Source organism: Aplysia californica, unplaced genomic scaffold (genome assembly GCF_000002075.1).
Source record: "Aplysia californica isolate F4 #8 unplaced genomic scaffold, AplCal3.0 scaffold00362, whole genome shotgun sequence".
Taxonomy (NCBI): domain Eukaryota; kingdom Metazoa; phylum Mollusca; class Gastropoda; order Aplysiida; family Aplysiidae; genus Aplysia; species Aplysia californica.
The window spans coordinates 355,576-411,168 of NW_004797632.1; the positions used below are offsets into that span (position 1 = coordinate 355,576).

The window sequence follows — 55,593 nt, forward strand, 5'->3', positions numbered from 1 at the left end:
TGATCTTTGTGCAAGTGTCTGTATACTATGTAAAAGTAGGTCTATGTCTCGTTGTGGTCTGTGTTTGAGAGAGAGAGAGAGAGAGAGAGAGAGAGGTGGGGGGTTCTTTTCTAGCCTTAAATTAAAATTTTTGTCGCTTGGTAAAATCACTAAGCTTTTTCTTCATCTAGCAGCCAAACCTCATCGCTCACCATATTTTCCTCTCCTCTCCTCAGTGCATGGGCTGGTCTTGGTATCTGGCTAACGACATGCAGTTTTTCGTCATCAGCCCTATCATCTTTCTCCCGCTCTTCTTGTAAGTTGTAAACTAATTCCCATCCCTGCTCTCAACACCTCCCCACCTCCCCCCACCCTTCTCTCTCTCTCTCTCCCTCTCACACTCTCTACACCCCCCCCTCCCCATCTTTTTCTCCCCCTCCTTCTCTCCACTTCTCGTTCTCTCCTCCTCTCTCTCTCTCCTCCCCACTTCTCCCCTGCACAAAGTGTCAGTCATTATGTTGGTGTGCCTCTCTCTACTCAAACCAGTTGTGAATCTTGATCCTTTCTGGCGATGGCTATCGCTGGATCGTGGCTTTCTCTCTCCTCAAAACTGGGACAAGTGAAAAACCTGATGCTAGCCGTTGCTGGGAGATTGTTTATTGTAGTGTGTGAAGCTTGTGGACTTGTAGTAGAAAACCTTGCTCTGTTGTTTGTGGATCTTACCCATGTACCATTGCTTGTTTTGACAGCATTCCAGGCGCGATGCTGTTGTGTACAGATATTATTAGCATGCATGCTTGCACGATCGCTTACTCCAGGGGTGTCCGACTCAATCGCTGACGGGGCGACTCCCAAATAACACACTTACGTTGTTTGTGGGCCGAACTGGATGAACTCATTGAGCAGTGGAGAACTAAACCTTTTTTTAAACAGTGATGTCAATTAAAAGCCAGACAAGAGTTGAAATAATGACAGATCAAGAAATACCGATGTTTGCTCTTATGCGAATTTGTCGAAGCTGGATGTTTGGCACATTTTCTTGGCAATAAGTTCGTTTATATGTGGTGTCGGTAGCTTAATGGTTAAGCTCTCAGACTCCCAACCGTAAGGTCATGGGTTCGAATCCCGACTGGGACCTGACGTTTTGTCCTTGGGAAAGGCACTTCACACGAGTTTTCCTCACTTCACCCGCGTGGGAATAATGGGTACTCGGCTATAGACAGTGAAAGATCTTGTCAGTTTGTTTGTGTTTGAGCGCTTAATCAGCTGCTTGGGCTGTGTGCTTCTGGGGAAGCTGAGAATGTTTCTGAGTGTTCTATGGTCTGCTGGGGTAATAATATAGTGTAAAGCGCATAGAGCTTGCTGTTAAGCGGGGATGTGCGCTATACAAATGCTGCTTATTTTTATTATTATGTTTGGAGTAAGATTTTGTGTTAATGAGAAATTCTCGGGATGGATTGCCTAAAATTCTGTAGCAGTAGACGATATATATAATTGTTTACTGGGCTGGACGTGGCTGGCAGGTCTTGAGTTTGACACCTGTGGCTGGCACGTCTTGAGTTTGACATCTGTGGCTAGCAGGTCTTGAGTTTGACATCTGTGGCTAGCAGGTCTTGAGTTTGACACCTGTGGCTAGCAGGTCTTGAGTTTGACGTCTGTGGCTCACAGGCCTTGAGTTTGACGTCTGTGGCTCGCAGGCCTTGAGTTTGACATCTGTGGCTCGCAGGCCTTGAGTTTGACGTCTGTGGCTCATCTGTGGCTGGCAGGTCTTGAGTTTGACGTCTATGGCTAGCAGGTCTTGACATCTGTGGCTTACACTTTTCTGTTGTGGGCGGAGCTTGAGGTGATGCATGAGTTTGTTTATTGTGAAGCTTTCTGTTTTCTTTAAGATGGGTTTGTTTTTGATGTGGTCTAAGATCTTATGTGCTGACAAGTGTACACATTGTTATAACTATTGTTATTATTTTCAATGTTTTTATTTTTTATAGTATAAATTATTGTTTGATTTTGTTGCCATATCAATTTACGCAAAACCACAGACAGACAGGTTTTCTGGAGCTGTCGTTTATTGTGTAAGTGTGGTCAGTTTGTACAAGCTGCTTGTTTCTTTCAACAGTTTTTGAGGATTCGTTTTTTGTCGTCGTGACTGCCTCCTGAAAAAGAAAATTTTCCGTTGTTTTTGTTTTTTGCCATGTTGCCTCCCTCGACTTGTTATTGATTTATTTGTTACTGCTGTTGTAAGACAGTGTTGCCAACTCCGTGATGCTGTTGTCTCTTATCGCGGGTGGTTGGCGGGTGCTCTGGTGTGGTTTGCATCTTCTTTCCTATCATACATCTATCCTCCTTATCTCTCCTCCTTCTTTTTTGTGTTTGTTACTCTCTTGTAACGCCTCTAATCTTCGGCACTTATATGACCTTATTGTGTTGCAAGTGCCGTAAAAACTCTTACTATAACTAACAGTCTCTTATTGCCCTCCTTTTTTTTATTGATGCCTGTAGTTTGTTCCCTCTAGTTTGATCCTGTTTCCCTTCTGTGTGCTTTGTCTGTCTGCCTTTGTGGAGGAGTACACCTGAATACCTATGCTTATGTGAGAGTCGAGAGTGGGTGGTTGGCGGGTGCTCTAGTGTGGCTCGCTCCTTCTTTCCTATCAAACATGCATGGTCATGATTTCTCCTCTTCCTTTTTTGTGTTTGTTACTCTCTTGTAACGCCTCTAATTTTCGGCACCTATATGGCCTTATGTGTTGCAAGTGCGGTAAAACTCTTACTAAAACTAAGCTTATGTGAGTGGTCGGAGTTCGCTGCTGGTATCCACTCCTTCTCCTTCTCTCCTTTGTGTGTTTGTCTGTGTTGTTTTTCCCCCTGCACACGCTGACTGTTATCCTGACTGTCAAGGCCGTTCTATCCACTCCAACAAAAACATGTACTCCTGTGTATACATTTATTTATTTTTTTATATCTTTTTAAAAATGTGCATGTCAGACTTTGTGCTGTTGAAGCTTGAGAGGTGAGCAGAGTAAGCCTGATTCCCTGTAAAGACTTCTCTGTTGACCCCCACCCCTTGGCGCTCATATGACCTTATGCAGTTGTGAGCGCTGTAAAAACTCTACTGAACTAAACAAAAAATTTGCATGTCATATATTGCAGTTTTTATAAAAAGTAGCCTGGATGCATGATGCACTAGACAGTAATATCTGTAAATTGGGAGGCCCCTTGCTTATTCTCTTCCCATGATACGATAAATTGTTGATCAAACTTGTAAGTCTTCCTCAGTGAATTATCAAACATCTATCGTCCTTATCTGTCTTTCTTCCGTCCTTATCTGTCCTTCTTCTTTTCTTTGTATGTGAATCTCTAATAACACCTCTAAACTTCGGCACATATATATGACCTGTTTGTGTTGCAAGTGGCGTAAAACTCATACTAAAACTAAAACAAAATTTGTAACTTTTCCTCGGTGGGTACTGGACCCCTGAGCAGCCGTGACCTTGCTATCTGTGTTCCTGTCAGGAATCTCCTTGGACGTGCTTTACTTTTACTCTGTTTGTTACAAGTTATCTTACTTTGTTTTGTGTGCATTTTAGTTGTTGACAACTGAGCATTTTCATGTTTTGTGAACAAAAATGTTGGGTTTTTTTTCTGAAAGTGTATGACAGATTTATGTCTTCTGTATGCTGAGTTATTAAAATAACATTTTTTGTAAAGATTGTTTGTAAAGCACTGGGTGTTTATTTTAAAGAACAAATGTGATTTAGAAAAATGTGTGTTTTCTGTTACAGTTACAATGCACCATGGGATTATCAAGATTTTCTAAGAGATCTTTTTCCACCCTCGTTTGCTTGTCCCATTTTTCCTGTTTTCCTGCTGGTATTCGTGTTATTTTAAGCTTTTGCTTGCACTCTAGGCTGTTGTTGATGATTTCACAGAGCGTCATATTTGTGATAGAATACTTTTATTCATCTTGTTTAATTCTCATATATAGAACAAATACTTCATAGTTTTTTACTCTTTCAATAAGTCGCTCCTCCAAAAGCCATTTCATGTATTTGTTTTACGCTTGTTTAGTGCCCATTTGTTTGGGTTATTTATCTGGTTGTCGTATATTTATTTATTCAAATTTTTGTTTTAATTATTGTGAATTAAATGTAGTTCTTTTGAGTGATAAGAGGCTCAGACTGTAATTCTAAGAGTTGGTTCTTACTGAAGTCCATCTTGGATCATCAGGAGGCTGAGAATATTCTGGAAAGTTAAAAGTCTACTGGGCTCATGGTAAATCGTTAAGGGCATTTATCTAGAGCCTACTGTCTAGTAGGGTGTTTGCTGTATACACACGCAGGCAGTCTATTATGTTTGTTATTGTTATTATCCTATTTTGCCTCTTGAATATTATCGGCCATAATGCTGCCCCGGTAAAACTGAAAAACTATGATTCAAACCTAGTCCCCCCCCCCCCCCCCCCTAAAATTCTTGTTCAAATTTTGTGACGTTTTCCTGTGGTCGAGATTAGCCCCTTTGTTCTTCCATACGCAGGTCATTCCCTTTTTGTTTGAGAGTTTGTAGATTTTCTTTGCGATTCTGTTAGTTTGTGAATCCATGCACTTTATTTCCTGTCTGTTAACGTTGTACTGCTATTTATAGCCCTGTAATCCTTTACGACAATGTTCTCTATTATGCTTGTTCCGCGCTGTCACGCTTTTCATGTTTGAGACCAAAGGTAGCCAGGTGTTCTTTCAAGACAAAGTAAAGGACCATAAAGTTTCCACCAATGTGCAAATGATTGGCTGAGCCTTTGAACTGGTGCTGATTTTTGTTTTCCTTGATATTCTTGCCATTTGTGTTTTTTATGCCTGGGACTATAACGTAACAATGCTGTTTCTTTTTGCTGAGTGAATGAAATCTCCTTTGGGCTTACAGTTGTATAGAAGTAATTTTGCTGTTAAATTTGCTTGTTTCAACCCTTTGAGCCCCCGCTAACGGTACAGCGGTTGCATATAAAGCTGGCCATATGCCTAGCCACCGGTACAGAAGTTGCGTGTAAAACTGGCCATATGCCTAGCCACCGGTACAGAAGTTGCGTGTAAAACTGCCCATATGCCTAGCTTCCAGTACAGCAGTTGCGCGTAAACTGCCACGCTGCTTCACATTTACATTTGACACCCCCCCCCCTCACTTAAAAAAAAATGTCAGAGCTGCTATCCGCTGTGTCTTTCCTGTGTTTATTTTTCATTCCTTTGGTCCACTTGTACTTACTTTTGCTCGGCTCAATTACCGTCACTGTTGTGACTCTCTGTCTTTTTCTCTGCATCGAAAATGAAAATATACAAATCAAAACATGGGTGAACACTAAGTCAGACGGACAAACTGTTTTGCTGCTTGGACACAGTGGGGTCAGCTTCCATTGAGCTCGGTTTATCTGAAAACTGAAAACAGCAAATGGTTGTGTAAAGCGCATAGAGCCTGCTGTTGAGCGGGGATATGCGCTATACAAATGCTATCTATTATTATTATTAAACTGAAAGGGAATACAGTCCCGGATTTTATTATTAGTAAAAATATTTAACATAAAAAAAATTTTTGGGTAGAAAACAAACATGCGTACTTGTAGGCGTAGCAATACTTTATAAAACTTTTTTCTTTCTTTACTAATTGGGCAATCTCTCTCAAGCAAAAACATGGCGAAACTGAAGAAAATCTGGCGTTTTCTTGATTTTGGTTTAAGCAGACTCCACTGTATATCATGTTTAAAAAGAAAATATATATAATGTCTTTCTGCTTTGTTCTGGGTATTTCCGCAGCAAATACCGAGACTTTTTCCGCAGCAAATACCGAGGCTTAAGCTTGTATAGGTGATGGGCCATGCGTCAAGTCTGTGTAGTTTTCACGTGTAACAGCAGTATATGGTCAGAGGGTGACAATGGTGGGAATGGCTTAAGTCTCGAATCAATGTTTTGAGTAAATCAAACTATGACTACCGTACCTAATCTAACGTTAATATTGTTTCCTGACTCGTAATGATTTCTTGGTACTATACATTACATACATCCCCACCCTGCGTTCTTGTTGCTTATCATATAATGATATATTATATACAGGCTCTTTTGCTTGTTGTCATGTTGTGTGGCTCGATAATCCTTTTGTCTGTGTGTTTGTGTGTCTGTGTGTTTGTGTGTCTGTGTGTTTGTGTGTCTGTGTGTTTGTGTGTCTGTGTGTTTGTGTGTCTGTGTGTTTGTTCTTTGCATTGTTCGGGCCTCTGACAGGATGCGGAGCCTCTGGTGTGGTCTGGTCCATCTTCTTTTTTCCCATGTTGGGATATAAGAGAAATTGTTTAGTGAAGATATTGAAGGAAAAATTTCGTAATTGGAAAATATGTCGATATGGTCAAAATGTCAATACATCGAATGTGGATATAAGTGGATTATACTGTACTTGTACAAGTCTCCTTTTTGGCACTCAGAAAGCCTGAACAGGACTGATGATCATATAAGCATGTAGAACGTAAGTTTGATTTTTCATGAAGCTCCAGTGCAAGATTTGTCATTGAATGGTAGTGTATGTCTATGTCCATTTTCAACCGCGAAAGACCCAAGTTCAATTTTACACTGGGAAGTATATTATTTGATCAAGCACACAAATAAATCTGATCTGGCTCCCAAAGTGGGAACAACGTCAAATGCTGTTTGGAAGGCTGAGATTGGAGTGACCCTGGTTCAAATCTGTGTCTGAATCTCAGAGGTCTGGCCTGTCAGATTGGTTAAACGAGTCCGTACATAGGGCTCCTCTTTCTACTGTCTGGTCCTGTCGGAGAAAGGACAGAATTTGAGTTTGTTGTACTGGCTTCTGTGGTGTAGCTGTCAAGCACTTCGCCGTCACACGCAGGAGACCCGAGTTTGATTCCCCGAGTGGGAAGAATTTTTATCTAGCATCTCAGTCCTTCTGCCGGGACGTGGTATTTCCCTCAGCCAGGGATGGCCCTGATACAGGTAGTAGTGACAGACATGGTGGAAGCCTGCTTCATAAATGATCGAAAATTGTGTTGATAAGGGCATAAGAGCACACATACATTTAAAAAATGTTATACATGATATTTGTGATTTGGTAGAGATCCAACCTTCTTTAATCTAAAGTCTGTTGAAATGGATGCAAAACTCAAGATTGAGGGAAACGCAGGAGATGGACAGATACTTCCCGACTTCCCTCGGTCCGTTTCTCATCTAACTACCTCCACAAACCGTAGCTTTGTCTACAGTGAGTGCAATAAGTCTATTGGTGGACGTTGGACAATGATATCTTTAACATTCTTGTTTATTATTATTATTAATATTGTTATTATTATTATGGTACTCTTTGTTATGTATAACTTGATATTTTACTGCTTGACTTTGTTGAAGAACACTCTTGGCAGGCCCTGTTTCTCTCCTGTTCTCTGCGAGTTCTGTCTCTTGCCTTGCCATACCACCCACCCCACCGCACAAAAATGTGGATTTTGCGCTGTATGCTTGTTATAACCATCTTGTGATGCTTGGTTCAGTTGCTTTTATGTTGTTTTCGTCTCAGTATGAGATAGAAATTATGCCAATTCCCATTGAAGAAATTATAGTGATCTTTATTTTTTTAAAAAGGTGCTTTCGAATTATATTTTTAAAAAGTGACAAGATCCCTTTCCTCCTTCCTCTGTGGCATCATATGGTGGGCTATGTCAACCACTAACATATTCTTTTTCACAGTCATACCTTGCCTTTCCTTTGAGCTAAAAAATCCAAAGTAGATTTACCTTTTTTCCTTTTTTATTATAATAATTTAATATTAATAATATGGAATACTCTGTATATGTTGCCATGAATATTTATTTTGCTATTCTATTATTTACCAAAATGCATTTATTATGGTTTGGTTTTATATGGTTCTGATATTTCTGTAGCTTTTATTTAAAAACTATTTGTTCGTTTTTTTGTTTTTTTTAAAATGTCAATTGCAGCCTATTTACTTTTTCTCAGGAAGTATAGATAGGCAAGAGAGTTAGGTCTATGGTTATAGTAAGTTATAGACAAGAGATCTATATATCTGATTTTTTTAAAACATACGCATGGGTGTCAAATGCATTTCCCTTCTTGTGTTCATTCCAGAGTGAATGAGAAACTTGGTAAACTTGTAACGCCTTCCTTTGTGTCTTTGGGGCATCGAGGCTGGAAGGGAGTGCCGTACCGTGGTGTATGGTCAAGATCAGTACAGACTATTTCTCTTTCCTTTCGAAACCCAAACTAGTCGTTAAGGACTTAGAAAACTATTAAAATTACAATCTTTGCGTGCCCTCTGACTTGATACAGTAGTATTTTTATCTAAAGGCTCCCTATGTAATAGATACAAACCCTCCCTGTATTGTTGCAAGGACCTGCCAATTCCACTTCTTGAAGCGAATCGCTTACTTGTGTTTTGTTTTAAATGATTTTTTGTTTTCCTCGTGCCAGTTTAGTGGTGAATGTCCTAACTAGGAGTCCTAGAACTGTACACAGTGCCAGCTGCAAGCGTGAGTCGGCTTCATGTTATATAACTCATTAATTATTGGAAATAAAAGTTGTGACAGTTTTTCTGCAGGTTTTTTTCCTCTTTTTCTTTTGGAATGAGAAAGGAACACTGGATAGTGGGAAAAAACTTTTCAGATTTAGAGAAAAAAATTATACCTCGACATATATATATATATATTATTATGGGCTCTTCTTTCACCAACTTTCAGCCTTTTCACAGTCTTTTCTTTGAAAGTAGATGAGTCCCACAATATACCTGAGTGGTTGAAGGTGAAGGGCGCCACTGATGGGCCCTCCTTTACTTTCTCTCTGCTGTTCCCGTCTGTTGTTTCTGTCTTACTCTGTCCCCGTTGTTTTATGCAAGAAAAATTCTGAAATTATGCAAACTGAGTCGAAAAATGTGAACTTATGCGATTCTGTTAGTTTTAACAAGAATGATAAAGGAAAATAATCAGAAATTATGCAAAAAATGATCAAATTTTGCTGAATTATGCAGGGTGCATAAAACCACAGGGACAGCTTACTCTTCTACAGCTCTAAACGACAGTTATCCCGTCAATGTGCTTCTCTTCACTCAAACAAACAAACAAACAAGTCTTAAGACACACGACGAGGTGTGGGCTTCTCAAATGCTCCATGTGATTGAAAAGAATAATGTGCCTGTCTTTGTGTATTCCCCTGGGATATAACATTGGAGCCCACATGGCCAGAATCGAACCCAAAACATCTCCTCCCACAGTTCAAAGACAAAAGAAGAGAAGACACCATGACATGATTTTAAAAATCATCTTTTACTATCACTCAAGAAATGCATCAACGTACGGTACATACAAACTACGTACGGTACATACAAACTTTACAACTTGATGCTCCAACAAATTGTTGACTTGACGAACCATCACTGAAGCCCATGGAGAACAATACAAGATGGGAGGAGACGAGGTCGTTTCTTCAACATTTCACCTTTTCTCCTTCAAGGAGAAGTCGAATGTTAATGACACACAATTTGCATGGTAAAAATATTCAATCTGACAATATCAGTATCACATGGAAATAAAACGTGTGTCATCGTGGTGGAATCAGGCACTCGTCAGAATAATCAAATGGAAGAAATCCGCATTTTTCCGCCCGTTGGCCCATTTGATCAGATTTTTTCATTTTGGGTTGAACATCTTTTATGTCCATTAAAAACACATTTCTGTGTGGATTTTTCTGAAAAACATTGATCAAAGGCACAAAATATGTACAAAAACATTGATCAAAGGCACGAAATATGTAGCTACATGTGCAGTTCCCAAGGACACCAGAGTTTTGCAAATGACCAAACTTTGGCGGCCATTTTCTTGCTAATTTTACCTCTGACATCAGGTGACCCCACCCTCCACCCATACAATTACTAATATAATCGTGATCTCTATTAAAAGATAGACAGGTATTTTTTTCATTGAAAACAAGACAAATGACAAATGAAGTGGCTTTAGGATTATACCAATAACTTCATATGCCCCCAAATTGACGAGCGCCTGATTCCACCATGCCATGACATTATTGGTCCCCTGGAAGCTGGGTAGGAGTGGAACCGATGAACAGACTTTTAAAATGCTTCTATGAATACTATTTCAATGATGGTATTTTTACGTCCTTTCTGTCCCCGTGGTTTTATGCACCCCGCATAATTTAGCAAAATTTGTTTATTTTTTGCATCATTTCTGATTATTTTCCTTTATCATTTTTTGGTTAAAATTAACAGAATCTCATAATTTCACATTTTTGGGCTCAGTTTGCATAATTTCAGAATTTTCCTTGCATAAAACGACGGGGACAGACTTATTGACACAATGTAGATCATTGAGGAGGCGGGCTTCCACCTGGCAGGGCGGCCCGGGCTGAGACAGATACGACAACATCCAGCACAAAAACTGAGGTACTATAAAAAAAATTTTTTGTTTAATTCTCCCCACTTGGGAATCGAATTTCGATCTCCTGTGTGTGAGGGTGAAGAGCCTCACCACTGCCTGCAAGAACATACACAAGGACAGTAATGCGAAACAGTTGTCAGGTAGGTCATAAAAGTGCCGAAGATTAGATTATATTTTTTTTAAGTAGAGGGTTTTACGGCGCTCGCAACTGCATAAGGTCATGAAGATTAGAGGTGTTACAAGAGAGTAACAAACATAAAAAAGAAGGAGGAGAGATGAAGACGACAGTTGTTTGATAAGAAAGCAGGAGCAAACCACACAAGAGCACTCGCCAACCACCCACAAACAGTCATCAAACTGACAGCAAAAGAACATGAGTCAAAAAGATTTGATAACTGGAACTATTTGCTTTGTGAACAAGACGATTGTGAAAATGAATTGTCTTAATCTTATTTATGTTTTTACTTTGACTCTATTTCATTCCTTTTCTTTCATTCATTCCATTTAAGATGACAAAGGTCCTTGCATTCATTCTTTTTCTTTCATTCATTCCATTTATGACAAAGGTCTTTGCGATGGAGAAATTATCAAGACAATCAAACTCACAGATTGTTTGCTGAGCAGAATCTTAACAACATGCAGTTCACATTATCTAAATGGGTCGTTGGCGGGCGCTCTGGTGTGGTTTGCTTCTTTTTTCCTATCAAACATCTATCGCCCTTATCTCCCCTTCTTCTTTTTTATGTTTATTACTCTCTTGTAACGCCTCTAATCTTCTGGAGCTCATATGACCTTATGCAGTTGCGAGTGCCGTAAAACCTCTACTAAAACTAAACATGATCTAAGCAACTTTTGTCTCAAATTGTCTTCACGTTCAAAGTAAAGAAAACCGCACAACCTACTTTTAAATTGAGCAAACTTCTTACTAGCATCACTCAAAATAAGCTACATTACATTTGTATGCCCTTGTTATGTGAAATAGGAATCAGAATCAAACACAAAGCTATACTAGATGTATATATATATGTGTTGCGACGTGGAGGAATCAGGCGCTCGTCAGTTTTTGGGCATGTAGAGTTATTGGTATCATCTTAAAGCATGTTTACTTGTCTTTATTTGGATGAAAAAATATCCATTTATCTTGAGTACAAGTCGAGATATTTGCAAATGAAGGAGGTTGGGGTCACCTGGTTTCAGAGGTAAAATTAGTGAGAAAATGGCTGCCAAAAGTTAGTTATCTCCGTGGTAGCTGAAAATTTTCATTTTTTGAGCCTTCAATCCACGTTTTTCAGTCAAATCCACACAGAAATTAGTTCTGTAATAGGCATGAAAAGTGTTGAGCCAAAAACCAAAAATTCAATATAATTTCTCAAATCTGTGGGAAAATGCCAGTTTCTCCACTTTGATTATTTTGACGAGAGCCTGATTACACCACGTTGCCTCACATATATATAAGATTTTTTTAAAAAGACCCCCAAAAACAAAACCCCCAAGGGTTTCACAAAATAGCACTGTAATCTAACGTGACAGCCTCCACAACATCTCCAAAAGATGAGAAATCAAGCACAATCAAGCCACTTGATCAGACAGACAGTAGAAAAACAAAAACCCTTTACAAACACAAAGATTTTATCCTTCTGCACACCTCTCATTGTAAAATTTGACTTTAAAAAAAGAAGGAGAAGAGCATAATAAATACTACAGTACAAACAACGACATATGTAATCAAATGTGCTGTTGTGATAATCAATATTGATATTATTTTTTGTCCCTTACCCATTCCAATCAAATTGATGCCATCTGATTAGTATTGAAATTAAAATGTGCACATTGTAATGCGTACATCATGATTATCATATTTTTTATTGTAATCAATTATTGTCATTATTATGGGCTATCTCGTCAGAAAACATATTTATTATACTATATGGCTTAAAAATGCAAACAATATCAGCTACACACATAAGCTTAGTACTTATATTGAAATATTGGCTGCTGCAGCAAATCAAAAATGGAACGTAATAAATTCAAAGTCTACAAATACCCCACCTCCCCAAACGTCAACTTTTACAGAATGAAATGGTGCTAAGTATGAAAATGAAACAGAGAGATAAACTTGAAATTCAGCTCTCCCTCCTGAAAGAAATGAGAAAAAAAACAATGAGATTGTGCATTGTAGGCCAGGCCACGCCCCTAGCAATACTGTACTGTAAGGTTATTGAGGTGGCAGCTCCTGAAAGATTCCATTTATCTGTCCCAGTGGTTTTATGCACCCCGCATAATTTAGCAAAATTTGATAATTTTTTGCATCATTTCTGATTTTTTTCCTTTATCATTCTTTGTTAAAATTATCAGAATCGCATAATTTCACATTTTTGGGCTCAGTTTGCATAATTTCTTAATTTTTCTTGCATAAAACGACGGGTTCAGGTTTCTAAAGAGGAAAACTTGGCAGAGACAATACTATAGCACGAGTTATCTCTCTAGGAAATTAGAGAAGTTCAGTGCTGTCATTCATGTCATGGTGTCGGTGGCCTTGTGGTTAGGCTACCGGACTCCTAATCGTGAGGTTGCGGGTTCATGGGTTCGAGCCGCGGGCCCGACGTTGTGTCCTTGGGAAAGACACTTTACACGAATTCTCTCCACTTCCCCCAGGCGAAAATGGGTACCCAGCTATAGACAGTGAAAGATCTTGTCAGTTTATTAGTGTTTGAGGGCTTAATAAGCTGCTTGCAGTGTATGCTTCCCGGGAAGCTGAGAATGTTTCTGAGTGTTCTATGGTCTGCTGGGGTAATAATTTAGTGTAAAGCACATAGAGCCTGCTGTAGAGTGGGGACATGCGCTATACAAATGCTATATTATTTATTACACCCAAGCAAGAACCAAGAAAACAGGTCAGAATTGTTTGAGTGCAACACATCATTCCAAACTGTCACTATAGCAGGTTATTTATAAAGCTGTCCCCGTGGTTTTATGCACCCCGCATAATTTAGCAAAATTTAATCATTTTTTGCATAATTTCTGACTATATTCCTTCATCATTCTTTGTTAAAATTAACAGAATAGCATAACTTCACATTTTTGGACTCTGCATAATTTCAGAATTTTTCTTGCAAAAAACGACAGGGGACAGATTAAGAGGTGATACCTTCCCTCTCCTCCAATATAAGGTGTCTACAAATGAACTAAACCAAGTTGATGAAGAGCCTAAAAAAAACCCCAAACAAATTCAAATTCATGAACACCACATTTCGGATTCAAACCAAGGCCATCTGCACCATGCAAAGCCTAGAATAAAATCAGGATGTCGTTTCTGTATATCATAAACTAGAAGAACAACTTGGAACAGTTGAAACTGCAGACAAGACTGAAGACCAAAGGCTTAACCACCACAGAGACAGATGTCTCAGATTGAGTTAGAGTAAAACAGAAGCACATCAATGCAATAATGGTCATATGTGAGGCATTGTGGTGAAATCAGGCGCTCGTTAAAATAATGACTAATGAAATGTAAAAAATCGGTATTTTCTGCCAGTTCGGAAATTTTTTTGGAATTTGTCTTTTTTGGCTCAACACCTTTTATGTCTGTTCAAAATCATTCTTATGTGTCGATTTTATGGAAAAACGTTGACTAAAGGCACAAAAAATGTAAATTTGCAGTTTCCAAGAACTCTTGAGCTATGAAAGTCACCAAACTTTGGTGGCCATTTTCCTGCTAATTTTTCTTCTGAAACCAGACGACCCAACCTCCTCCAACAGCAAATATCTCGACTTCTATTCAAGACAAATGGATTTTTTTTCATCAAATGCAAAGCAAATGAACAACCTTAAGTTGAAACAAATAACTCCATATACCCAAAAATTGACGAGCGCCTGATTCCAACGCGTCATGACACATACAGTGCAGGGAAGAAGCAAGACAGATGGACAGACAACAGAGAAAACAGAAGCAAAGAAAAGAAATAGGACCTACCACTGACACCCTCCATCCACTCACAATGCATTCCCGCAGCTATTCATATATTTGTTAATGTTCACAGAAATGAAACCAGTCAATTTAGTTTGATGTCATTGTTCACAAAGATAAATGAACTTAGAATGATCTTTGGTGAAAGCGAGGGTGAGTAGTCAAAAAAATATATTGCGTTCCTCGAAGACTTTGAAAATGATGGTAACAGTAATGAACAGAATCTCAGCAGGAAACTTCAGAAATTATCATTTGATTTTTATTAGCATTTTAAAAAAAACAACTGATACAGTCAAACCTGCTCAATTGGCCACTTCATATTTTTCCCTCCGGCATTTTTTTTTTGTGCAATACAATGACGCTGTGTAAGACGTCCATCTGTTTAAGATGATCCTTCATAAACTTTATTTTTCATTATAGTTGTTCTGTTCCTATGTCTGGATGAAAATTGTGTGTTTGTGTGTGTGTGTGTGTGTGTGTGTGTGTGTGTGTGTGTGTGTGTGTGTGTGTGTGTGCATAAATATATATTGAATGAGAAGAAAGAAAGGTTTTGAAAATGGGTATTCCAATATTGCGCTACTTTTTTGGAAATGAGCTATATAAATGTTATATATTATTATTAATATATTATATTAAGACGTTCACTTTTCTCCTTGACAATGGGTGGCCATCTTGGACAATTTCGACTGTTCATATTTTACATCAAAGAGACAGTGATGAAGAGATGAGTTAGTATTGCAAAAGAAGAGTATTGAAACACCTATAAGTCAAAAATTAAAAGTGCCGAAGATTCGAGGTGTTCCTACTCGAGTAGAGAGGCAGAAAAAGAAGGAAGACAGATCAAAGGATGATACATGTTTGATATAAGAAAGAAGGGGCAAACTACACCAGTGCAGCCACCAACCACCCATAAAGTGATGACATTATTAAGATGTAGAACAGAGCAGAGATAATGGTTCATACCGTTACTAATGCTGATTATATGCAAGTCCTGGACACAAAGAACGCTGAGGCAAGTCTTATGGACAAAATACACTTCTTGCACTTACAGAATCAAAAATAATACGAGTGATACTCTTGGGCAGCGTGTCCACCACAGCAGAAACGACCTGACTGTTTGTCAGGAGGAGGTAATTCAGTCTGTTCGTTTCTGGCACGGTCTTTTTGTCTGTTGGTTTCTTTTTGTTTTAGTAGACGTTTTACGGCGCTCGCAACTGCATAAGGTCATATGAGCGCAAGAAGATTGGAGGTGCTACAAGAGAGTAACAACAAACATAAAAAAGAAGAAGTTTCAAGAAGGGGAGATAAGGACGATAGATGTTTGATAGGAAAGAAGAAGAAGCAAACCACACCAGAGCACCCGCCAACCACCCACTGTTGGTTTCTCGTTTGGTGGACACGTGGGGCTTACAGCTTCAAAGCGGAGAATGTGTAGCTTTTGCATTTATAATGGAAAGAGTATTAAAGAAAAAGAAAATTCTCTTCACAAGTGCTTATATATATATATAAAATGATAGAATATAGGTCTAATAGAATATAATACATTTTAAAAAAACACTTCCCAACTGAACAATGCAGTACCTTTTCCATCAATCGGGAATTTATCTGTGATTTCCTGACCAGATTTCTCATACAGCAGATATGAAATACTTTCAAACTCTCTTATTTGAAACCTGGAAAACAATTCATCACGTCGTTTCAGGTGTTTAAACATTTGCCTTCCTCGTCTGTAAAAACAGTGCATTGAACACAGGGTTGATGAAGGTTATACAGTTACATTAGAAGTGTAGGAACATTTTATTTGGTGACTAACTGGTTCCTATACAATGGAAATTCTGGATCGATAATAACACCATACAACGGAAACCTAGAGTCATTGGAGACTAAGCCATTCAGTCACTTTTACGACACCAGCAACACAACAAGGTCATTTAAGTGCCCAAGATTAGCGGTGTTACAAGAGAGCAACAAACATAAAAAAAGGAGGAGGAGGAGAGAAAAGGACGATATATATTTGATTGATAGGAAAGAAGGAGCAGACCACACCAGAGCACCCGCCTAACCAATTGAAGAGGGCAGAAAAGGTAAACACCGCAAGTGGTGCGACTGTTGCGTGTAGCTTTCTACGGCAAATGAGAGGGCAAAGTTTACTGATCCGTCCCCCCTTGCAACACAGTGAAGTTAAACGGGGGGGGGGGGGACCTCCAAAACTTAACGCCCATCTCTGAAAGTGAAAGGACCCAGACAAATGGGAACATTAGTGAGTTTGCTTGACAAAGGCCGCTCTCTTCAGACACCATTTTCTCTCTGTCGTTGGTTTTTGTCCTATTTCTATATTCGACGTGCCCTGTCTCTCCAGCTACTGTGCGCCTACAGTCCAGCCCCTCATTATTTTGATCCTGGCCATTCCTGCCGTTATTTTTCAATTCTCACAACCTTCTTCCAACACATAAACGAATCCCATGAAGACATACATGTCAGTTATGAATCTTAGGAGCAAGTTATTCAAACCAGTCATTAGATGCGAACCAGTTATGAATCTACTAAGAAGGAAGTTATTCGAACCAGTCATTTATTGCGAACCAGTTATTCAAACCAGTCATTAGATGCAAACCACCAATCCACTGAGCATGTATTATAAAAATTAACAATATACAGGTACATATGCAAAAAAATGAAGTTTTGCAGGGGTGCAATTAATCATATAAAAAATATTTGACCCCGCTCTTTATAGCTCTTCATTTGGTCCTCAGCACACGACAATTACAACTCAGCAAACAAGAATCACAATTTTATAAATATATATATATATATATAAATATATATATATATATATATAAATATATATATATATATATAAATATATATATATATATATAAATATATATATATATATATAAATATATATATATATATATAAATAAACTATACTACTTGCCCACTATAGATCTTGTGGAGATACAGATACAAGTGTAAAGAAAAAATATATATAAGTTGTAACTAATGTAACTGTAGATGTTTTACGCCCTCTTCAACATTATTTAGATCATTTTGGAGGTGGGCTGTTTCAACTCTGTCTGTCAATGTCAAGGCCAATCCTGTCTGTCTGTGTCAAGGCCAATGCTGTCGGTCAATGTCAAGGCCAATGCTGTCGGTCAATGTCAAGGCCAATCCTGTCGGTCAATGTCAAAGGCCAATCCTGTCGGTCAATGTCAAAGGCCAATGCTGTCGGTCAATGTCAAGGCCAATGCTGTCGGTCAATGTCAAGGCCAATGCTGTCGGTCAATGTCAAAGGCCAAACCAGGCAGAGAGGGAGACAACATCCCAGCAGAAAGACAGATACTCAATAAAAATTCTCGCGTCACAGAAATCAAACTCACGACTTCTGTAAGCGACGCCACGACAAAGCCCTTAACCCCTAGACCATAGATGCTGGAGTATCAAGAGAGAGGTGAGAAGAAATTATGAAAACTTACAAGCTATAAAACAGCTTTATATAATCTGTCCCTTGTTGGTCTTCTGAAGTTCCTAACTCCAACAACTCGCAGCGTACGTCATTGGGGGAGCGGGCCGCTCCGACTCCCATCAGAACATTGGGAGAAGAGGGAGAAACATCTCAGTTGGATCCAACTTATATATATATATATATTCAAACTCTGACTTTGAGTCATGTCATCTGCAAGCTCATATCAAATTTTGTGAAAGCGCTCGGCTCGCTAAAAGAGAGAGGCAAATATTCATTCAGAACGTAGCACTCAACATAGGAGCCAACATTTCAGGACATAGCACTCACAGGACGTAGCACTCACAGAACGTAGCACTCAACACAGGAGACAACATTCAGGACGTAGCACTCAACATAGGAGCCAACATTCAAGACGTAGCACTCACAGGACGTAGCACTCACAGGACGTAGCACTCAACACAGGAGCCAACAGTCAGGACGTAGCACTCAACACAGGAGCCAACATGCAGGACGTAGCACTCAACACAGGAGCCAACATTCAGGACGTAGCACTCACAGGACGTAGCACTCAACATAGGAGCCAACATTCAGGACGTAGCACTCAACATAGGAGCCAACATGCACATTTTGCACTCAATTTGTGGACATTTAGTCGAGAAGTTGCATTATTTAGGTTAGATTCATGGACATACAACACTTTTTTGCATAGCATAGTGTAGACAGGGAAACAGGCAGACGCAGTGTAAATAATACTATTTCAGTACAGTGGAACCTGCTCTTTTTTTTTTTTAGTTGAGTACGGTACGAGTTTTATGGCATTTGCAATACAATAAGGTCATGTAAGTGCCGAAGATTAGAGGTGTTACAAGAGAGTAACAAACACAAAAAAAGGAGGTAAGATGAGAGATGATAGATTTTTTATAGGAAAGAAGGAGCAAACCACACCAGAGCACCCGCCAACCACCCACTGATCTAACGAGCACCTGTCCAAGACAATCACCTGTACAAACAACCACATCCCCCCCCCCCCCTTGCGTTTTTCAAATATGTGAGGCAGTGTGGTGAAATCAGGCGCTCGTCAAAACAATCAAATAAAAGAAGACGGCATTTTTCTGGGTGTCGAGTCATTTGTTTCAAAATTTTCATTTTTTGGAGAAACACTTTTTGTCCTTTTAAAATGCATTTCTGGGAACATGCTACCGAAAAACGTTCAGTAAAGACACAGAAAATGTAAATTTTCCCTTTCCAAGGACTCTCAAGCTTTGAAAGTCACCAAACTTTGGCAGTCATTTTCTCGCTAGTCTTACCTCTCATACCGGGCGACCCCACCACCTTCCATCGCAAAAATCTGGATTTCAATGCCAGGTAGAGGGGTATCTTTTTTCCTTCACAATGCAAGACGAATGAACAAACTTAAAAACTATATTACCAAGTAACTCCATATGCTCAACAAATTGACCAGCGCCTGATTCCACTGCGTCGTGACACATATGTGAGGCAGCGTGGTGGAATCAGGCTCTCGTCAATTTTTGGGCACATTGAGTTATTGGTATCATCTTAAAGCTTGTTCACTTGTCTTTCTTTTGATGAAAAAATATCCATTTATCTTAAATACAAGTCAAGATATTTGGGAATGAAGGAGGTGGGGGGGGGGCACCTGTTTTCAGAGGTAAAACTAGTGAGAAAATGGCCGCCAAAGATAAGTTATTTTCTTAGCTTAAGAGTCCGTGGTAACTAAAAATTTACATTTCTTGTGCCTTTAATCAACGTTTTTCAGAAAAATTCACACAGAAATTAATTCTTTAATGGGCATGAAAGGTGTTGAGCCAAAAAAACAAAAATTCAATAAAAATTCACAAACCTGCGGAAAAATGCAAGTTTTTTCATTTTGATTATTTTGATGAAAGCCTGATTCCACCACGCTGCCTCACATATAATAATGACACTGTCCACTGTCCAAGACAACCCCTGCTCTCCCGAACTATGAGAGGTCGTCTCGGACAGTTTCAAACTGTATTTTCTTGTTTCATGACAGAGCTGTGGAAAGTTATTTTGTAAAGAAAAGTCTTACATGTGTAAATAGTATTAGTATGCATAAATGTGCACATGCAAGCAAATTTCTGTGTGAGTGTGAGCATGTGTTTGTCTATATGTGTATGAGAATAGAGACAGAATGGAATATACAAGGAAGAAAAGGGAGAGAGAGAGCGAGAGTGAAAAAGAAGAAAGGACAGGAAGAACATACTTTTTTCCCCACTACTGATTTCATCTAAAATTATGGTAAAACTTTGAAAAGCAGTCAGAAATATTTGTGCTTTGAAGAACATCTCAGTGACGTACCTTATAGAAAGAAAAGCCTTTCTCCAACTTACATGACAGCGCTACATCAGAAATCACAACGATTATAATGGAAGTTGCACAAAGGAAAAATGAACCCCATGACAAAAGCAGTTCACAAAGTTTGTCTGATCAGCATTTTAAGTAGGATCCCAAAGCAGTTCACAGAGCTCATCTCCTTTTTAAGTTGGAACCCAACAATTATCAAGCCAGAAAATGTTATTTTGGAACCCAACAATTATCAAGCCAGAAAATGTTATTTTGGAACCCAACAAAATTATCAAGCCAGAAAATGTTATTTTGGAACCCAACAAAATTATCAAGCCAGAAAATGTTATTTTGCAACACAACAATTATCAAGTCAGAAAATGTTATTTTGGAACACAACAATTATCAAGCGGGAAAATATTTACTCAGTTACAGAAAAAACTACTTGAAGTTCAGAACCTTTGGACTCTGACCACGACCACAAGAATTCCCATCATTCCACTTCCAGCCTATGGCCCAACGCATGATACTGATAAGCATGTATCGACAGCACAAGGATAGAACACAGTACATAAGGTTCTTTTTCTCTTGACAAGCAACAGGCAATCAAAGCCACTGAATGCATGCATAAATACACACGCGAGCTATGCCCATACGACTTTATCATTCAGCACTCAAGATTTTTCTACTACTCCGAGCTATTCAAAGCGTGGTAAAGCCATTTCAATGCTGTGTGGTTTTTATGGCAGATGGATATATTCATCTAATTTTTCTGAACCCATCATAAAATTAAACCACATTAAATCTAAAATCGTTGAGGTAAAAACGGAAATACTTTGTGCTTGATGATTACAAGGCAGTGACAAGTGGAGCCAACAAGAGTTATAAAACATGCCTGCAAGAAGTATTCACCACGATTCAATAGTCACACCGTGAATAGTTCAAGGAGGAAGAAGTGCAGAGGAAGGCTTTGCAGGAAATTTACAGCAGGCCGACGCAATTAGGCCCCCCTTCCCCTACTCAAAATTCGAACCATGTTGAACGATGATGGGACGTCATCGTATTGCACGACCTACATGCCATCGTTGGCTCAGTAAATAGCACTGTGAATGCTGAATACTGAACAGGGAGGAGTGTTGTTGGTGGACCTGCACATAAAGAAAAACTATTCGCATGTGTGTGTGGTATTTGAAAAGCACAAATAGTGCCGTCACCCTTTGAAACATTGGCCAAGTTTTGTTTCCTCAAAATCTCCCAGCACTCACACACACACACCAACCAAGGGCAGTCCTCTCTTTGTAGCAGTACTTCTTGTGACTTGACCATTCTACCTTCATTTTTACACCCCAAAAAAACCCAGCAAGACTCACGCATTCTTAACTGAAATAAATAAAATTCACGGATATTTGTTTTGCTCAAATTGTGTTGACTTTCTCTCATTACATTAATTGCGTGTCCAACATCTGTCGAGTTAACAATATATTAAATATCTTTTGGGTGGCACAGTCCAAGTACATGTATACTTATACATACATATATATATATATATATTTGATTTACTCACAAAACACATCATGACTCGTTCACAGAAAGCAAATAAAAACAAACCATATGAAAGGCATTCAGTTGGGGAACATATGTACACCAGTGTAAATAATTTAAAATTCATTGCACAAAGAACATGAGGGAATTAACACTGTATACAAATGCACATGGAGACAACTGACTGGGCTTGTGCTACAAACTCTCGTAGTCTCCGCCCGGGCTGCCCAGGAAAGCCTCCAGGTCGTTGTCCTCATCCAGCTCCTCCTCCGCTTTCTTCTTTTTCTTCTTCTTCTCCTTCTTCGCAGCTCCGTCCTTGCTGGACTTTTCTTTACTTCCGCTGCCGTCTTTCTTTTTCTCGTCTTTGTCTTTCTTTTTGCGGTGCTTCTTTTCGGACTTCTCTTCATCCTGCAAGACGGGAACAAACGGGTTTGGGTTGGTTTTTTGGGGGGTTTTAGTACAGGTTTTACGGTGCTCGCAACTGCACAAAGTCATAGGTTTGGTTTTTAGTACCGTACCAATTTTATGGCACTTGCAAAAGGTCATGTGTGAGGCAGCGTGGTGAAATCAGGCTCTCGTCAGTTTTTGGGCATGTAGAGTTATTGGTATCATCTTAAACTTATTCAGTTGTCTTTATTTGGATGAAAAATGTATCCATTTATCTTGAATACAAGTCGAGATATTTGCAAATGAAGGAGGTGGGGGTCACCTGTTTTCAGAGGTAAGATTAGTGAGAAAATGGCCTCCGCAGATTAGTTATTTCCTTACCTTAAGAGTCCGTGGTAACTGAATATTTACATTTTGTGTGCCTTTAATCAACGCTTTTATGAAAAACCCACACAGAAATGAGTTGAGCCAAAAAAACAAAAATTTGGTTAAAATTCATAAACCTGCGGAAAAATGCAGGTTTTTTTCACTTTGATTATTTTGAGGAGAGCCTGATTCCATCACGCTGCCTAACATAGAAGTGCAGAAGAAAAACAGAGAAAAGAAGGAGAAGAAATAAGGGTGATAGATATTTGATAGGAAAAAAGGAAACACTACACTAGAGCACCCATCAACCACCCAAACAAATAGGTTTATCTTTTTCAAAGACATCACAGAATGTTCTGGAAGCAGCACACTGGTAAACTCAATAAGGATGCTTCAACTGTTCTTTTAATCTGAAGGGTGCAGTGTCGGAGCTGTTAGTGCGCTCGTCTCCGAAGCAGAAAGTCCGGGTTCGAGCCTCGGTTCTGATACTGATTTTTTTTCGCCCCCTCCTGAACACCCAGCAGTAATGGGTACCTGACTTCGAGTTGGGGAGGTAAATGCGGCGTGGGAAAGAACTGGCCACCCTACCACAATATGCCGAAGGCCCAGGAAGTTGTCTCACTAACAAGGCAATCCCCAATGTCCGGATCGTAAGCGGGAACAACTTTACTTTTTTGTGTTCTTCATCTGAAACTCCCAAAAGGCAGACAACATCGTGCATACTATGAAATAATATAGGCAAATTGTAGGTTTATGATTTGTGTTTAAGGATTCCCAATGTGCATCAACCTTGCCTTTGGTCTGTCTGCTGCTGATTGGACAAATGAACAAACCACACAAGAGCACCCGCCAACCACCCACTAGTGCATCTTGGGCCCTGCACACGACCAGTTAACAGTTTTTAGTTCAGTTTAGTATGGTGTTTTACAGCGCTCGCAACGCCATAAGGTCATATGAGCGCGTGAAACAAGTTGGTTTTTTTCTCAACAGTTTATTTCTTGGTCTGGTATTGGTCAATATTTCTATTTAAAACTTTAAAAACGCTAAAAATCGAGTGTAAATAGATTTTAGATTTAAATATAAATTTAAAACAACCTTCTACATGACGTTTAAAAATTCATAACTTTCCATAAAGGCCAATGGCCTACATAAAATCCAAAATTCTGTTGGAAAGATGGAAAAAATGTCTTGCAATTTTTTGCATTTATAGTACAGTAGTCTCCGCCTAAGATCCCAGTGCTCGGGAGCAAGGAAAAGCGGGATCTTAGGCGAACCGGGATCTTAACCGACGAACCCAGGGAAGAATCTATGGTGACCCATGTTAAGGCTTACAATCGGTAAAATGGTCTCCCTCCACTCTAAAATGAACTGACGTGACCGCTTGGTGGGTTTATGACGTATGGCGAGCAAAGAGTGGTTAACCTTGATGACCTATCACAGGGCATAGTGGGATGAGGCGTGCCATTTTCACTTATTATCCTATCATGAGGCTCAAGATCTACGCTTATCAAGTTGCCCCTCCCCTCCCACTTACCTGTCGAAAGTTCATAGATTTCCATCTCCCCCAACCGCCTTTGTCGTTACACACCATTACGTTGTGAACACACCTATTAAAATTCAGTCTGTCTCGCAAATTCGGGAGTAGAAACAACTTCTCCAATGGTCAGGGAAGAGTTCACAGTTCAATGTGATCCCGCCTGGAGCGAACGTGTAGGCCCTACCCACCCAATGAGTGATGTAAGTTTATGGGGATAGCTCAGGTGTGAGTGAGATGTTCGGGGAAAACAAACGTGTCGGTCAGTTCACACCCCGGTGTGATCCCGTCTGGGGCAAACATTGTATCGCTTCATCGAGTTTTACAACGTGTATGTGGTCACATTCACGATAGTAGCTGATCTTTGATGCGACGGACAGTTTATTGATCTCAAATTTTCACTCTTAGTTGATCGGCTGTCCCGCCCGGGTTTTTGTTCCGCAAATTATGATCTGAAATGCGGGATCTTAGCCGAATGTAGACCTTCAGAGTGAATCAGAGCGGGATCTTAGGGGTGACTTTTGTATAGTAAAAATTATGTTTTCTTGAATCAGCGGGATCTTAAGTGAACCGGGATCGTAAGCGGTGGGATCTTAGGCGGAGACTACTGTATTTCCTTCGGGTCTCTCCAAAGTCTAGACATTCGGTTAAAATGTGTCTAATGGTAAAATCTGTGCCGCATCCGACACAGAACGGCTTCTCATCTCCCTGAAGGAGGTATTTGTGTGTTAGGGCCGTGTGTCCGATGCGTAATCGAGTAAAAATGACTTCGTCTCTTCTGGAGAGGTCCGAAGGATTTCGCGGTCCCAGTTTGGGTTTATAATTGTGGAGTTTGTTATCCGTCTGTTTTTTTCCAGTGGCTCTCCCACAGACTCGACCAGTAACCAAAACATGAGCAGCTCACGGGTCACTACCATAGGCCACTCGGAGACAAAAGGCTAAGTTCTAAATGTTCCTATTCCTTCAACGAGAGACAAAACAGTCCGTCCGGTGACAACACAGCACCACTGACCTTGTCCTCCGTTTTCTTCTTCTTTTTCTTCTTCACGGCAGAAGGATTCGGCAGCTCCTCCTCAATGTCAGATGATATTTTCTCTGGAAATGAAAAAACAGGCACGCTTCGGTGAACAAGTGGGGCAATGGAAACTAATCCATACATGACATGGACGTTGGTGGTCTAGTGGTTAGGCTACCCGGCTCCTAATGGTGAGATCGCCGGTTCAGGATTCAAGGCTCAGCTCTATCCAATGTTGTATCCTTGAGAAAGGCCCTTTACATCAATGTTCCCATTAGGCTCAGTCCTATCAGAGACGGACGTTAAATCAAAGTATTCAAAGCAGTATTGGCCATGTGTGTGTGTGCCTAAAGAAAGGTACCAAAAGTCAGATTTTGACCATTTTGAATTAAGGGTTGTACCTAATGGGAAATTCAATCCTGTACATTAGGGTCTTTGAATTTTTTTAGACATCTCAAGTTGTTTTTGAGATATCGCACATTTTGTGAGGTAGGGTATAAAAACATGATTTTGAGAAAATGAGCTTTTTGTTTGTTTTAATAAGTGTTTTACAGCACTTGCAACACAATAAGGTCATATAAGTGCCGAAGATTAGAGGTGTTACAAGTGAGTAACAAACACAAAAAAGAAGGAGGAGAAATAAGGACGATAGATGTTTGATAGGAAAGAAGGAGCAAACCACACCAGAGCTCCCGCCACCCACCCACAAATGAGCTTTTCAGTTTAACAAACGTGAGAACATGGCATTCAATTGACCACAATATCATGAGTGGAATTCAATGGTAAAACATAGCAGGGAAGAGAAAGCGTGCTTCAAGAATAGATTTTCACACCTTTTCAAAGCAGTTCTCATTATTTGTTTTTTATTATACCCTACCCTCAAAATAATTCAAAATAATGGTGGTCTAGTGATCAGGCTACCCGGCTCCTAACGGTGAGATCGCCGGTTCAGGATTCAAGGCTCAGCTCTATCCGATGTTGTATCCTTGAGAAAGGCCCTTTACATCAATTTTCCCATTAGGCTCAGTCCTATCAGAGACGGACGTTCAATTCTGAAGTCCTGCCTCATAAATATCCTTACACTTACAGAACTGCTTGGAATCAGGAACCTATCTAATTTCCAAACAAGGCAGAACTTCCACCATGCGTCTAGGCATTTACAACTAAGGTTTATTCTTTGAATACAGAATAGGACATACAGATACATTTCGGGAAAAAAAAAGTTCAAAATACAGAAAATCTCCACAGCCCTTACCACTGACTAATAATCTAATATGTAAGGCAGCGTGGTGGAATCAGGCTCTCGTCAAAATAATCAAAGAGAAGAAACTTGCATTTTTCCAATGGTTTGTAAATTTTTTTCAAATTTTTATTTTTTGGTTCAACACCTTTCATGCCCATTAAAGAACTCATTTCTGTATGGATTTTTCTGAAAAACGTTGATTAAAGGCACAAAAAAAGTAAATTTTCAGTTACCACAAACTCTTAAGCTAAGGAAATAACTAATCTTTGGCGGCCATTTTCTCACTAATCTTACCTCTGAAAACAGGTGACCCACACCCCCTTCATTCGCAAATATTTCGACTTGTATTCAAGATAAAAGGATATTTTTTTCACCCAAATAAAGACAAACGAACAAGCTCCGATCTGATTGATGATACCAACAACTCTACCTGCCCAAAAATTGACGAGAGCCTGATTCCACCACGCTGCCTCACATATCATCCGCGCGACATGTGGAGGCAGGTTGTGGCAAGGAGTCGGGCACCAACCGACCAACACAGCCACGGTGACAACTGCACAACTGACTGGTGAGAGACGGGCGACAGGTGTGACAGGTGTGACAGGTGACAGGCAAAACATGACAGAACAATGTACTGGTAACAGTGACTTATATGTGGCGTCGGCGGCCTAGTGGTTAGGCTCTCGGACTCGCAACCGTAAGGTCGTGGGTTCGAATCCCGTCAGGGGCCCAACGTTGTGTCCTTGGGAAAGGCACTTTGCACAAATTTTCTTCACTTCACCCAGGTGGAAATGGGTACCCGGCTATAAACAGTGAATGATCTTGTCAGTTTGATAGTGTTTTAGCGCGTGAAATCCGCAGCTTGCACTGTATGCTTCCGCGGAAGCCGAGAATGTTTCTGAGTGTTTTCAGAGGGTCTGCTGGGGTAATTATGGTTGTAAAGCGCATAGAGCATGCTCTTGAGCGTGGATATGCGCTATATAAATGCAATTGTTATTATTATTACTTACTGACTTTGACAGCCCCATCGCTGTCGGAGTCGTCATCGTCGCCACTGTCGGCTCTCACCGCCTTACTCTTCGATGACTTGCTCTTGGGAGCTGCAGCTTTCTTTGCTTTCTCCGCAGGTCCTGTGGGCTGCTGGAACATCAACAGGAATAAATGGATTGATTGATTGATTGATTGACGAATTGACGGATTATCTGACTGATTGACTAACTGACTGCCCGACTGATTGATTGACTGACTGATTAATTGATTACAATTTTTGTGTGTGTGTGTTACAGCGCTCGCAACTGCATAAGGTCATGTGAACGCATGGGATGCATTAAACATTTTCAGTTGATAGGAAATTTTGAATTTTGCCCGGGTGATGGCCGACGCCTACTCTTATTGATTTTAGACCACCAAAGGATTTTTAACGTGAGCAACTAGCAAACAGGACTTCTGAGATTTTTTGCCATTGTCTGAGAAGGCTAGGTGTACATCTTCCTTACCAAAAGATCAGGGGTGTGGTTGAAAGACAGCACTAAGGAGCCAAGGAGTAGCAGTAGAAAGGCTGTAGAAAGAGTCTGGAGCCCAAAGGAGGGTGCAAAGGAGGTGAGGGGGTGGGGGCAGAAAGTGGAGATGAAAGCAGGCGACAGAACATTGCTAGATAGCAGGAAAGGAGGTGAAAGGAGACAATTTTAGAGGAGAACATTTTTCCATCGCTACTCGGATTCGAACCCGGGACCTTTGAATGAGAATCGAACACCTTAACCTCTAGGCCACACGAGCCTCCATTGATTGGGTCTATACAGCATGTTAAGCGAGGTATAAAAGTTATGGATGGAGCATATTGACGTAACTTTTGTTGTTTTTAGTAAGTGTTTTACGGCACTTGCAACACAATTAGGTCATTTAATATCATTTGAGTTCCGAAGATAAGAGGCGTAACAAGAGAGTTCCGAAGATAAGAGGCGTAACAAGAGAGTAACAAACTTTAAAAAGTAGGAGGAGAGATAAGATCCACATAGAGAGAAAGAATACAAGGAAAAGTAAAGAAGTAGAACCTCCCAGTGACTCCCTCCAACCACCCTCACTCACCTTCTTTGTTTGTTAGAGTAAGGAGAAGCACATCGACACAATAATGGTCATTCAGTACTGGGAAAAGGAGAGACAGACAGAACAGATAGACAGAAACAATAGAGGAAAAGTTAAGAAGTAAGAGCTATCAGTGGCTCCCTCCAACCACCCACACAGACAGAAACAACTGAGGGGAAAGTACATGAGTAGGACCTACCAGTGACACCCTCCAATCACCCACACACAGAGAGAGAAAAGTATAGAAGTAGGATCTACCAGTGACACTCTCCAACCACCCACACAAACAGAAACAACAGAGTGGAAAAAAAGTACAGAAGTAGGACCTACCAGTGACACCCTCTAACCACCCACACAGACAAAAACAACAGAGGGGAAAGTTCATATTAAGTAGGAACAACCAGTGATACCCTCCGGACCACCCACACTCACCTTGCTTTCAAACTGGTCCAGCCAACTGTTGAGATCCTCCTGCGGCACTTCCATAACCGGGGCTGCGGGCGTGTCTGAGGCTTCCCCGTCGTTCTCCGCTCCGTTATCGTCAGAGTCCAACTCCGCCGCGTGATGGTCCCGACTTTTCTTTTTGCTGACAGATGTGGAGCCGTCGCTGGACCCGGAAGCACCGTTGGCATTGACTTGATGAGTCGATTTACCGGCTGACTGTTTGTTTGCGTGCTTGTCGTTGGCACTGCTGCTGATGGCGACGGGTATATCTTCGTCTTCCGACTCCGTTACATCGACGTCGGCTGCAGATACGACAGGTTTCGCTTTCGCGGAAGTCGCGGAGGTTTTTAGCGAATTTGCACTGGAGGCTGTCTTTGTGGAATGTGCTGGAACGTTTGGAATAGGGGGCGGCGGGGCACTGTCCCCTTCATCACTGGAGAGATCTGCGTCTTGTGTCACCGCCGGGTTCCTGTCATCGTCATCGTCCGAGTCGATCGGACCAACACTTTTGGAGTTTCCTTTGTCCTCGTCTTCGTCCTCTGATGAGGAAAACTGTTTGGAGGTCACCACTCCAGATGTAGCCTCGTCCTCTGACTCAAGGTCATCTCTAAAGCCTGCGACCATGGGATTGCCTTCCTCTTCACTGTTAGAGAGGAAAAAACCCCAAAAATATGCTGAAAGCATCACAAATACACGGTCGCTTTCAAGGACAAGCGGGCTAACCCAGATTTCGGGGGTTTCCAGAAATCTTGACCTACACCAAAAGTCAGCATTGTCCTACCTAAAGGAGAAGTTTGGTTACATTGGTGTGTGTATTTGTTTGGTTATAGAAAAAACTCTCCTGATCTTTTAAAGAAACTGAGCAGGAGGCAAACACTTTACCTTCAATTTTCTCAAAACAACATTTTTCGGGATAGCCCCCCTCCACATGTCAGTTGACAAAATGTTCCACAAAGAAAAGTGAACCAGGAAGGAGGTCTAAAATTGAACATAGAACTCATCATAAGCAAGGGAAGCCTGCCTCTAATGCTCAAGGCACTTAAGGGGAGACGTACACTCCCGGAAAAATGTTCTAAACGAATGACTTTTCTTCAATTTCATGTAATTGTGCAAGAAGTTCATAGGTAAATAGGATGTACTAGGGGTGAATTTGTTCAATTTTTCTGAAAAATGGATCTCTGTGGCGGCCATCTTGGATTTTCAAACCAGTTTCTTAGTGCAGAAGATTTTCATAGTAAATATTGAATTATCAGCCTGAAATTTGGCACACAAGTACAAACCTATATGAACTGGGGATCCATGAAAGGATTTTGACCTATCTTTAAAACTAAAAAAGTGAGCCCAAAGTCATTGGACCCCCTAGAGTCAGTTGAAATTTTGGGGTACATATAAAAAAAATTGAATATTTTCTCAAGTTACCAATATTTCCCAATTCCCTTTCATAGATCCCTAGAACTGATCTTAAAGCACCTGTACACCAAATTTGAAGCTTCTAGCTTCTGTAGTTTTTGAAAACTTCTAGCACCCAGGAGGTCACATATATCAAAAAGTAGATTTTGAGAAAAACAGAAAAAACGGATTTTTAAAAGGATTTTTTGAGCAATTTGCACTTTTCAAACGCCTTTTTAGGTCATTTAGGGTGTTTTTTCAACAGTTTCTTCATTTTGACTCGATAGAACAGATGTCAAAGGATGTTTTTCTGCAAAAAACAAAAGTAGGATAGTTTTAAAAATTGTATCGATATTGCCTTGGATCGCCGACCCGGGTCTTCCCTTAAAGGGAAATATTGGCCCAACTTAAGTGGGGAGATCCAAAACTCTACTGTACAGCAAACCTCCACCCTGAAGACTGGGATATTAATTTCGACTGCTTAGTCTGAAATTCCACCACACGTCACTTTCAAAAGTGGTGTTGATTGGACGTTTACACCGAGCAATCGATCTAACGATGAACAAGAGGAAGAAGAAGCTAGGGAAAATTTACCTGTCTCACTCTTCCTCCACTTTTCTGATCCCAAAGACCACATATCAAAGACCAATTTACCCGACACAGGAACTTTTACTTATCAACTTTACTACCAGTGTCCTAACATAAGACCGCAGACAGGAAAAAGAGGCTAAAACAGCACCTGGACATGGATGGCTGGTGCCTCTATAAATAAATCATTGATGGTCAAGGCCTAACATAAGAAAGCAACGTTATTTTCCCTGCCACACAGACCTCATCATCATCATCATCATCATCATCATCATCATCATCATCCAGTGCCAGATCTGCTATAGACATCGGCGATCATGGTTCTCCACTCATTCCTTTGCTCTCAAAAAAAGCCACATTTCCCTGATCTTTCCCTGTTACCCATTTGTTTAGGTTCCCTAAGTATGTTGTTCTGGGCCTACCCCTGCCTCGCTTGCCCTCAATTTTGCCAGCGAGAGCTAGATGTTCAAGACCCTTATGTCTATTCAGGTGTCCCAAAAACTGCATTTGTCGTTACCTGATTGTTTTGAACATTGAGCGTTCCTCATCATAAGCAAGAGAAAACTGACCTCTCCGACTCCTCCTCCACTTTGGTGACGCCAGGTACCACGGGCTCTTTAGTGTCGTCCAGGAAGCCGCTGTCTAGACCGTCGGCGTCCGGCACGAAATCCTCCACACTTTTCATCACGGCCGGAGGTGCTTCGTTTGATGCAAGATCTGAAAGTCGTCAAATGAAATTATCAACAACACTTCACCAAAACCTTTTCTTCAACATGCATATCTCCTGGAGATAACCAAGTTTGATACTTTTTTCTCAACAAAACTGGGAAAAGGTTGCATTCTGTAGATTCTTGAGTCTTAAAACTTTTGGATAACTTTTTGGGGGATTGTCATTTATCTATAACAATTTTTCTGTTTAAAATGTAGATGTCTTCACACCCCCAAGGACACAGTTTAGATAATTTTAGGAACGGGCTTCTATCTCGCCTGATGACGCCAACCCGGGCAGAGAGAGTCACAACCTCCCAGTAGAAAGACCAAGATACTTGAGAAAAAATTCTCCCCCAAATATACTCCTTTTGACAGCTAGAATCATCCAGACAATGACTATTGCCCCAAATATACTCCTTTTGACAGCTAGAATCATCCAGATAATGACTACTGCCCCAAATATACTCCTTTTGACAGCTAGAATCATCCAGATAATGACTACTGCCCCAAATATACTCCTTTTGACAGCTAGAATCATCCAGACAATGACTATTGCCATTGAGGAGTGAGCAGGAAGAACTCTCAGAAACAAAACAGTTCAGTTCGCTTAAACCAAACACCGTTAATCCAAATACAGCAGTAAACCAAAAGAAAACAAAAACCCGGACTTTGTTCCTTCGCTATTCAAACAATCTCTCAGATCCGAAATCCCAAAAATCACCTGAAATCCCAAAAGTCACCTGAAATCACAAAGACAATCCTCCAAACCAAAATGCGGGGGGGGGGGGGGGGGGGGGATCAGGTGGGTACAGCAGATTTCAGTTCAAGTGGACTCAGGTGTAGCTCCACATGTTAACCCTATCAGACCCAACCCCCTGAACCTAACTTCCCCCTATACCTGACCTCCTGATCAAAAGTGTGCAGAAACGCATGTGGATCATTATCACCACTATCGTCCAAGTCCATGCTTTCATCACTAGATATCTACTACTACCACTGCTCTCCAAGTCATGATCAAGATCTCCTTCATAATCGGATAGGTCTTCAAGCACTTCTTGTGTGGTAAACAGCTGAGACCTAGTCCTCTTTCCTGTCGAAGTGCTTGGTTCATCAGCACACCTCTTCATGACGATAAAAATCCAAAATTTGGAAGACAAACAACACTGCAGTCCGACATGGAGTCTACCATTTGCAATGATCAATTCTCGCACTAAATGCAGAGTTTAGAGCTGATTGGCTGACTATTTTTAAATATGACGTGATCTTATGACGCGGCCTCCCAATTACTTGTCAAGCGGTAATCCGGCATAGTTGAAGTTTTGAGTATTTCTGATGTACCGGGAATACAGTCCGACAGGGTTGAGAGGGAAATTCTACTCACTCAAAGTCTTCGGCGGAGAAGCAGAAGAACTCTGAGCCTTGTTGCCCTTGAACAAACGAGAGAAAATTCCAGTCTTTGCCCCCTCTGTCTGCGGAGTGTTGGTCGGGCTGCCCGTCTCTGATTGGCTGTCTCGCGGCGGTGGAGCTGTGGCCTCTGTCTCGGCGGGTTTCGCTGCTTCCGACGTTGCCGGGGACTGAGTATCTGATGGAACTGTTGGCTGAGACGGTGAGGGAGGGACAGCTGGGGATGGAAGGAGGGGGTGGTGGGGGAAGAAAGAAACAAGTATTGTGATAGGAAGAAGCAAAAAAATCAACATAAAATTGCTTTTTAAAAAAATGTTTCATAAGAATTTCAGGCAGTTGCAACACAAACAGCACATACAAGAGCCGGAGATTAGAGGAGTTACTAGTGAATAAATGGTAGAGGTGTTACTAGTGAATAAATGGTAGAGGAGTTACTAGTGAATAAATGGTAGAGGAGTTACTAGTGAATAAATGGTAGAGGTGTTACTAGTGAATAAATGGTAGAGGTGTTACTAGTGAATAAATGGTAGAGGAGTTACTAGTGAATAAATGGTAGAGGAGTTACTAGTGAATAAATGACAAAAACAAAGAGGAGGAGAGAGGAGGATGATAGATGTTTTATAGAAAAGAAGCAACCCACACCAGAGCACTTGGCAACCACCTGTATAAACTTGGTTTTACTGCGACTGATAGTACATTTAATAATAATAATAACAACGATGAATAATTGCATTTATACAGCGCATACCAGTACCACACCACCTCTTTACCTGCCCTGCGCCTTGCGACCTGCGTAGCACCTACCTACCTGCCTCCCCAGACATCGGAAATACTCTATACAGCGACAAAGCACTGCTGATTAAAACCTGTAAATTCTTTGCCATATCGACAGACCGAAGGGCTAGAACCCAAATGGCCGCTGGATCGGAAAAGTAAAGTAAAGTAAAGTGTATAGCGCATATCCATCCTCTACAGCACGCAAAATGTACTTTACAACAATTGTTACCCCAAGCACACCATAGAACACTCAGAAACATTCCTGGTTTAACCTTGGACAGTTTATACTTAAGCGCATAGAGCCTGCTGTTGAGCGGGATATGCGCTATCTATTATTATTATTATACTGTAATTGATGTATCAATAAGAAGATAAATAAAGAAAATTTCAAGACATTTGGAAACTTGCGCACAGTGCAATCAATACAAGACTAAAGCAAGCAAACACTGTCCAAGCCTCACCTTTAGAGGTAGTAGTGACGGTAGCCGTTGAACCGTTCCCCGTGGCTCCCACCACTGTTTCGGTACCCCCCGGCCCTGAGCTGATCACCACTGGAGCTCCGTGTTTGCCCACCAGAACTCCGGACTTGTCTTGTTTGATGGAGGCCGTGGCGGTGGCTGGCTCAGACAACTTCTCCTGCTGTTGCCGTCTTTTCTGCGTGAGGGAATCCAAAAATCTGCACCCAAGAAAAAGGAATTATGAAATCCGTCAAGTTGGGGCATTTTCATTTAGTTTTAGTGAATAAGAGTTTTACAGAATTTGCAACACAATTAGATCATATAAGGGCCAAAGATTAGAGGTATTACAAGAGAGAAACATATAGAGAAAAGATGGAGGAGAGATTAGGACGATAGATGTCTAATAGGAAACAAACCACCCCAGCCACACATATAACATTTTCAGTACTTTTGAGTGGGACAATACAAAAGACTTACAAAAGTTCAGTGGAGAGGCTCAAACTTAAACTGAAATTTGTGCGTCCTGATTTTTCCACAAAAGCCAGTTTCTAATTTTGGCCATCTCATTTTCTTTGATTCTTTCATAAATTCAAAAAATGACTTGTGCACTTGTGGAATGAAGCAGACAGTATGTATGTATGTATGTATGTATGTGTGTATGTGTGTATGTGTGTGTGTATGTGTGTGTGTGAGTGTGTGTGTGTGTGTGTGTGTGTGTGTGTGTGTCTGTGTGTATGTGTGTATGTGTGTATGTATGTATGTATGTATGTATGTATGTATGTATGTATGTATGTATGTATGTATGCCATTGTGAACCAAATATCTCCACTGAGATCAATGAAAGTAGAGTTTAGAGCTTATTAATTTATTATAAGAAGAATACAGAAAAGGTGTGAAGCTAACAACACCTTAGAAGACACTGTTGGATGTAGTCAACACAAGCTTGTGAGAAATTGTGTCGATGGGAACGTAAAAAACACTTCTATTATAAAAATCCTAAAGTTATAATAAAGTTAGGTTAGTAGATGGCAGACTGTACATTGTTACTTATTATAGTAATGATTCGCTTTCTCCAAGAATACAATCTGAAATACTACAGGTAAAGGCAGGTTCAGTAGAGTCATCAGAATCATATGTGAGGCAGCGTGGTGGAATCAGGCTCTCGTCAATTTTTGGGCATGTAGAGTTATTGGTATCATCTTAAAACTTGTTCACTTGTCTTTATGTGGGTGATAAAAATATCCATTTATCTTGAATACAAGTCGAGATATTTGCGATTGAAGGAGGTGGGGGTCACCTGTTTTCAGAGGTAAAAATAGTGAGAAAATGGCTGCCAAAGATGAGTTATTTCCTTAGCTTAAGAGTCTGTGGTAACTGAAAATTTAAATTTTTTGTGCCTTTAATAAACGTTTTTCAGAAAAATCCACACAAAAATGAGTTCTTTAATGGGCATGAAAGATGTTGAGCCAAAAAACAAAAATTGGACAAAAATTCGCAAACCTGTGGAAAAATGCAAGTTTCTTCACTTTGATTATTTTGACGAGAGCCTGATTCCACCACGCTGCCTCACATATTGCTAACACCACAGTCAACAAATGTGAGACATGCTGACAAAATAAGTTACTTCTCACAACCCATGAAAGGAGATATTGGTCGAAAATCGACACTGCGGTCAAATTTGTAGATTTTTAACTGATACCATTTTCTTTAAAGCTAACATATATTTTATTGTTTCATTTTAATATATTGTACAAACTCAGCCTATAAATTTGACGTATATATTTCCATAGCATTGAACTCCGAGAAGTAACTTGTTTTATTGTTTTAGTAAAAGTTTTACAGCACTTGCAACACAATAAGGTCACATAAGTGCCGACGATTAGAGGTGTGACAAGAGAGTAACAAACACAAAAAAAAAAAAGAAGGTGGGGAGATAATGACGATAGATGTTTGAAAGGAAAGAAGAAGTAAAACCACACAGGAGCACACGCGCCAGCCACCCACGAGAAGTAACTCGTTTAGTCAGAAGGCCTCACAAATGTAGTTCGAAGCAATAGAGGAGCAAAGCAAACGTACAAATCGTAATTTTGTTCCTCCGAGTCCTCGTGGATCTCCAGCTCCTGTATGGTGGACATCATGTCCTTCATGTTCGTCTCCAGCTGTTTCTCAAGCGTTTCTCTCTGGGGAATGACAAAATTAAATATGTGAGGCAGCGTGGTGGAATCAGGCTCTCGTCAATTTTTGGGCATGCAGAGTTATTAGTATCATCTTAAAGCTTATTCACTTGTCTTTATATGGATGGAAAAAAATATCCATTTATCTTGAATACAAATCGAGATATTTGCAATTGAATGAGGAGGGGGTCACCTGTTTTCAGAGGTAAAAATAGTGAGAAAATGGCTGCCAAAGATTAGTTATTTCCTTAGCTTAAGAGTCCGTGGTAACTGAAAATTTACATTTTTTGTGTCTTTAATCAACGTTTTTTAGAAAAATCCACACAAAAATGAGTTTTTTAATGGGCATGAAAGATGTTGAGCCAAAAAACAAAAATTGGATAAAAATTCGCAAACCTGTGGTTTCTTCACTTTGATTATTTTGACGAGAGCCTGATTCCACCACGCAGCCTCACATATTTTCAGAAGAGAAAAGGAATCACAATAAAACCTACTCTTATCGTGGCGCTTGTGGTCTAGTGGTTCGGTTGTTGGGCCCACAACCAAATGGCCAGGGGTTGGAACCCCATCAGGAGTCCCACTTGTGTGCCTTTGGGAAAAGCACTTACTTTACACGAATTTTCCTCACTTCACTAAGATGGGACTGGAAACCTAGCTATAGACTGTGAGAGATCTTGTCATTTGTTAGTATTTGCACAGTTAATTGGCTACTTGCACCCTATGCTTTCCGGGAAGCCGAGAAATGTTTCTGGGTTTTCTAGGGTGTGCTGAGGTAAAAGTGTAGATTGTAAAGCACAAAGAGTTTCCTGTTGAGCAGGGAAATGCGCTTCGCAAAAGCTGTTCATTATCATTATTACAATCACAATGTTTCTTTATTCAGATTGTAAATAACAAATTTGTGTATCAGATAGACATGCTACTCAATCATTAGCAAATTTCATGCTAGTTCTGAAGGTTGTCCTGTTGAGAACAAAATACCTCCCTAAAAAAAAGAAATCAAAACGAAGTCTACTTTTGTCCCATACTTCGACAATATTTCTACCATCACTGACACAAACCTGTAATTGCAAAAAGGGAAGATTGAAGAACATGTGAAGATACTTCAGGCCAAATCCATTCCGCATTGAGGACTCTGCATAACGGATCTTGCCAGAGCCTTCTGGTCTGAAAAGAAAATGAGAATAGAGGCCATAAACATATTGCGACCTCAGTGCTTTCTTGTCGTATCTCCATTTTTAAACAGTTCATACAAAGAGTGAGCTAAAAAAGAAGTCACATTTTCAATGTTAAAAAAAATGGAGACACGACAAGAAAGCACTGAGGTCGCGATATGTTCATAAATTGCAGCCTTCGTTTAATTAAAGGAGTTAATTTTTCAAAATGAGATTTATTTGTAAAAGTAAATTGATACCCTCAGATTCCATATCATGCGAATGTGTGGAAACAGGAAAAGCAAAAGCATCAAACAAACAAGTAAGTTACAGAACAATCAGCTAAACTATCACACTGTCCACAAAGCACTTACAGCATTAGGAACCAAAAGGTTTTAGTACACTGTGAGAAAGCACAGAAAGATAAGACAATATTTTATTGACCTCCACAAAGATAAATTTGCTGTGGTATGGTAAATACATACATGCACAAGCAAACATCAACCCACTCACACACAAACACACACTTACATACATTGACGTATACATATGATAGTCACTAGATTGACATATTGTAAAAAATTACATTATACATATAAAAAAATTACTCTCACACATCTGATATTGGCTGAATAACTTTTATTGATTACGTTATGCATTAATTTTTTATACCAGTTGGTCCTTTCTTTCTTTTTTTGTTCTGGAAATAAAACGTTTGCTTCTAAACAAATGTTCGAAATGAATCGAGTTTGTTCTAACCCAAGTTACCTCTCTCTCTGACACTGCTCCACAAAGTAGTTGGCCTTCTCCTCCGTCACGGTGCGGTGATGTCCCATGTCTCGGTGGTTGCCCAACACCAACACTGGCAGGTGACTCGGAACTTTCTCCATTTCCCTCTCCACATAACCAAAGGTCCTGAGAAATGAAGAAATAAGCCAACCATTGAGGTGTGAATCTATGTCCGGAGTAGTGGAAAGACGTGGAATAATGTCAATCAGAAAGGCAATGACCCTGAGAAATGAAGAAATAAGCCAAACATTGAGGTTGTTTTTTTTTTAAAATAGTAGAGGGTTTTACGACGCTCGCAACTGCATAAGGTCATATGAGCGCCAAGGGGTGGGTGTCAACAGAGAAGTCCTTACAGGGAATCAGACGTAGACTGCTCATCTCTCTAGCTTCAACAGCACAAGGTCTGCTTCGACTTTCAAGGCACCCCGGAAATAGCAAGTCACAAGAGAGTGACAAACATACAAAAGAAGTAGAGGAAAACTACAATAGTAAGGATCAGGAAATAAAAAGCAGCAGTTCCCTTCATTTTCTGCAAGCATTATGAGCTAGTATGCACAGGTAAGTCGTTTCTTCCAACTTATTAGAGCACTCAAATTTCAGAAGGCTTTGAAGCAAAGGGCCAGACTATTTCCATCCCACAGTTGACATAAACCTACAGCCTTATTGGTTTAAGTTCAAATTCCGTCTAAACACACAATAAGCCATTTTGAAGTCAGACCACTTGTTTTCTTAACAGCTGTTCTTACCAGGAAATTTATCCCCTGAAGAATGAAAAAATTCTCAGCTTCTTCGAACGAAACAAAAATCTGCATTTAAGGAAGAAAAAGATCAGGATGGAATCTTTTTCTTCCTTTGGTGAAGGACTGCGATACATTAAATCATCAGGGAGCAACCGGTTACAGACATGTCGGTGACACCCTCCAACCTCCCTCCTATCCAGCACTTACCATTGCTTCGTTATATCAAACACAAATACAACGCCGTGGGTCCCCTTGTACACATCAAGAAACTCTGCATCCAAGCACGGCTCTTCCGGACTCTGAAATAAAAGGAAGGCAACTTCAGAGACAGGCCAGCAGAAAGTAGGCTACTTAAAGTCTTAGGCAAACAAGGTCAGGGAGGATGAAAATGAAGGAAAAAAAAGAAAATCGAGACAGGTAATAAGAACAGAAGAAAACTAAAAGAAAAAATTAAAGGGGAAAAAAAGTGGTGACTTAAAAAATCAAATCAAATAAAAACTAATCTAGAGATAGAAGACTTCCATTATATTATAGGTTTTCCTTATTTCATGTTAGATAAACAACAGCATGTATAAATATCATAATGTAATGATGCACTGATCAACAACGATGTGAAAACGAAAACATAGATCTAAAAATTACCGCAATTACTGACTCCACAAAACTTGACAACTAATTTCGAGGACATCCCTACCGCTAGTTCCGCGTTCTCCATCTTCAAGCCCTCAAGTTTCCGTCGCTTCCTCCCCTTGTCAACCACGTCCCAGACTTCCACTTTCACGACGTCATCTGTGGCACGGTAGTTCCACTGGATGGACGCCACCTGGAAAGAATATTTGTATAGCACATATATACCTGCTCAAACGGAGGCACCAACACTTTGTAATTCATGAACATGTATACATGCTAGCATACTTATTTAATTTTGTACAATTCTTACAGCTCAGTGAAAACAAAATAGTTTTTAACTCTATTCTCTACCTCAGTGAGGAGTTCTGAGGAAAACCATGCAAAAATTAATTATTCAAAACATTCAGTTACAAATAAATAGTTTCCTCAATGAATACAAAAAGCTGAAGGTAGAGCAAGAAACTTTGTACCAGATTTGATTGACGAAAGAAAAATTTTAGTTTTCAGAAATGTTTAGCAAAAAAAAGGTAAATTTTCAAAGGGACAAGTTACAAATTTCTTGGGAACATGTATTTTCCTTTACCTGAATTTCATCTGTGGGTATGTATTCCTCCTTGAACTTTTGACCTTGCAGGCGATAGAACAAGCAAGTTTTCCCAACATTTTTGTCTCCTCGTATGACAATTTTCACTGGTCAAGAACAAAGAAACAAAAGTCAGTATTGGAATAAGAACTGCCCCCCGTTAAACATGAGTTTCAAGATTTGGGTTGTTGCACGAGCCAACCTTTAAAGAATGACTCCAATGAGTAAAATAAAATACAAACTTTAATGCAGGAATTGAAATAAAAATGTAAATATCGTATATTATGCAAATAAAATACGAAGGATATAATACATATTTATGGTTTGTGCCTTAGTCAAACCTGTTCCAACAGCCACTAGTACAAATCACCATTTCCCACTTCCCCTACCATTTTTTTACTCTTCTATATATACAATGACACTGTCCAAAATGACCACCTCTGTAAAGTGTCCGCAACCATTTGATCAGGAATGTTTTGTTTTTAAAGTTGAGTCTAACACATTCAGCATTCGGTCTTTATATATAGCAATCTGCATTTATAGGATGAAGTACAAGTGTGTTGGTAGGTGTGCATGTGTGTACCCAGGGAACTTGCAGAATAACAATCTGAAAGTGACTTACTGTTATACTGTACGCCTTTAGCAAAGCGTCTCTGTAGCTGTATACCCATGGCCTGCATGCCAGCAGGGGGCGTCCCAGGGGACTTGGCATCGCCATCGGTATTCTTGTTCAGCAAACGCTTGAAAAGCGACATTTTGCTGTCTCACCTCACTGTCTTTTGTGGCAGCTTTATATCTCACACCTGTGTACATTGCAAGTGACATATAGACTTAGAACAGTATTTGTAAGATGTGTGTATAAAAAAGCAATTTAAAATATTTATTAAGAACAAATGTCAGTTCAACCAACTACTCATTCCCACATTGATCTCTTCATGAACAAGCAAGGAGGTAGCAGGAAAGAAAACAAGATTGTACACTAGTTTCAGCAATAAGCACTGTTATACGTGTTGTTATCCAACTGAACAGACAAGGTCCACTGTTGACGAGGAGAGCAAAGTTATTGTTTAAGAGAGGTTGACAGTAGCAAGATAAAAATATCTGTCATAGATCAAGTAGATGGGCATGCTGAAGTTTTACTTGCAGTAAGACCACAATATGTGAAAGGCAAAATCTTGGGGTAGCTCAGAGTAGATGATGATTGGTCCCCATTCTAAAGGACCTCAACCCTTCAGGCCCGGGACATCCAGGACATGTATTACCTTGTTCACCGACAGTTGACCCTGTGGCTAACTTTCCGCAGACTTTCGAGTTTGGAGTGCTGCACTCTATGCAGTCGTCATACCACAAACAACATACTCATACTTTGCTATAAAAGGTCCCTTTATTTAAAAAGCTGTCAGACAAAAACATCTAAGCCATTCTTGTCAGAGGAGCACATTGAGTAAGTAGTAAATGAAATCAATTTTAAAACTTCATTTTTAAAAGACTGTCTGCTCATTAGCTGTCAGTCTACAATGCTCACCATCGTGTGACCAACATGTGCTCTGAAAATGGATCACAACTAGTAAGCTAAAGTCCACCTCCAACTCAAGAAGAATTGGGCTTAGGGGAGGAGAAAAAAACAACTTACAATATTCAAAGAAAAATAAGATTGAAGGCTTATTTATATATCTAGATTTCTAGATCTAGAATTACAGCTGTTGGAAGGGAGGACTTCCAGGCGCTTTTTCGGTAGTTCCCACCCCGCAATTGTTATTCACGGGTTTTGGCCCCAAGAGTAGGGGGACCTAACAAAAATAGGAAGGGGGGTTTCACAATTTAATGTTTTGCTGTTGTTAGGTTTGATATCTTAGCTCACCGCGAATCAAACGTATAGATCTAGATCTAGAAGTAGGTCAGGCTCAAATAAGGGGGGTGGGTACTACCAAAAAAGCACCGACTTCCATAACAGGCGACCACTTCACTATGAAACAGAATAGAATAGAGTGTTAGGGTAAGGGCTTGGGGTAAGGTAGGGTTAGGGTATGGGTAAGGGTAAGGGTGGGGGTTGGGTAAGGGTAATGGTAGGGGTTGGGTCAGGATTAGCACGGTTCACGTTAGATTTAGGTCTCTTACTTTATATAGTGTTTGTTTGTTGGGGAAGTCACTGGACCAAGTCCTTCCTGTTGGAACATAATCTAGTCATGAGCTTTTGCCAAAAGGTGGGGGTGTTTGCTTAAGGACTTTTTAAATCAACCACTACTCATGGTAAAATATGTTTTCTTCTGAAAACTTTATGCATATATGGCAAGGAAATAAGTTGGTCAAGCTGCATGAGCAAGTAGATTGATGTGTGCATCTTATATCTCTACATAGAAAGATAATAGTACTAAAAATAGGGCATTTTTTACTCATCCTGAGTGCACACGTAATTATATGTTAAATACAGAATATTGTTAATCTTAAACTATCAAACAGAAGTGCATTCAAACATTGAAAATAGTTTGTATACACCATCATAACAGCGGGCGTCCATTAAAAGGGTTTTATTTTTTTATATTAATGATGTTATTGCTGAGTAAAATTTATAAGTTCGTTCATAACTCGTGTCATAATTACATCATCAGACTTTCCAAGGTCTAGAAAACCCTAATCGTTAAACATATCATCCCGGGGAATGACCGGTATTAAACATTGGTTTGACATTGATCCATCAGAAGGGTAATTTTCCGCTCCATCGCATGGTTTTGCTTAAATATGACTTTGATTGAGATAATCCAGGTTTGTCATAATGATGTTATGAACAAACACTTTATGATATTTCTGCTAAATATCATGTGAGGGACTTCCCACTGTTTCACAACATCCTTTTACATGGTGGAATGAACATGGAAGAGTATCGTGCTGATGACTCAAAAGAGAAGCGAAGAAGAGGCAAAAATATGCTTGTCATAATGGATTGTCATCATGTTATGAACGTGACAGTGTGTCATAATGGTTATGAACGAAACCTTATTCCATGTAATTTACAGTTGTTTTGGGATGTATTTTTAATTTTAACCCAACTTGAGGATGTATTAGACCTTGCTTACATTCTGATATTTTGATTTTTATCATAAGTGTATGGGTCTGGATTTTAATCAGTATTTTACTTTTGTAGTAATGGTTATGAACGAACTACATATTGTACTCTGAGGGCTTTCCAGAGTTGATAAACATTAAAAACATGTACACAGATACATATTATGAGGAAACTTTCATTTAATATAAAATTTTTAAGTAAATGACAGGTCAAAATATTAATTTTTAGGCCAAAACTGAAGTTTGTCATAATAGTTATGAACGAACAATTAAAGGTATTCTAAGGGTTTTTCAGTGATTAAACTTGGAATTCTTCCAACATATAACCTTATTTTGAGGAGAGTCTCATAAATTAAAACAATTTTATGTGAATGACAGAACAATAAGTTTAAAATTTTTTGGGCCCAAAGTAAAATTTGTCATAATAGTTATGAACGAAACAGTGTGTCATAACGGTTATGAACGAAACCTTATTCCATATAATTTACAGTTGTTTTGGGATGTATTTTTAATTTAAACCCAACTAAAGGACAGAACAGACCTTGCATACATTCTGATATTTTGATTTTTATCATAAGTGTATGGGTGTGGATTTTAATTAGTATTATACTTGTAGTAATGGTTATGAACGAACTATTTATAGTCCATTTTATATATTTTGAGGGCTTTTCAGAGTTAACAAACTTTAAAAACATGTACAGAGATACATATTATGAGGAGAGTTTCATTTAATAAAAGTTTTTAAAAATGAATGACAGATCAAAATGAGTAAATTTTTAGGTCAAAATTGAAGTTTGTCATATTGTTATGAACGAACCATTTTAAAGGTATTCTAAGGGTTTTTCTGGAAATAAACTTTGAATTCTCCCTACATAGAGGAATCTATCATATTTTAAGGAAAGCCTCATAAATGAAAACCACTTTATGTGAAAGACAGAACAATATAAGTAAATTTTAGGGGCCAAACGTAAAATTTGTCATAAATAATAGTTATGAACGAAACAGTGTGTCATAATGGTTATGAACAAACTTTAAATTTATGCATTATATGCCCTAAGACCAGTTTGCGTTTAAAAATAGCTGCTCAATGGTCTTTCATTTATCACTTGACTATAATTAGACCAGAGTGTTATTTTAGACAATTCTAGTCGATGAAACTTGATATAAATTGATAGTATTTTGGTCACTTATTGTTCGTTCATAACTATTATGACACAAAAAAGTAATATTATCAAAAATTAATAAAGATTTTTATAAACTGTCAATTCTATGTATTTTTGGAAGTTATTTGCTATGTCTCAAAATATAACATCAGCCTAGCTGAAGAAAGGAACTTTGAGTATTCATAAATTTGTGTCATCATTGTTATGAACGAACTTTTTGCTATTTCCGTCATTCAAGTCAGAATTACACCAAAACCATTGCATATACAGCTTTGGCAGTTACTGAGCCTGAAAGAGCAATCATTAGGCTATATAATACGGGTGATTAAAGAATTATTACATAAAGTTGATTTTGGACCTCATTTGTCACACCCAGGCATCCCACCTTTTGGCAAATGCTCTCATGTGAACTGCCACACACAGTGGTGAAGCCAACACCCTAAGACAGGGGCTTGGCAGTATTGGCAGCCTTGCAAGAAAGCAGCTTAGCGGTCAGCTGATTCGTGCTAATCTTTAAACTAACACAAATGAGTGTATGTGTGCTAACTCTCTCTTATCTTTGCAACTCTGACATCAAGTAATAAAGACCACACTACACACTAATTCATAATTATAGTTTCATAGTATTAACAACATTATTTTTCACTGAGACACAGCGTGTAAGTTGTAAATCTAGAGAAGATTAGGCCTAGATTTAGATCTCTAGATCTATTTACAAAATTACATGCACCTACAACTCTCAACGACAACACTACAGAACTTCAACAATCCAGGCTCCAGCCAGGAACAAAATAAGAATTTAACAACAATCTGACCAGATATATAGAATTGTAAGGTTGAACAGGGACACGAATTGATCTCTTAAAAACACAGAAAGGCACAAATAACTAACCCAATTGCAAGAGCTTTCGGTGTACGAATTCTTCGCATACTTTCACTATTAAAACCAGTGTATTTGTACGCGAGCCTCTTCTCAGCTAGCCTACTGCTAGGCCTAGATTGAGTTAAAAGTAGCCATCTTTTTCATGACCGGAAATACGCAATCAGATAGTGTTTCATTTTAAAACTGACCATGATTTTATGTTCCATTAAATGCCATCCACCCTCACTACTTACTGCAGGATTCGGTGTTTTGTACTTATAGTTTCTTTCCCCTTCTTCCTTACACTCCCTTTCACGTAGATCTACCAATAGCAATGACTAAAACATTTGTACATAGCTAGGTTTGGATGTTTGGATGCTGCTTTCTTATTTCCTTGCAAAAGCTCCCACTCCCATATATGAATCAGATCTGCAATGAAAATCCCTGTGCTGTGTTCATTATTAATCATGTAGCCTAGGTCTAGATCTATCTGATCTCTTCGCTAATATTATCATTGTTATTATTACTATATTATTATTGTTAGTATTGCTGTTATCATTCCGTCGTGCAGTTGTGTGCAAGATTATAATATTATTATTTATAGGCGATATGGACGCATAGGTCCTTATTAACATTACTCCTTTCCTTCGAACAAACTCCTTGAATTTGAATGGACGGCACCTCATAAACTCGGCTTTTGTTCCCAATCAGGCCTTCTATTTTGTTTAATATAGGAATATTTGTCAGCTAGCATAAATAGGATTATTGCTCTCGATCTCTGACGCAGTCCCTACTACTTCTATAATAACAGTAACATCAAGCGAAAAATCGGTACGCTAACTGCAACAAGGGTAGGCTAGTTAGAGTCGTAATCGATTCGAGACCGGAGTCTCTTACTTTTGTTATATTGTTGATTTGTTGCTTTTTTCTGGGGGGGGGGGGGGGGGGGGGGGGGGGCTTGTATTCATTATATTCCAAGGTTAGATTTGGGAGGATGTAGCAGTTGCCTTCTATTGTCTCAGCTGACGTGCGGTGTGGTCTGCTGACTGGCCTAGGCAAGGGATGTTATCGAAGTATTGTATGCCACATTGGTCTTCATTAATTTTTATGCAGACAATGAGAGGCATGTGGGGTAGTTTTTAAAGAATAAATAGGCTTCTTAAAAGGTGTTATAAGGTACTTTTAAAAACAAATGATAGGCCTAAGTTATGAAGAATATATTTCCAAGCTAGAATGGCGTTTTATGACAGGGTGTCATCTATAGTATTAAATCTCCGGTAAAATGCGGCAACAGGACCTGACATACGGAAGTCGCCTGCGGCTTATAATGTTTGTTATCACATGACGGAGGACTGACAACTTGCAACCGAGTCTAACCTCTGGCGTTGATCTTCTCTCTTTGACAATCTCAATCGGTATGGCGCAGAAGACAGAGGGTATTCAGCAACTTCTTATTGCCGAGAAGAAGGCAACTGACAGAGTCCACGAGGCCCGTAAACGTAAGCTATGCATGTGTGGTGATATTGTGTATTGTGTGGTCTGTGTACTGTGTGAAGTGTGTGTCCTTGTTGATTGGTTTGGAAGTAACTCGATGCTCAGTAACTAACTGAATGGAAGTTGGACAGTCTTCCCGTTCTGCTCACATACATTTGTTACACTCGGGTAATAACAGGGTTAACATTGCTAGGGCAGTCTTCCATATCTGCACAATTAATTCCCATTTGTTACCTTCTGGTCTATTGGGCTGGGCAAAAAAAAAGTCAGGCAGTGTTTAGAAGGGGTGCTATCTGATCACCCGGGTGAGACTTACCAGCGTTGGCTATTCTCACTTGGTGTGAAACAAGACCTGCTTTTACTAATTTCGGAATGGCTCCGTTTTGGAATACTATCGATGTGGATGATCTAATTGACAAAGGGAGATTGACAAAAGCAAAGAAAAAATGATGTTATAGATCTAGCACAAAAGTAAGACAATTTGGTACTTTTCGAATCAAGCCGAACTACATGGGTCGCCATCTTGTTTTGCCCGGAAGTTCTCGTGCTACCCTCCCTCTCTCTTTCTCTCTCTCTCTCCCCCCCCCCTCTCACTGCTCACAGACAAAATTGCACGCTTTCTACACAAGAGCGCTGGAACGTTTGTTTGCGGTGAACGCTACACTGGTTGGCCTAGTCTATCACGGTGACACCGGGTGAGAATAGCCAAAAGGCTTGCCTGCGCTATTCTCACCCCGGGTGAGAATGGAGGTGGCCGTTACAGTAATATAATAGAGATGGACTCATAGAGACACGGTGCAAAAGGCAATAAAAAAAGACGGTTCTTGATATTGGATTTTTAGTTATAAACTGAAAATAATGCTGTCACTTCAAGAATAAGAATATCTAAACCTAGAACTAGCGAATACTAAGTGCTCTTGGCAGATGGCAGAGATGGGATTCATTGATTTGAGACAGGACCAGTCAGATTTTTCTTTTAAATCATGGAGCAAAAGTTGTCATTTTTTCATGTTCACACAATTTAATTGTGACCTTCAAATCAACAAACCCATTTCCAATGTCGGGAGTTGAAATGGTCATATTGTGTTAAAATGGTAGCTTAAAAATGCCCCTCCATGAAGGGAAGGAAAATGTGGCAGGTCCTACCTAACTAAATCAAATAAATTCACTTGGCAGTGTGTGCATTTGGGTTTAGCAATTGTGAGTTCATTTCCACATTGACAGCCAACTCTCCTTCCCCCAGCAAGCTGAGACTGCGTGATCGCTACCCGAAATCTCATTGGTTGACGTGTATATTTAACTTTACCCTCAGCAAGGTCAACTCAACTTGGTTGTTCTGTTCATACTAATAATGCAGGGAGGGCCAGTTTAGGTCTAGTAACTGGATATTAAAGCTCACGTGTCGATTGTATTGTTATTATCGAAAAAGATTTCATAAATGCTGTAAATATCTAGGAACAGGGGTTGGAAGTGACATCGTGCTGGACTCGATTCAGAGTCTGAATATAATTTTTGTTTTAAGCAGACTCGGCTTTAAATAGTCACTTCGATAATGGAGAACTTGCTGTCTCAAAATTCTTTTGAGTTTGAACAAGGAGAAAGGTCTCTTTGCTATACGGTGGTACCAGTCATTTTGTCCCACCGGTGCAGTCATCAAGACGTCACAATCATCTCGTCACACCCCAAATCCACAAGGTTGAATGGAGACGGTCATTTCGTCACGCGCTTGCAAACATCAAACGCGCATTGTCATGGCAATCGCAAATCACGATTTTTGGGGGGCGATTGGATGGTGCGTGGAAGGACAAGGAGGGGGTGGGTGCGAGTCGTCGTGCCTGCCTGATCAGCTGAACCGTTCATATCTGGATCAGTTTTGTTGGGTTGTTTTTATTGGCGGGAGCAGTTTTAGACTTAAATTAATTACTTTAAAAACAAGAGGGCACGCCCCAACGATTACGTGCTTGAAGTGGGTCGTTAGGGTAAAGACTGCTGGCGCTGATTCTCCAAAACTCTACTGACATAACAATTTTGGAGAGATAAGCGAAGTGATTTCATCACACATAATTGGGGTGGGACGAAATGACCGGTTTCCCCATTCGGTAAATGTCTACTTCAAAAAACAATTCATTCTTATGATACTATCAGTGTCCGTCAAAAAGTGTGAACAGCCATGGTCCCTGGTTCCTTAAAAAATAGATTTTTCATTAGAATGATTCTCATTGGAGTGGGTAAGCTCTGACTGTCTGATGGGTGTAGTAACTATATAATATATTATAGGTGTGTTTATTTTATGTCAGAAGTTGCAGCTATTCTCACACACAGATTTTCTTCTTTTTCGCCATCACCAGGTAAGGCAGCCAGACTAAAGACCGCCAAGAAAGAAGCAGAGGCAGAAATTACAGCTTACAAAGAACACAGAGAAAAACTGTATAAAAATGCTGAACAAGCGGTAAGTTATTGAGTTTCCGGTCTCAAGGTTGGTTTTTAAAAAGGTTCATAGATGACTATACATTGTGATGCTTGTTCGTCTCTGTGAGTTTACCTGTTGTTCATCTTATCTGTTTCACAATTGTGAACATTGCTGATCGATCTGATAAACTATAAGCAAATACCTCAAGGTTATTTATGTTCACAATTCTTCAGGATTCCGAGTCTGAAGAAATCAGATAGAAGTCGATGTGTCTGTCTGTCAGTTGTAGTGGTCAGAGTGTGCACTTATAATCCTGAAAAATTGTGAACATTGCTGATTGATCTGATAAACTCTGTAAGCAAATACCTCAAAGTTATTTATGTTCACAATTCTGAAACAGATAAGATGAACATTGAATGATGTGTAAACTCACAGAAACGAACAAGCATCACAATGTATAGTCATCTAATTGGTCATCTTAATTTTGTTTACCTGTTTCCTTTGGTGCAGTCCACGTACTTGGCTGTGAAACTCGTGGAAGTTATTATTGCCTGAGTTGTGTCCAGTGGAATGTTGACACTTGGCGTAGGTAATGGCCATATTTGATCTGCAGCACACCAAAGGAAGTAATGATGTGGAAAATTTTGAAACATCCGTATTACACAAATCAGAATCACAAATTTTCCTTATATTATATTCCAATGTACTTGTTTGTTGTCTGCCTCTTTTTAGGTTGAGATGAAGAAAACAGACCTGAAAAAGTCTGTAGTATAAAGTAACGAAATTATGCTTCATTTTTAAGTGTCTTTTCCTTCCTTCCTGAATCCAAGGTTTGATTGGGGTTCGGTTCGGAGCTGTACTTGTTCCGGGGTCTGCTGCACCGCGTAGAGGTCGCAATAATGACTGCAGCCAAATGTCTTTTCCAGCCTAGGAATAGTAACTCAAGTTTTATTTGAGACTCGTAAAATGTTCATCGTTAATTTGTGTTTCTCGATTTGTCTTTGTCTTCAGGCTGCTGGGAAACATGGCTCGGCGGAGACGGAGATTGCAGCGTACACAAACAAGCAGATCGTGGAGCTGGAGAAGAACATGAAGATGCAAATGCAGAAGTCTATGGTCTTGGTGCAGGATCCTCTGTTTGATATAGACATCTCTCTTCACGAAAATGTCAAGCTGAATTAGTCACGATGGTGTGGTGGATCACATTTGCTAGATGTTGGTGTTTTCATATGTCGTGTATGTTGGTGTATGGTGCAGCTGAGAAGTGTGGAAGACGGATTTGGAGCCTTGAGAGTGGTTAAGTGTGGTGCATTTGAAAAATATTTCTGGCCTTTTGGTTTAAAAGTGAAACTATTAGCTCCCGCATGCAATCAAATGATGCTCTTCCAACATTAAGTGCAGGGTAGAAAAGTTTGAATTCAGTCACTAGAAAGTCTCAATTCAGTACTTTGTGCCCTTCATAAAGTTTTAGTGAATGAGCTGCCCATACCATTTTGTAATCATATCTCAACAGCTCTGAAAGATGTTTTTCGTCTTATTGATGGATAAATCAACGTTTATCTGAGTTGTCCTTTTTCATCTTTGGAGTGGAGCGGATGAGGTTATTGTGAGATTGTGTGAATGTTGGAAAAATTTTAGGAGGTGGTTGCATAGCGTATAAGCACTACATTTGCAAAATTGTTGTATTTTTGTTCCCGTTTCTTTGGAGATTAAAAATTTGACAGTTTTGCTTGAGCCTACTTAGACATTTTATTGGTCAGCACAACAGAAAGGTTTTCTATACGTCATTGTTTCCTAGAGGTATGCTTGCAAATTTATACATATATATACGCGTATCTAGTCAGAACAAATACAACTGAAAGAGTGTATGTGTATGGTTGTTGTTTTTTTCTCTCTCACATGCTGGTAATGTCGTCTTTGATGTCAATAAGTGTGAGTATATGTAGCAGCGTAGCATTGATGTAGCCAGTTCATCTTTACGTCTCATGTATCAAAACTTGTAAGTAATCAGAGTGTCTCTCCAGCTCCCTTTGCTCTTCTGATGTGTCTATCCTTTCTGTGGGAATCAACAAATTCTCTGTGATATCTGTCATAGTGTGTTAAGCGTACAGTACTGTGCTACTACCTGCGGTAGCTTGCAAGGTTTATAGCTTCTCTTCCTCCTTTTGGTTTCAAATGTCGTCATCTGTTCATGATGAACGAACTGTGGCAAAATTTCTGTACCTTCTCCTTTCTTGTGCCTTTTGCCTGAACCCAAAAGCCTGTTTATCCAGGTTTATATTTAATTTCAAAGGTCCCAAAAGTTTGGTTTATCAATATTTTGCAGTGTCTTACACTTGTGAGAGACGTTTTCACTTCCAGTGGTATGCGTACACTACGTGTACTATTTTGAGAAATTTCAGATTTTCTTAAGTTTACCCTCGTATGGTTTGATTAGCATAGGAAAGCAATAGGCTGTTGACTTGTAAACGAATGTTGCTCACTTTAAGTTAATTAAAATGAGCCATGTTTCTTGAAGAAGCTTTTTGCTAAAAGCACAAAGAAAGACCCGCTGATACCTATGAATGTACATTATATTTTATAGTTGGTTGTGCGTCTGATTGGATGAATGAATGAATGGCCGGTCCTATTTCATGATGTCTCAGGACTTTCTCTCAAAAGGTATGGTATAAGTTCTGGTGCGTGAAACTGTATTTTGCAACGGTATAACTGTGTTCCTCAACTTTGTTTGAACTACCATGTTTTTTTTTACATTCCAAAGAAAGTTTATTATATTTGTACATCCAGTAGAGATTCTTTTAAAAAAGTTTGGAAATTCGAAAAGCTTTAAACTTGAATCCTGTTTCAGAAAAAGAAAAACCAAAGCATCATGTCATTAGAATCTCAATCAGCTAATTGTCGTGAGCCTCATTTTGAAATTTAGAAATACAAATTTCTGTTAAATGATGACAGGAGTAGATTTATTGGTTTTCGGTTTCAGCTACAAATTACCTTTTGAATTTTTGTGAGAATCAGCGTGAATTGTGAATTTTTGGCATGTGAGCTCAATATTTTTTGTTCTGATATTTTTTTTGGGATGATTTATATTCAGGCACTGACTGAATGTAACCATTGGATGATCCTTGCATTAGTAGATACTGTAATAAATATTACATAACCTCAAGTTTCTTTTTTATTGTTGTTGTTGTTAATGTTTTATCTTGTTGCTGGTTTCTTTGCTCTTGTGAATGGTTGGCGGGCGTTTTTTTAATAGTTTGCTCCTTTTTTCCTTCCAAACACACATCACCCTTATCTTTCTTCCTTCTTTTTGTTGTATGTTACTCTGTAGTATCGCCTCTATAATCCTCACCTGTCCCTGTGGTTTTATGCAAAAAAAATTCTGAAATTATGCAAACTGAGCCAAAAAATGTGAAATTATGCGATTCTGTTAATTTTAACAATGATTGAATGAATGATAAAGGAAAATAATAAGAAATTATGCAAAAAATGATCAAATTTTGCAAAATTATGCGGGGTGCAAAAAACCACGGGGACAGATAATCTTGGGCACTTGTATTTTTATAATCAAATTGTGTTGCAAGTGTCGTAAAACTCTTAGTCTTACTACTCTTACCAAAACTAAACTCTACTCTTTGCATTTCTTTTGCTTTCCTATGCTTGATCTGAACAGGTGTTTGAATGTAGAATCTTGCAAGTGGGTGGTTGGCGGGTGCTCTGGTGGGGTTTGCTTTTTCTTTCTTATCAAACATCTACCTTCCCCTTCTTCTTTTTTATGTTTGTTACTCTCTTGTAACTCCTCTTATCTTCTGGTGCTCATATGATGACCTTATGCAGTTGCAAGCGCCGAAAAACCTCTACTGAAACTAAACTAAGAATCTTGCTCGTATGATGACCGTATGCAATTGCAAGCGCCGAAAAACCTCTACTAAAACTAAACTAAGAATCTTGCACCTACAGTGTTGCTGGTTCTTGTGTGTCTGTGCTGCATATACTGTACTTTTGAATGCTCTTGAACTTTTGGTTACAACTTACAGTCAGTGGTTGCTGTGGGCAGGGAAGGTGTTTGTTCTTGATCCAGGGTCAGAAAGGCAATGATGATGATGAGTGGTAGTCCTGTGGTGCATTTGATAGTGTAGGCCAGCATATTCTTGGTCATTTGTTGTAGTTTGTAGTGACCAGCTGCTTTCCATTTTATGGTATAATTTGACTGAAATTGGAAGCTATTGTTTTTTTAAAATTATTTAGTAGAGGTTTTACAGCACTCGCAAATGCATAAGGAAAGGTCATATGAGCGTCAGGGGGTGGATGTCAACAGAGAAGTCTTTACAGAGAATCAGGCTTACTCTGCTCACCTCTCTAGCTTCAACAGCACAAAGTCTGTTTCGACTTTCAAGGCACCCCGGAAATAGCAGGTCACAAGAGTGTGACAAACATACAAAAGAAGTAGAGGCAAAATGACAATAGTAAGGATTAGGAAAGAAAAAGCAGCAGTTCCCTGTTGTAGATCAGGCACAGTTATGAGCGTGACATGATGAATCAGCCCATTTACAATTCTACTGTGAATTAACGAGAAATGTCCCCCCTTTGGGAATGGCCTAAAGACAATTCAGTCAGGGGCACCTCCCCAGGGGGGGGGGGGGGGGGGTGTGGAATTTGTGTTGTCCACACGTCCCAATTTTTAAACTGCTGCTGGGATGTCTTAGTCTTTGTGAGGCAGCGTGGTGGAATCAGGCTCTCGTCATTTTTTGGGCATGTAGAGTTATATTGGTATCACCTTAAAACTTGTTCACTTGTCTTTATTTGGATGCAAAAAATATCCCTCTGTCTTGAATACAAGTCGAGATATTTGCAAAAGAAGGAGGTGGGGGTCACCTGTTTTCAGAGGTGAAATTAGTGAGAAAATGGCCACCACAGATTAGTTATTTCCTCAGCTTAAGAGTGTGTGGTGGTAACTGAAGATTTGCTTTTTTTATGCCTTTTAATCAACGCTTTTCAGAAAAATCCACACAGGAATGAGTTCTTTAATGGACGTGAAAGGTGTGCCAAAAACCAAAAATTTGATAAAAATTCACAAACCTGTGGAAAAATGTCAGTTTCTTCACTATATTTTGACGAGAGCCTAATTCCACCACTTATCTTTTAACTCGTGGAGCACAAGATGCTCACGTCACAGTATTTATCCTTTATTCTAGACGAGAACTCAGAGCTCAATAAGAACACTTTCTTTAAAAAATTCTTTTTTTAATTTAGGTGTTTTTACGCCCCCATCAACATAATTTAGGTCATTTAGGAGGTGGGTTTGTAAGTTGTAACCCTGCCTGTCGGGGCTAACCCGAGGTGAGAGGGAGATATCTACAACAACCTAGCAGAAAGACCAGGATGTTTGAAATACAAATCCTCCGCATTGGGAAGTCAATTTTCAAACCTGTGTCTCCTGCACCTAACCGCTGCACCAGAGAGGTGGACTTTCTTGAGGGAAAGTTCAAAGATGAGAGGTGAGGAAAAACCCTGGTTGTCCACTGAACAGGCCTTAGTCACTAATTGACTAATGGTGACTTCTGCACACTGGCTCCAAAAACGAATCCTGAACTTTTCAGACTCCCAGGAAACTTATCTGCAAGTACATGTACTCACAATTCATGGATCGTGCTGACCATGTCTTATTTCGAGTTAATTTTTGTATCAAGTATAAAGTACAAAATCATGACAATTTCAATAATCTGGGTTTATCCGGCTCTCGTCCTGATCTCTCCTCCTTTTCTTTGTAGCTCTTTAGCAACCCCTCTACTTATCTTCAACACTTACAATGTGACCTATTTATGTTGCAAGTGCCATATAAAAAAAACTCTTCCAAAACTAAATTTATCTGGAAAATCGGCAACTGTGATGTCCATCCAAGTTGGAAACTGAACCTGGCATTCTGTTGTTATAAGAGGCAGGTGCCTGACAACCTACCTTCATTTTAATCTTTGCTCAGGAAATCTGTCCCCGTGGTTTTATGTATGCACCCCGCATAATTTAGCAAAATTTGATCATTTTTTGCCTAATTTCTGATTATTTTCCTTTATCATTCTTTGTTAAAATTAACAGAATTGCATAATTTCACATTTTTGGGCTGTTTACATAATTTCAGAATTTTTCTTGCCTAAAACGACGGGGACAGGGTAATGAGTTCCACATCGTGATGAAGTTTCTCCTCAGGAAAAGTGGGTGGTTGGAGGGCGCTACTGGTACGGAGATGCTACTTCTTTACTATCCCTCTGTTTTGTTTCTGTCTATCTGTATTACCTTTTCCCAGCACTAAATGACAATTATTGTGCTGCTGTGCTTCTCTTTTCTCAAACTCGGTAAAATTATAAACATTAATCTATAGGCTTCTATACACACACACACACACACATATATATATGTATATA

At 39.6% G+C, this 55,593-nt stretch overlaps 2 protein-coding genes across 3 annotated transcripts; one reads left to right on the plus strand and one right to left on the minus strand.

The window, feature by feature from the left end:
* Positions 1–20,509: 20,509 nt before the first annotated feature.
* LOC101849859 (rab-like protein 6) lies at positions 20,510–45,397 on the minus strand. 2 transcript variants are annotated; one of them, XM_005103184.3, is made up of 15 exons: positions 45,304–45,397; positions 40,808–40,988; positions 40,186–40,292; positions 39,667–39,795; positions 39,180–39,271; positions 38,212–38,358; positions 37,351–37,456; positions 36,195–36,298; positions 34,122–34,336; positions 32,861–33,100; positions 31,338–31,485; positions 28,780–29,434; positions 27,276–27,402; positions 25,020–25,102; positions 20,510–22,128 (listed from the first exon to the last, which is right to left on the minus strand). In XM_005103184.3, the coding sequence occupies exons 2-15, from the start codon at positions 40,938–40,940 to the stop codon at positions 21,916–21,918; spliced, it is 2,499 nt and encodes an 832-aa protein (XP_005103241.1). In that variant the 5' UTR covers positions 40,941–40,988; positions 45,304–45,397; the 3' UTR covers positions 20,510–21,915. The 2 variants fall into 2 exon arrangements, with proteins under 2 accessions (XP_005103241.1, XP_005103240.1); XM_005103183.3 differs by having other exon boundaries at positions 27,276–27,405.
* A 1,167-nt stretch (positions 45,398–46,564) lies between these two features.
* LOC101850263 (V-type proton ATPase subunit G 1) lies at positions 46,565–52,340 on the plus strand. The gene is made up of 3 exons (XM_005103185.2): positions 46,565–46,772; positions 49,116–49,216; positions 50,189–52,340. Exons 1-3 carry the CDS (start codon positions 46,691–46,693, stop codon positions 50,357–50,359), a joined length of 354 nt encoding a protein of 117 aa, XP_005103242.1. The 5' UTR covers positions 46,565–46,690; the 3' UTR covers positions 50,360–52,340.
* Positions 52,341–55,593: the final 3,253 nt, after the last annotated feature.

Coding starts and splice junctions, on each gene's coding strand:
- LOC101849859 (XM_005103183.3), bottom strand. CDS start 40,940: ATGTCGCTTTTCAAGCGTTTGCTGAACAAGAATACCGATGGCGATGCC. Junction 40,293..40,807: donor TAAAGGCGTACAGTATAACA/GTAAGTCACTTT, acceptor GTTCTTGACCAG/TGAAAATTGTCATACGAGGA. Junction 25,103..27,275: donor CGATGGGGCTGTCAAAGTCA/GTAAGTAATAAT, acceptor TTTCATTTCCAG/AGAAAATATCATCTGACATT.
- LOC101850263 (XM_005103185.2), top strand. CDS start 46,691: ATGGCGCAGAAGACAGAGGGTATTCAGCAACTTCTTATTGCCGAGAAG. Junction 46,773..49,115: donor AGTCCACGAGGCCCGTAAAC/GTAAGCTATGCA, acceptor CGCCATCACCAG/GTAAGGCAGCCAGACTAAAG. Junction 49,217..50,188: donor ATAAAAATGCTGAACAAGCG/GTAAGTTATTGA, acceptor CTTTGTCTTCAG/GCTGCTGGGAAACATGGCTC.